The 61,797-nt window shown below is 47.7% G+C and overlaps 2 protein-coding genes across 7 annotated transcripts; one reads left to right on the top strand and one right to left on the bottom strand.

Moving 5' to 3' along the window:
* The first annotated feature begins 2,436 nt into the window (after positions 1-2,436).
* Positions 2,437-6,750, top strand: LOC115914245 (ectoderm-neural cortex protein 1-like). 4 transcript variants are annotated; one of them, XM_030966667.1, is made up of 3 exons: positions 2,437-2,491; positions 3,418-5,215; positions 6,236-6,750. In XM_030966667.1, exon 2 carries the CDS (start codon positions 3,433-3,435, stop codon positions 5,203-5,205), a length of 1,773 nt encoding a protein of 590 aa, XP_030822527.1. In that variant the 5' UTR covers positions 2,437-2,491; positions 3,418-3,432; the 3' UTR covers positions 5,206-5,215; positions 6,236-6,750. The 4 variants fall into 4 exon arrangements, with proteins under 4 accessions (XP_030822527.1, XP_030822528.1, XP_030822526.1 ...); XM_030966668.1 differs by having other exon boundaries at positions 2,455-2,491; positions 3,423-5,215; XM_030966666.1 differs by having other exon boundaries at positions 2,457-2,505.
* Positions 6,751-11,721: 4,971 nt separating this feature from the next.
* On the bottom strand, positions 11,722-60,473 carry ARHGEF18 (Rho/Rac guanine nucleotide exchange factor 18). Of its 3 annotated transcripts, XM_030966794.1 has the most exons (31): positions 60,398-60,473; positions 55,231-55,367; positions 54,433-54,932; positions 52,636-52,846; positions 51,874-51,988; positions 51,203-51,260; positions 50,958-51,002; positions 50,594-50,674; positions 50,127-50,232; positions 49,434-49,608; positions 36,809-36,876; positions 35,222-35,285; positions 32,205-32,349; positions 31,356-31,468; positions 31,056-31,196; positions 30,345-30,595; positions 29,507-29,632; positions 28,173-28,290; positions 27,104-27,352; positions 26,210-26,286; positions 24,327-24,505; positions 23,888-23,979; positions 23,395-23,583; positions 22,640-22,771; positions 21,543-21,658; positions 21,088-21,144; positions 20,542-20,589; positions 19,484-19,951; positions 18,510-18,834; positions 16,665-16,787; positions 11,722-16,572 (listed from the first exon to the last, which is right to left on the bottom strand). In XM_030966794.1, the coding sequence occupies exons 1-31, from the start codon at positions 60,471-60,473 to the stop codon at positions 16,412-16,414; spliced, it is 4,746 nt and encodes a 1,581-aa protein (XP_030822654.1). In that variant the 3' UTR covers positions 11,722-16,411. The 3 variants fall into 3 exon arrangements, with proteins under 3 accessions (XP_030822654.1, XP_030822655.1, XP_030822656.1); XM_030966795.1 differs by lacking the exons at positions 49,434-49,608; positions 50,127-50,232; positions 50,594-50,674; ... (5 more) ...; positions 55,231-55,367; positions 60,398-60,473 and adding an exon at positions 42,756-42,887; XM_030966796.1 differs by lacking the exons at positions 49,434-49,608; positions 50,127-50,232; positions 50,594-50,674; ... (5 more) ...; positions 55,231-55,367; positions 60,398-60,473 and adding an exon at positions 42,756-42,887 and having other exon boundaries at positions 35,222-35,282.
* Between the last annotated feature and the right edge of the window lie 1,324 nt (positions 60,474-61,797).

The raw sequence follows: 61,797 nt of genomic DNA, 5'->3' as shown, positions 1-61,797 counted from the left end.
GGAAGAAGTTCATTTCTCCTGATATTGGGGCAATAAATTCTCTTTCTCTGAAAGATTCAGGTGTCCTGTGGCTGCTATCTCACTGTGAGTCCTTTCTTTAAGTACCCTACATAGCACAGTTTCTATTTTAACATTTTGTTATGACCTAAAACTATATTTACCACACTACTTCAGAGAATTAATACAGCATCACTTTCTAACACCCCACAGATAATATTTGTTTGAATATTTGAGAAAAGCCTATCATAAAATACACGCATTTTTCACACTCCTGCTGCAGTAATTCCCAGCCCTGCCTCACTGCCATGGAAATGCATCCTTTGAAAAGAGTTCTGCTTACTCTGCATGTCCCTGGCCCCAGCACAGCACATGCTGCACTTCCAGGAGCTGTGGCCTTGCTGTGTGGGGCTGGTTTTGGCCTGGACACGGGGAGCTGTGTGCTGCCTGTGTTCAAAGAGCACAGGGAGCCCTGGATACCCTTTATCCTTTGCCCTTGGTGTTTATCTGGACCTTCACCCTGCAGTGTCCCTGAGGATGAGGCTGTGCTGGGGATTTGCTGCCAGGCTGGCAGGATTTGGTGCAGCTCGGGGTTTACCTGGAGTTTGTTTCTTCTTGTTTATTCTCTCCTTTTCTCAGTCCTGTGCCTGAACAGGGGGAGCACCCAAGGCCTCTGGCTGTTGCCTGGTCCTGTCACCCATTGTGGTGGTTCCTGCTGCAGTTCAGTGGTTTTTAATCATAAATCTGATTTCTTTGGTGTTTTTAACCCCATCGAATCATTCCTCCAGGACTCACTGGACTGCTCAGCACAGGACAATACTATTAAATATTCATCTACTATTAACACTAATGCTATACAGGACAATTGTAGCTCTGCCAACTTTTAAGAAAACAAGACAAGAAATCCTGCATAACCTCTGATGCCAAATTAATAAACATCTTAACCATGCATTAATTTTAATGTAGAGAAAGGAAACTGTAAACTGCTCTAAGTGCATTTGCTTCATCAGTTCCTCTACAAATGACCTTAATTTGCAGCTGGTAAAGCTGGAAAGTGCAGAGATAAATCAAAATTGAGCGATTCAGAATTTCTGGAATTTGTATTTTTTTCTTGAGGTGGTTTTGATCCCTGCTGACACACAGTGTTTAAACACCTGTGGTGGTTGCTGCTGCCTCTCCAGGGCAGCACTCACTCACTTTTAGCACAAGAACTTGTGCAGGCAGACCTGATCCTCCCAAAACCTGGTGATTTTCTTCTCTTTTCTGATGTGGCCTCTGAGACAGGGTGTCAGTTCCTTCCCTTGGCCAGGAAAGCAGCCAGCCCTGGGGTCAGTGGTGGTGAGGATAAGCCAGGCTCCACAGCTCTGAGGGTGCTCGGTGAAAAATGTGCGTTTTATGATTGGCTTTTCACAAATATTCAAATGAATATTATCTGTGTGGTGTTAGAAAGCGATGCTGTATTAATTCTCTGAAGTAGTGTGGTAAATGTAGTTTTAGGTTATAAAAAATGTTAAAATAGAAACGATGCTATGTAGGATACTTTTTTTAAAGAAAGGACTCGCACTGAGATAGCAGCCACAGGACACCTGAATCTTTCAGAGAAAGAGAATTTATTGCCCCATTATCAGGAGAAACGAACTTCTTCCCGCCCCGAAGGCGCTGTTGGGATTCAGAGGAAGAAGCTGATGATGACCAGACAGAATCCTGTGTTTGAATGGAATTTATGCATCATGTATGAGGTGTATGAACATGCAACAGGTTATTGTTTTTTAAAGGATTGATCCTTTGTTAACTGTGTCCTTTTTCGGGCTCGTGCTGCCCAGAAAAAGGTACCCGAACGTCCGTAACTCTTTGTCTCTATTGTGTCATATTGTCCTAATTCAAATTGTCCAAATTATTATTGCTCTAATTGCATCACTATTTTTATAACCATTTTATTACTATGAAACTTTTAAAATGTTAAAAACAACTGATTGGCGTTTTCCACATGCTCCATGCAGGAGAACATTTGCTGAGCAGGGCTGGCTGCTCCGGCCGCGAGCTGCCTTTGTCAGCAGCCGGGATCCAAAGGGCGCTGCCGGTCCCGGCGCGGCTGCCCCGTTTATGGCCCTTGATGGCGGGGTGGCTCCGTCCGCAAAGCCCGGGAGCATCAGAGCCGCCGGCCCGGCCCCTGTGCCGCGATGTCCGGGCCGTGCCGCGATGCTGGGGCCGGGGCATACCGGGGGACAGCGGGTGACACCGGGGGACACCGGCACACGTGGGGAGGGGACACGGCCACGCTGCCCGCGGGCAGGGCGAGGGTCAGCGCGCTGCGCATGCGGGCGGCTGGCCCCGCCTCCCATTCACAAAGGGAGCGTGCCGCGCGCTGCGGCCGCTGATTGGCTGCGGGGCGGGAGGGGGCGTGGCCGGAGCGGGGCGGCCACGCGGCGGCGGCGGAGGGGCGGCGGCAGAGCCGGAGCGGAGCGGGAGCGGGCGGGACCGGGCACGGAACCGGGTATGGGATACCGGGTACGGGATAGCAGGGACCGGGCACAGAACCGGGTATGGGATAGCGGGGATCGGGTACGGAACCGGGTATGGGATACCGGGTACGGGATAGCGGGGACCGGGCACAGAACCGGGTACGGGATAGCGGGGATCGGGTACGGAACCGGGTATGGGATACCGGGTACGGGATACCGGGTACCGGATAGCGGGGACTGAGCATAGAACCGGGTACGGGATAGCGGGGACCGGGTACGGAACCGGGTGCGGGATACCGGGGACTGGGTACGGAACGGGGTATGGGATAGCGGGGACCGGGCACAGAACCGGGTACGGGATAGCGGGGATCGGGTACGGAACCGGGTATGGGATACCCGGTACGGGATAGCGGGGACCGGGTACGGGATCGGGTACGGGATAGCGGGGACCGTGCAGAACCGGGTACGGCACGGGTATGGGACAGCGGGGACAGTACGGCATCGGGTTCGGGATAGCAGGGACCGTGCGGGACCGAGTACCGAACCGGGTGTGGGATAGGGGGGACTGTGCGGGACAACTGGACCAGGTGAGGAACCGCGGGGCCGGGTGCAGAATAACTGGGCCAGGTGCGGGACAGCGGAGCCGGGTGGGGACCCCCGAGCTGGGTGCGGGACCGCGGGGCGGGCTGGGCACGGGCATCACCGGGAGCGCACATCGCCCCCTCCCCGGTACTACGTGAGGCCCAGCGGAGTCGTGCGCTGCACGGGGGTTTGGTCCGGGAGCTCCCGGTGCCCCGTTTCCGTCGGTGCCCCGCGGCTGGCCGGTGCTCCCGGTGCCCCGTTTCGGGACAGCCCCACCGCGCTCCCGTTAGCGGCCGGTACCGCGCTCCTCCCGGCGGCCGCCGTGCCGGGCCCGGGCCCGCGCTGCCCGTGCTGACTCGCCGGTTTTGCCCCGCAGAGCAGCCTCAGCACGATGTCCGTCAGCAGCCACGAGAACCGGAAATCCCGCTCGAGCTCCAGCTCCATGAACATCCACCTCTTCCACAAACCGGGCCACGCCGACAGCCTCCTCACCCAGCTGAACCTGCTCCGCCAGCAGAACCTCTTCACCGACGTGGTGCTGCGGGCGGGGAACCAGAGCTTCCCGTGCCACCGAGCTGTCCTGGCCGCCTGCAGCCGCTACTTCAACGCCATGTTCAGCGGGGGCCTGAAGGAGAGCAGGGATGACGAGGTCAACTTCCACGACTCGCTGCACCCCGAGGTGCTGGAGCTGCTGCTGGACTACGCTTACTCAGCCCGGGTGCTGATCAATGAGGAGAACGCCGAGTCCCTGCTGGAGGCCGGGGACATGCTGCAGTTCCAGGATATCCGGGATGCTTCGGCCGACTTTCTGGAGAAGAATCTCTACCCTGGGAACTGCCTGAACATGCTGCTGCTGTCCGATGCCCACTGCTGCGAGCGGCTGCTGGAGCTGTCCTGGAGGATGGCCTTGGCCAACTTCACCTCGCTCTGCAAGACTGAGGATTTCCTCCGGCTGCCCAAAGACAAGCTGCTGGAGCTGGTGGAGAGCGAGGAGCTGGAGGTGGAGGATGAGACGCTGGTCTACGAAGCCGTTATCGGCTGGATCCGCTACGATTTGCCCCGACGCCACGAAGTTCTGCCCGAGCTGCTGCGCTCTGTCCGCCTGGCCCTGCTGCCCGAGTCCTACCTGAGGAAGCAGGTGGCCTGTGAGAAGCTGGTGACCAGCCACAAGCTGGGGGAGGAGATCCGGGTGGCCGATGCCGTGCGCTGCAAAATGAAGATCCTGCAGAACGACGGGCTGGTGACGGGGTGCTGCGCCCGGCCCCGCAAGGTCAGCCAGGCCCTGCTGCTGCTCGGGGGCCAGACCTTCATGTGTGACAAGATTTACATGCTGGACCATAAAAGCAGCGAGATCATCCCTCGTGCCGACATCCCCAGCCCCCGCAAGGAGTGCAGCGCCTGCGCCATCGGCTGCAAGGTTTACATCACCGGTGGCAAGGGCTCCGAGAACGGCGCTTCCAGGGATGTCTGGGTGTACGACACCCTCCACGACGAGTGGGCCAAAGCTGCTCCCATGCTGGTGGCGCGGTTTGGCCACGGTTCTGCCGAGCTGGACCACTGCCTCTACGTGGTGGGGGGACACACGGCCATGAGCGGGGCCTTCCCGGCCTCTCCCTCCGTGTCCCTCAAGCAGGTGGAGCACTACGACCCTCAGCTGGACAAGTGGTCGCTGGTGGCTCCTCTCCGGGAAGGCGTCAGCAACGCCGCCGTGGTGGGAGCCAAGATGAAGCTGTTTGTTTTCGGGGGCACCAGTGCCAACCAGAACAAGCTGCCCAAGGTGCAGTGCTTTGACCCCTGCCAGAACCGCTGGACGGTGCCCGCCAGCTGCCCCCAGCCCTGGCGCTACACGGCCGCCGCCGTGGTGGGCAGCCACGTCATCGTCATCGGCGGTGACACGGAGTTCTCCGCCAGCTCCGCTTACCGCTTCCACAGCGACACCTTCCAGTGGTCCAAGTTTGGGGATGTCACTGCCAAGTGCATCAGCTGCCGCGCTGTCACCTCGGGGAACAGGCTCTACGTGGTGGGCGGCTACTGCGGGGCTCAGCGCTGCAAAACCCTGGATTGCTACGACCCCTCGTCCGACACGTGGAGCAGCGTCACCACCGTGCCCTACTCGCTCATCCCCACCGCCTTCGTCAGCACCTGGAAGTACCTGTCAGCCTGAGACCTGGAAGGTAAATAGCTGTGGGTCAAGAGCTCCTCTGTATCAGGGTAAAATTTGAGGGGAAGGTGTATGTGGCTCTGGACTGGAGTTGTCCTAAAGAGCCTTGTGTGAGTATCAGTTCCTAAACTTCCAGCCTGCTAGTGTGGGATCTAAAAGCCCTGCAGGAGATGGTGGGATCTGAAAGCCCTGCAGGAGATGGTGGGATCTGAAAGCCCTGCAGGAGATGATGGGATCTGAAAGCCCTGCAGGAGATGGTGGGATCTGAAAGCCCTGCAGGAGAGAGAAGATCTCTCTAGGTGCTGAAACGCTGCAGGGAGAAGGATCAGTATAAATAACAAGACTCTTAACCTGGCATCTTGGCCCGTGCAAAGATTTTGGGGAATGCTGTGTGCAGGGATTGGGTGTCGTGCCTGGGTCAGGAGGCTGGAGGAGCTGATGTTTGTGCAGGCAGGCTGTCTGCAGGAGCTGGGACAGACCCCGTGGTGCCACTGGCTCCAGCTGCTGCTTTTAGCACAGCCTCCTCCTCCTGGTGCCACACTTAATCTGCCAGTGGCACCCAAATGTCTTGTGGGACGCCAGGGCTGTGAGCTGGTGCCAGAACAAGATTATAGCTGGGATTTAGTCCCAGAATGGTGGGTAATTGCATTTATAAGACAAGCCTTGTCTATGTATAAACACAGGGTTTCTCTGCTTCTAATTATTCCCTGGTGTCCCTTTCATGCCATTGCTTTTCTGCTACACAGAGATTGACTTTCAACATTTGCAACTGGAATTAAATCTTTCTAAAAGCTTTTGGCAGAAACTATGCCAGTGAATCACAGACCCTGCAGGGTTTTCCTTTTCTCCTTGCAGGAGTCGTACTGTCTAAATAACATTATTTACTGTAATAAAATACCCAGTGATACCTTTAGAAAATTCCTGGCTGTAGAGGGGAACCAGAAAGCATTGCTGGGATTTCTCTGGGGTTTGAGGCCTGAGGGGTTGGGGTTTGCTGTGCCCTGGTCTCACAATACTCTGCTCTGCACCACAGGCTTCTCACCTGATTTTGCCAAGTGCCTCCCTTGACTGAGGACCCAGATGGAACACACGGGCAGCAGGAGCACCTCCTCCCACCTGGCAGCTCTGTGAGCTGGGTGCCACCAGCACCAGCAGGGCTCAAGGCAACTCGGTTTTGGCTTTGAATTGCTTCTGCAAATCCATGTCAGGCCAGGGAGGGGACAGGCACGGAGGGACCTCCTTGGGCTGGCAGCTTGTGCTGTCCCTTGAGACAGCAAAAAGGTTTCCAAGTGTTCTCCTAACTTGTGTGATCTCAGAGCAGGAACCAGAGGGATTATTTTGGTTTCAGTGATACTAGAAAGGAGAAAGGACACTCCTGACCAGTGCAGGACTGCACTGCTGGGATTCACAGCACCCAAGCAGTAGCCTGGAATGTCAGAACATGTGACAGTACTTTGCCCAAGGGCTGGTTCTGCACATTTATTTCTTTTTTATACAGCAGTTTTGTGTGTTTATTACTCAGCCTGGAGCTGCTTCAATAAATCTGAATAAAATCCACCGTGTCCCTTGCCTGTTCTGTGTGCTTAAGGTGCAGGTTTTCCCAGCCCACACTTGAGACCATATTTAGTAGAACAGTGAGGAGCATTCCCTGCTGCAGTCCAAATGAGGGGCTCAGATCTTCCTGTGTCTTTGTAACTTGGGACTGAGGAAAGCTCAGATCTCACACTGCCTTCCAGCTTTGAAGGAGACACAAATCTCTTTAAAACTTCAAAGACTAAGGTATTCTCTGCCCTTTCCTGGTCACTGTGCACAGAGTGGGGTTTCCTCATTATCCAAAAGAATGGGAGAAGGTGCTGCCCCTTCTGTCCCAAAGGGCTGAGTGCTCCAGGCCCTGCTCCAGGTGAGGCAGTGCCTGGGAAAGAAAAGCTCTGTTAAGGGGAGGAGGTGAGACAGGAACCAGCATGGTCAGAGGAAACAGGCACCAAAGGTACAACTGTCTCACCACAGAAGCATGGTTTGGGTGTGATCCATTATTTCAGAATTAAATAAATCAATGTCACAACTCTTCCGAGCTGCTTGCACAGGCAAGAGCTGGCAGGATGGGAAGGAAGGGAGCTGCCCTGCTGCTGGGGGCTGAAGCAGATGCATCAGCTTCATTTCCACCCCCTTTTCTGATTCTTTTGCCATTTTCAGCCCCCAGGCTGGGCCTTTTTCATGCACCCTTGTTGTGCCTTCTCTCCATGGCTGGCTGAGCCCAACAGGAGCTTGTCAGGCTGCAGGGAGAGGAGCCCACAGGCAGCAGCAGCAGGGACACAGACTCATTTTGATGAGAAAAGCCTGTTTAGATCATGGAATCCAACCATCCAGCAGCTCCCAGCCTGGCTGTGCCTTGCAAGAGGGGAAAAGCACAGCACAGGTCTCTGCTGGGACCAGCAGCTGTCAGGAAGTGTCTCCAGCTCTGTTATCCAGCCAGGAGCTGCCTCACCTTTGTTACATCTCCAGCTACTCCTGAGGGCTGGACAGAGCCAGAAGAGTGGAGGTTTCATTCATGGCCGTTTCAGCAGCAGCTGTTTTGTTTTGTTGATGCTGCCAAGCAATAAACGCTGGCTGCCTGCCACATCCTCCTCCTGCTCGGGGATGGAGCAGCCTCCAGGAGCACAGATCTGTCTGCCTGGGCCTTACCTGAGCCAGGCTCGGGGGTTCTCAGCTGGGGGAGTGAGCCCCAGCTCTGCTGCTGCTGTTCTCGCCTTTCAATCCAGCCCCCTGTCAGGGAAAACCGGCGCTCCGAGCACACCTGGGCTGGGCAGCTCCAACAAAGCCAGCCCAGGCTGCTCTGCTTGGGTTCATCCTCCCTCACCTGGCAGAGAGCCCCGGCCTGTCCCTCCAGCTCCACCTCCTCCTGGCAGGAACCAGCTCCCAGCTCCAGGAGTACCCTGGGGAAAGCAGGGAGCTCCACTGGTGCGTGCCTGAGCTGTCCCAACAGACCTGTTCTCCCAGTTTGACATTTCCATGCTGGATCTGCTTCAGGGCCAGGGCCAGAAGGTTCAGGCCAGCTGAGCTGGAGGTGAATTTGGTTTAGAGGTGAATTCGGTTGCTGGGTAGAAATCCTCATGAATTAATAGAATTCATTTAGAATATCAGCATATCTCAAACCTAGACCTCTCCTAGCTCAGATCATAGCTCAGATGCCCCAACAAATAGAATTCCCACTAATAGAACTCCCCCACTAATAGAATTCATCCCCCATTAATAGAATTCATTTAGAATATCAGCATATCTCAAACCTAGACCTCTCCTAGCTCAGAGCATAGCTCAGGTCATAGCTCAGATCTCCCACTTTGTGTCTGCACCTCCAGCTGCTGGAGTTAGACCCCAGCCCAAAGTCACACCTGGAAGATGTGATGCCACATGGGCATCACAAGGCTCAAAGGCAAAACAATCCAAGTGGGACATCACTGTCCCATGGGATGTTCCTCTTCTCACACTTAGAAGCTTAGAAGCCACCATAGCCAGAGAAGGCTGGGAACAGACTGACCCACCTCCCTCCTGGCCACAAGACAGACAGGGTTGATTTTAAGGGAATTGCTGCTTGGGTTGGTAGGTGCCTCCTGCTTGAGCACCAAGACAGCATCGTGGCCTTTTTCCCTTCCAAGCACAGCAGTGGCTGAGAAATTCCCCTTCCTGGTTAAGATGGGATATGGATCATGGAAATGTTCTGCAGCACACCCATCTCACATCTAGCAAGGAACTGTTGCAATGATAATTCATGGCAGTCCAAGAAAAACAAAGTTTTAATTACACACAGTGTGGTTTTGTTCGTGATTTCTAATGTTCCAGAAGGGAAAAGGGACATTGCACACCTGAAATTCCCTGGCAGACCTGCATTCCATGTGTAGTCATCTGGGATGGCTTCAGGTCTAGCCAGACACTGCTCCACACAGAGAAATGACATCAGCTGCTGCTCTGACATGGGAGAGGCACATCCACACTGTGCTGTCAGCAAGGAGTTTTCATGGTACACAGGGAATCATGGAATGGTTTGGATTGGAAAGGACCTCAAAGCCCATCCAGTGCCACCCCTGCCATGGCAGGGACACCTTCCACTGTCCCAGGCTGCTCCAAGCCCTGTCCAGCCTGGCCTTGGGCACTGCCAGGGATCCAGGGGCAGCCCCAGCTGCTCTGGGCACCCTGTGCCAGGGCCTGCCCACCCTGCCAGGGAACAATTCCTGCCCAAGATCCCATCTAACCCTGCCCTTCTTCAGCTTAAAGCCATTCCCTGCTCCTGTCACTGCAGACCCTTGTGCAAAGTCAAGGAACCCCAGAACAAGGTGATGCTGCCCTGCCTGAGCCTCCAGTGCCTGTGACAGTCCCAGAGCTGGGGACCCTGTGACCCTGACCCCCAGCACTGCCAGCTCCAGGACGGTTTGGCTTTTATCCTCTGCCAGATCCCACGGGCACAGCAGCAGCAAACAATGCAGGACAGGCCCCACATCCCCCATCTGCGGAGCCTTGGGCTGGCCCCATCGCTGGGATGAGAAATGAAACCGGATTTGAGTCACAGAGCAAAGGGAAAGGCAGCAAGCAGCACATTCCCACTGCTGGAGCACCCCGTGGAGCCAACATCCTCTGTGCATGTTTGTCCTCGAGCATCTGGCTCCCAGATGAATCCCAGATGCACGTATGGGAACCATCAGCCTTGTCTCACCCACATGAAAGAGGGAGGTTTAGCATAAAGCTGGTCATTGCCAATGGCCTCGGCGTGATTCATGCACAGCAAGAATGTGGTTTGGGTTTCGGGTTAATTAGCTGCAGATTGGGGAGGGAGACAAGGCAGGGCGGAGCCGCGGGGATATCGGTGTGTGAGCAGCTCTGAAGGCACCGCCAGTGTGTCCTGAAGTCACACCCTGCCTGAAATCACACCCTCGTGTCTCACACAGGAGTGACAGCGTCACCAGTGCCACTGCAAGGTGTTTGCAATCCCCAAGGAATGTCTGCCCTGCTGTTGTGGCAAAAACTGAACACAGCAACACCTACACACCTTTGAACATGGATGGCTGCAGCAGCACCAAACTTCTAACGCATGCAAATTCTGCCCAGGATTTAAACTTGCCTCTGCTGAGCTCTGGGCTGCTGCAGCTGGGCAGTTCCCAGTGGGAATGTGTGCTGCAGGGATCCCTCCTGGCCATGTTAACCCTGGATCTCCCTGATCCAGGCTCCTCTTGCCTTCCTGGAAACAATTCCTACAAGTCTGACTGCACAAGAGCGCAGTACAGCTCGTCTTAGCTTCTCTCCTAGACTCTCCCTCCCTGCTGTCCCCCACAAAACCACTTTGATTCCACTTCTTGCTGCCAAAAAATATTTAGAAATGGACATGGAGTGGCTGGCCTTGCTGTGGTGACACAGACACGAGGTCTGCAGGCACAGAGGCAGTGAATGATCTCCAGCAGGCACTGTGGCTCACTCCCAGGAGCTCCACAGATGGAAGAAATATTTTCCTAAAAAGAGCACAAGCAAAAGCTTCTACACACACTCACTTTGAGACGTCATTCTCTCTCACATGACAGCCTGTTAGCTCCCATAAAGACCAAATCTTAAACACTGGTCTGTCTAGAAGTCTTTGATTATTTATGTATGTGGAAAAGTAGAAAAAAAATTGTTTTTCCAGTTAAGTTCCAGTTTGCGTCACAACCCAGATGTCACATGCACTTCAGAGGCTGACAAATGCTGGCTTGTTTTACTGACTGCTGCACACAAAGGCCCAGGGACCCCCAAAGCTGCTTTGATAAGCCCCAAAGGCAGTGACAGGCAGACCAAACCCCCTGGCTCAGGGCTTTTCTCAGCCCTGGCTGCAGCAGGATTCCAATGGCAAACCCCTCCCTCCTTGAGAGCACCAATCCGAGGCCCAGCTCTCCCACTGTCTCCCTGGTTTTACATCTCTCCTGCTCTCTAGAAACGATTGGAGGTTCCAGCTCTTGGATTTGCTTGCCAGCTGTGCCAGCAGTGGGGATTTCAGCAGGAAGCTGAGCCTGCTGCAGCGCTGGGAAGAGCAGCCCCAGGCAGAGGCTATGGGATGGTGCTGGCAGCAAGGGCTGCCAAACTGGCACGAGCACTAGGGAGAAAGTTTCTATTTTTGTTCTCCTTGTTCCAAGTGGGAACCGATACTGCCTGGGACAGAGCCAGGCATGTCTCAGGCTGGCACCATGCAAAGCACCTCCATGCTAATGTAAGCAACTTAACCAAGCTCTCTCTCTCTCACCAGCAGAGTTCAGATGTTTGGGAGCAGCTGATCTTTCCCTCAGGTGTTCACTTCACTGCCAAGGGCTGCAGCTATTTGTATTCTGCACTGAATACCTCCTGTGCTCTGTCCTCTCCTTTGGAAAATGTCACAGTTTTCTTCCTGTGGCACATTGTTTCTGTCCAAGGTAGAAAATGAGAAGCACGTGAGAAGTGGCAGCTGCTTTGATCTTAATTCAAATAGAAAACAATAATAAATAATTATATAGATATAAAGGCAGACAGTTTTTAAATGTTCTTTTTTTTTATTGCTAGAAGTTGGTTTCAGTCCTATTGCAGCTCTGAAATCCTTCAGTGGAGAAACATTGCAATCATTGTAAAAATCATCATTTGGTGTGCTAAGATCATGTTTACAATTAATCAAGAGTGCACAACTCAACAGAATATTAACATTTAACCATCAACTTTACAAATAAAATAAAGACTACAAAGATGTTGCTACTGCAGTATCAACAGTAAAGGAAATATTTACAATGTTTACACCCTAACGAAAAAACAAAACCAAACTCTTCCCCAACAAAATGGTCAATTTAACCATGGACCATGATTATTTATTAAATCTTTACAGTGCAAGGTGGGCCTAGAAACCAGACCTAAGACTAAAGAGTGTCAAGAGAGTTCACAGCTCTGAGTGAGATGCACGCAGTTATGCCAACAGGATCTACACCCATGAGAGATCTCCTTCCGGCTACAGACAGAAATGGAATTTGAAATCAACTTTTCTAAAGTGCTCCAATTTCTTTCAGTACAAAAATATAAAAAACTGATTTATAAACATGGCACAAATGTTATGAACCAGAGCTCACACATGCTGTTTGAAGATGATGGAGGATGATGAAGTCGCCAGTGGTTACGAAGATGTTGGGTCTGGTCTCGAAGAGAGAGCAGGGGAAAGGCTTTGCTTTGCCTACAGCACTTGTGTAACCTGGCATGCAGATCTGTTTCCTGGTAAATGTGAGAACTGCTGGGGAAGACAACAAAATCTCCAAACTCCCTTGCATGGGGGGCACAACACACAGGGACTCCACTGAGCAGCACCGGGGAGCCTCAGCTCCCATTCCGCAGAGTTAGAAGTAAAATGAAAGAAGTATTTTTAACCCTTTCCTAGTTTAAGTTTCGACTCTCATTGTAAATGCAAATGACAAACACCAAGCTCCATGTATGCAGAATCATCTGACCACTACTCAGAAAGACAAAGCTGCCTGCAAATTATTTAGAATGACTCCTAGCTGTGCGGGAAGGCGAGTACCTGGATGAGCAAGCGTCTCTAGGAACACCAATTCTTCTGCCTCACGCTGGGGGATGAGCAGCGATCTCAACTCGTGGGACATGCCACAGCTACAATCCACAGACAGCACAGTTAAAAACCAGGGAAGCATCCACAACACACACAGGGCAGCTGTGCTCAGCACTAGTGGCCATGGAGGCATCCTCAGCCCGGAGCACGGAACCTCCACGTTCCAGATGGGAAGAGGAAGAGGAAGCCTCCTTAACACCAGAGTTCAAATTGAAATCAGAACCATAGAAACAGCCTCTACATTGCAACATCACAATATTGAAGGACAAACATGCTGATAATTTTAAGGCTGGGACACCAAGCAAACAGGGCGGCAGTTCAAAGCTTGTGCTGGCATTTCCTCCACACCCCAGCTCAGAAAGAAGCCAAAAGGCACCTGGGAGGCACAGAATTTTGAACTGTCTAATCCTCAGAAATCATTTAAAAGGAAACTTTTAGCTGAAGTGATCTAAAAGCCCAATAGGAAGGATGTAACTCAGAATCTATAGCAGGTTACTGAGCCCAGGACACAGCAGTACTTTGCAAACTAATTCACCTAGAAGGGTTTTTTTTCCCTAGGAAGAAGATTTGAGTGAAGAGTCCAAAACCAGTTCACTCAACTGGAGTGATTTGTTAACAATTTCACAGATTCAGTTTTGCACAAGTGAAGAGACCCATGATTCATTTAAAGAAAGTCATATTCATTAAAAGAAAATAATTCACTTGCTTCCCTCAGCCTTCCATGGATCCCTGCCCACACTTTGGCAGCAGTGAGGTATCACAGCACCTGCTGATTCCAAAACCTTCTCCAGGCTGACCCAAGTGACAGAAGCCACCATCTCAGGGTGCAAACAGGTTTCACAAAGGAGCTGCAGCCAGACATGTGCACTGAGGACAGAGAATGACTTCTAAGGTAATTTCTCAGCTACAGATTCAAGTCCCATATTCCAAGGAGCTTTTGGAGTTTGAGCCAAAAGCCTGGCCTGTCACAGGCCTGGGTCCATTTGTTAACAGCCAAAACTTATTTCAAGCACTGCTGACAAGAAGTACTCAAAAAGTTAAAGATAAAACATTAAAATAAATAGGACCTCACTGCAGACTTTATTTTGCACATGTCACTGTTCTATATTCTAATTTGTTCATTGCACAGAAGAAGAAAGCAGCCAATGAGCTGCTCCAGTCCTTCCAACACTCCCTCCCATACTTTTGGACAGGCACAACATAAACCTAAATAAATGTTTCCAAAATTTGCTTCCAAGCACCCAAACTGACATCCCTTTTTGGCTGAGATGATTTACTCCACTGATGCAACTTAGCTTTGGGCTAAAACTCCTAAAAACCTGGTAATTTAAGGCAGTGGGGGCATTGAGTTTTCACTAGGAGTGGCCCAAACCACAGCATGAAGGAGAGAACATCCTGTGCATTCCTGCTGCTTCCCTGTGTGCTTCCAGGGGAAATTACAGGGGCCCAGAGTCTGCACATCACCCAGTGGAAAAATCAGTGCCAGTCCTACAGAGCTGCTGGATCCCACACTGCTGCGTGGATCAGGAGTTACATTGACTTTAAGAATTCCCCTCCATTCCAAACTAACATTTTAGAATGCAAAACCTGAATTATGGAGTGGAACTCTGTTCTAATCATCAAACAGATGGTATCCCAAAACCACCAAACCACCAGTGGAGCAGTCCCACTCTGTTTGCTGCTGACAATCACTCCAGCTTCTGCAATGCTGCTGATTCATCAAGCAGTCCTTTGGTATTAAAGCCAAGTGTGTCCAATCTCACTTGGGGGCTGGGGGAGTATCCCCAGTCCTGTAATGAGCCATTCAGTTTGGAGTTTCCTCTCACTGAACTCAGTGCCACTGCCTCAGGTTTGTACCAGCACCACTCAGCTAAGAAACAGACCCTTAAATCCAAGAACTGTTCCAGCAGGAGTGCTTGTCCCTAAGACCTATTCAGTATTTTGTAGCTTATCTTTCCCCTTTCTTCAATTTCTTGTCTAAGGCAATAACCCAAATTATCACCACTTGAAAATATAAACTTCTGCTGTTTTCTGCTGAAAAACGATGAAGTTTCTTGCACTGTAACTACTGAAATAATTTTAAAACTTTCAAGCAAAGAGAAGTTATGGCCTTGAAGATATCACTAACATCACACAGGGCCTAATCACAGGGACAGCTCAGAGAGACTGGCAAACACCACTGGATCCATTGCCATGAGACTGCATGGAGAACTGACCAGACCTTCCATCCACTGCTGCTAAAATCACTTTAAATCAGTTCAAGGTATAAAAAACAGCTATTATCAATCATGTCTTGAAAGGTATTAACCCAGGATTTTAAGCTTTGAGATCCTGATTCCTTTAATTCTGTAACAATACTCCTAAACAATCTCTCCTGTGCATCATTATCTGACCAGTCACACTCAACACACACCAGAACACACATCCTTGGGTGAGGGTGGGAAAAGAATCCGGGACACAGAGTGAAAAACACAACACAAAATGACTGTGCAAATTACTACAAAGGAAAATAATGCCTTTTTGAGCAGAACACTTAATGTCACCACCATTCCATGATCAAGAACTGACCCATTTCACAAGAGGTATCAAAGCTGGTTTAGCTGAAAGCAGCTAAACACAGGTTTAGCTGAGAGTATTTTTTTATTATAATTATTTTTAATTCTAAAACCAAACAGTTCTTATTCCCTTCATTCCTAACACGATGCTGCAGAGAAGTCTCTGCAGCAACAGCAGCTTTGATATCTTCTGGTACTGGGAATAAAGTCCCAACAAATTAACAGACAAACAAAGGATGCAGAAAACAGGATTAAACAAGACAATAAATTACTGCATTTGAACACTTCTTAGACATGTCTTCAGCAAAGAACAAAATCCAAGTCTCTAAGTTCATTCTGAACCAACTCAGGAGTTTGCCTGGGACCCTGTTCTGCTGTCCCCAACAGGGAGACAGATCCCAGTGATGCTGGTGGCCAATGAAATGTGCATTCAGTCCAACTCTTCATCATCACTGTGAATTCTCACACGTCCAACCCTTCTCCTCCACAAACAGGTGGAGCTCCTGCCCCTTGAAGATGCTGTCAGAAGCTCACCTTACCTTCTCTTCCATTGTACCTGGCCACAGGGCTTGTACCACTGGGTTCACAGTGCCTGGCACACCTGGCAGGGAGGGGACTGGCTTGCTGTCACCTGGTTACCAACACACAGCCCATTACTGACCTGGACCTGGGAAAACAGATTTAAAAATTTGCAGCCATTTTGGGGCCTACTACTAAAACTTTGTACATAAAAATCTGGGTGGTTCAACATCACCGATAACAATTTACAAGATGGTGCCCATGAACAGTTACATTCTCCAAAAAGAGCACATTACAATAAATGTCAGAATTTTAACATGCTCTGAATTGATATAGCCATGCCATGTGTCAACACACTGGAGAATTTAAAAGCAAATTGTTACTACTGTGCCCTCAAAGCAGGACAGTAATCCTGGTCTGGTCCTTGCTTGTAGTAACTGGGCAGGGATCAGAAGACATCCATGTGGGGTCTCCATCACCGTGCACACTGGGGCCTGAGTTCTTGAAACAGTGTGTCAGGTGATTCATCTTCAAATGCAAACAATTAGAAGAAAATGACATCTTCTTTGCTGGTATCATCTTGCACATTCAACAGACTAGGCTGAGAGGGCACCAGGGGCTGAACCTGAACGTTACTGGGCTTGAAGAGGGTCGCTGAGGCAGATGAAAGTGCTTCTGGCTGAGCATCTGTAGGGCCATACAGTTCTAGAGGGAAAAAAATGGAAGAAGACACATTCATGACACTGCAGAGAGAGCCTGAGGCACTTCCAGGCACAGGCAAGTTGGCCAAGGCATACCTGGCTGGAATGCAGAGGTCTGGCTGCTTGGGAGGGATGGACTCGCTGACCTCCTGCCTCTCAGGACAGCCTCCTCTCGTCCTGCAAGCCTGGGGGGAAGCAGCTGCTTCTGATCAACAGAGGCTGAAGAAAATATTTCATAAATTAGTATTAGAGACAAGCAGCACTTCACCAATGTCACTGCTTTATGCTGGGGTCTCTGTACTGGCACCTTTACACACCCAAGAAAGCTGCAAAACAACAAAGAGTTGGTCCTACTGAAATTTTCTCTTCAGCTATTTAAACTATGAATACTTTTCCTTGAGACCTCTAGTTCAGTTACTGGCAGACCCTTTAAATCTCAGATTTAAAACCCAGTATCACCAAGGACAGCAGAGAGAGAAAAAAATCCTTGTAGAATTCAAATAGCAAATGGCCATTTGTGCTACTTCTAACACGCAGAGCTGTGATGAACTTTTGTCTCTGCTCTCCATCTGCCTCACAGCTGCTCAGCAGCACAGCCCACTGATTCTGGTGTTACAGACTCCCAGTTTCTTAGTTTCAACAATGAAAGCAGTTCATGAAATAGCTATTCTGGATCTAAAGAACTTCTCTCTTTCAGTACACATTCCTTACATGTCACAAAACCCAAATTCAATACACAGCATTTTTGCCTCTGGTACAGAAAGTTTTGTTCCATTTTATTCTAAGATCAACACATGGGCATAACAAGCATGAAGCCCACTAATGCTCACAAGAGAATAGAGACCAATATATTAGTGGTTTATACCTTTCATATAAATTACAGAAAAACACCATTAAGCCCATTTCCACTGCAGAGACCATTATGTAAGAGCTATTAGAAATAAACTGGGGAGATGTGGCATTAGAACTTTATATTACCAGCATTTGGTATGCAGGGTAAGAGGATACAGGCTTCATTTATGTGCAAAACCATAAGCAACTTTGCAAAAGCACTAAACTTTATGCAAGACAGAGACAGATGTTTCTGCAATGTGCCAAAACCACTCTCCCTGATCTCTCTCTCTGTTTCAGGTTTGGCCACAAGTCCTCTGTGGCAGTGCAGAGTGATGGATAAGCTTGCCAAGTCTGAATCCAGCCCAATCCTAAAAAGATAATTTTGTAACTTAAAATTACAGGCCATTCCCCTAAGCTACTTTGGCAGTGGGGCTACTTTAAGTGGTAGAGATAAAAGGGTTTTTAGTGTGTCTGTCATTGGCAAAGATCACAACTCCAGTACCCAGCAGTTAGAAGCAAAAATCACACCAGGACAGGGTGACTGCATTTTTACTTGCTTCTATTTGTGACAAAATTAGCCCCTTTCAACTGTACAACACACACAGCATCTCAATTTTGGCCTGGAGATCTGTATTTAATGACTGACTGGTGCTAAGAAAAGCACTGCATTCAATGTCACTACAACTCTGGACAGACTGCAAGAAAAGGCTAAGCCAGCCTCAAAACATTTCACTCATGCACAACAGCTTCCTGTATTTTTTTGGGTTTTTTGGTTCTGCTCTTTTTCTTTAACACTACAGTTAGACAAGAAGATTTTGCATCCAGGTTTAGAACCTCTCACCACCATTCTGTTGTGTTGGAAGTTGGAATACACAGCTCTGTTTTCAGCATTATTCCTTTGGGTTATATTTCCAATTTAAATAGTATAGACATGGAACTCCTAACAGGATTTTAGGGGGTTAAGAGATTTTAACTGCAGCGAACACACTAATAATTTGTAGCATATTAATTTCTGGGTTTCAAACAGGGGTTTAACTGCAGGGTTCTGTCTCCCTGTGATCCTGGTGGAGAATGGAAACAATTAAATGGATTTAAAACCACACATACCCGAACTGTCTGTCCTATGAGATGCTTTGTTCTTGCCACCTTTCTCCTTGCTTCCTTTTGTGAATGTGGCCAGCTTGGTGGGGATCTGCTGCTGGACTGCAGCTGGTTTCTGGATCTGGTTGGTTGCACTCAGGAGATGGATTGGCACTTCGTTCTTCAGGGAGGGCCGGTTCTCCAGGGTGGTGCTGTCCCTGCGCGCCAGCTCCGGCCGCTCCAGGAACTCCAGCCCGGCCACAGAGCTCACTCTCACTGAGGATTTGGAGCCAGCTGCAGATGGTTCCACCCCTTCTCCATTGAAGCTGATGGAATGACTGATCATCTGGCTCTGCAAGAGGAAAAAAGGCATTCTGAGGCAAACGGGGATTTTCAGCCTCTCCAGCGAGAGACCATCCCCAGCCCCAAGGGCACAAAGCACTTCCTAGTGCAGAGCAGAACAGACAAAGCCTAAAGGTTCCTGGGGAACAGAAAGAAGAGCAAGGTGTAAGTCTTTGGACACTGAAAAGAACATCAGCAGCTCCAAACTGCTTAACAGTGCACCTAGGAAAGAGCAGACTGCACGGGGTGATGACAGAGCAGAGAGAAAGCAGGACTTTCAGAATGTTTCAATGAACCAATTTAATCAGACCTCCAAATTTCTAAGAAATATTTTTAGAAATCAACTCTACAAAATGCTGTTGATGCAGCACAGCTTCTGCAATCAGACAGTTCATGAATTTGAAAACTACTCAGTCAGCCACAATTGAAAATAATTTATTGTCCATTTCTATATTTTAAAAATATATTCTCATTGCCAGACATCTGGGAGGAGCTTCACAGACACTGGTCTCTCTGAGAGTAGCCATCACCAGCTACTTCAGATGATGGTTTGAGTAGCCCAGCAAAAGGCAAAAGCAGGCTGGTGCTGCAGCAAGTGCAACCTTCATCCAGAAACAAGCAGGTTAACAGGAACAAAACTGAGAAAACCAACCCCTCACCTGGCCCATTTCTGGGGAGAAGGTGCCTGACACCGTGTTCTGCTTCTTCAGTTTCTTTTGCTGATCCAGGCGCTCCCTCTCCTTCTCCACAGCTCTCTGGGCTTCCCTCAGCCTCTCCAGGTCGTGCTGGTAGGCCTCCCTCTGCCTCTCCAGCTCTTCCCTGTCCTGGCTCAGCCTCTCCCGCAGCTGCCGCATCTCCTCAGCGCGCTCCTGCAGCTGCGCTTCCTTGAGCTCAAATTCCCTCTGCTGCCGGCTCTTCTCCCGCTCCAGGCGCTGCTGCTCCAGCTTCAGCTGGCTCTGGAGCTTCTGGACGTTCATCAGTTCTTCCCTCTGCTTTTCAAAGTTCCTCTGCTTCTCCTGCTCCAGGAGCAGATTGCCCCGGGTGGACTGCAGCCGGTACTGCTTCTCCCTGTCTGCCATGGTGGCTCGCTGCACCTCGATGTAGCTGTCCTGCTGAGATATCACAGCCTGCAGGGGGTAAAAGTGCAGCTTCAGGTTCAAAAAACATGCACAGCTAAGTAGGAGACAACAGCATCTAGCATGTGAGGTTAGAGAGTCATTTTCTCCCAGAGCATATCTTAATTCCAGCTCATACAGCCCATGGTGATTGACACGATATTGAAGAAGGGCAAGCAAATAAATTATGCTTATGTGTGTCAAACTGGATATTTCTTGCATCTAGAATTGTTAATCTGAATCAAACCAGTCAAAATATTGCTGATTACAAGGCAATTGTAACATTAAGGCAACATACAAGGCAAGATAACTTTAAAACAACTAATTCATATACACTTGTATGAACAATGAGCACAGAGAGCAGACAAAGCTCAAAGCAGGAAAAGAATTAAGTGAGCAGGAAAAAGGAAGTAATTACTTAAGAAAACAGCTCCAACACTTCCTCCAAAATACCAGGTACAGTTTCCTTGAGTCTCAGGACTAAATTCTGCACTTCACTGCAGCTTTAGGGGATATTTTCAAGGTAGCTCCTTTCCACAACTGCATACATTTTATTACATTTAGTGCCTAACAAATCTCCTGGATAGTAAATAGTGGTTTACCTGAAGACTGAAGAGCAACTGCAACAGCATCTGTATCCTATGGACAAGCTGAAGAGGAGGAAAAAACATTAGGAACTTGAGCAGAACTCTGTTTTGAGGCTTTAAACTTTTTAAAAAACATTTTCACAGTGAAAATAATCCATGGTATCTATACAAAAAGACACACAATGGAAGCATGGCCACCAGAGTACTCTAGCACAGCAAAAGTCAATATGCAGGCACAAGGAATTTCAGTTTATTATCCTTGTGCAGATGTGAATTAGTGCCCACCAAATCTCCCTGAGATTCCACAGAGACATCTTCATCATCCTCTCTTCACCTGAACTCTTTAACCATCACTTCCCCCCGTGCCCCAGCACTGAATCACTGCACAGGTACAGACCTCACAGGGATTCAGAGGCAAGTTTGGCCAGTGAGCTGTTAACATGCTGGGTTCCACAGACATTACAAACACTGAGTTTTGGAGGTGGTTTGGTATGATTTTACATGCTATTATTAGACTATGGCTATTTGCCATTGGATTTCTTCACAGCAGGAATAACATACCTGAGACTCTACGGTGGGCTGAGCACCACTGCTGTCATCCAGCCTTGTTCCATCACTCTGTAAGGGAAACAAAACCAACATTTGTGCTAGGGACACTTGCTGGGCACTGGCAGTGCTGCCAGAAATGGCTGGGATTGCTCCCATCACTGAAGAACATACAGCAAAAATACTGAGGTCATGAGCCAAGCTGAAACAGCAGTGTGGTGATTAAAGCTGTGTTAATGGGACAGCATCAAACGAGCAAATGGAAAACTGAATTATGTTGCCTCTCAAATGCTGAGCTACCAAGTTGCCCACAAAACACCCTTATTAGAGTTGAGTAATTTTACAGACAAAGCTGTTCCAGTCCAGCCTTGCCAGCTATGGCAACTTTAACTTTGTGAGATTGTTCTGCACCATTATCATGATGGGAAGCACAAGGAAAAGCATTTAAATCCCTCATAAGCTCAACATACAGTTTGAGATCCTTCTTCTGCATCAGAAGAGGGGTCATGGAGTTGCACATCTGAACTCAGTGCAGGGCCTCTCCAGTCCCACTGCCTCTGGTCACCACCACTGCCCTTCCTGCCACCTGAAAGAGGAGAGGAGTATGAGGAGCTCACACCAGCACAAGGCCTGGGATAACTCAGTGAATGCCAGAACAAACAGAAAAACATGGTGACTTTAAACCAAAATGCAACTGCATGGCTTCTCCATGCTGATCCCAAGTGGAAGATCAGGCTACACTGACACACAGGGCTGCTCAAGAAAGTTTAAAAACTTGAGAAGAGCGGGTTAAGATAAATAGGGAGGGTAAGTTCAAATTACGTTATACTATTTTAAGTGAAGCAACCACAATGTCTGCATGAAAATAATCAGCTCCCAGAATTGCAAGTTCATGACATGGAATACTGGTCAGCAGGAATATTGCAGTCCCTGCAGCACCACTGTGAGTGTGGAAGGAGGTAAGGGGAGATGGACCCCCTCTTGTAAAAAGGACATGACAGCTGTATGGAGCCTTCCAGAGACATCAGAATGTGCTCTAGAGATGAATAACCAGTGAAATAAGAGCCATTCATTTTTTCAATTAATGCATGAAGCAAAAATGAAGATAAATAGTTTCTGGTCCTTCCTCTTAATTCATTAATTAACTGATAAATCATCTGTGTCAAAAGAACAATTTATATTATCTAAGGATTCAGCAAACCTCTAGTGACTGTGCAGATACAAAGTGGAAAAAAGTGTTAATGACATAATGAAAGCAGACAGCTGAATTCAAAATTTCTAGGTTTTCAGGCCAGGCTTATTTTTTTTAAACAAAATTAAAGTTCTGCATGGAATTGTGGTAATTATAAAGAATGGTTACAGTAGTGCCCTTAGTATAAGACTGAGAGCCCTACTCTGCTCTCTAGTGTTGGTATCAGGAGCAAAACATGCTGGAGATTTGCTCTGATCTTCCTTTTTAGAGCCTGGTGAAGCTTCCTTATATGAGAGCCTCAATTCCTTGTTCTTATTCTCTGTACAGTAATCATAGTAAAAAGATCAGAAAAAATCTGAGTGTTCCCTTTCTTACTTTTACTTGAAATTGAGGGACTACTGTCATATCCTCCAAAGGTCTCTGCTCTCCGGGGGAGTCCTGAGCCATCCTCAGGCTGACAGGATGCACTGCCAAAGTGAGTGAAGATAAACTCCTGGAGATTTTCAGCTGGGGAAGAGGAGAACATGTCATGTAAACAGCCATGTCTATGCAGCAACACAAGTTATCAGGCTAATGAGTCCACTGTAAGTTCAGGCAGTCTGAGATATCCTCCAGTACAGATGAATTTTCCTTTGTGAGTAGCTCTGCATGACAGGCTCTTCATATGAACATGAGCTCTTCCTTAATTGCAAGTTAAGATTATCAAGTTTTGAGTGTTTGTCTTTTCTTTCCTTTTTTAAAACAGAAACTATCTTTGGGCTTATTTTCTTTGTAAACACACTATCTTTAGACAGACTGTTTTTAATAGATAACCCTCCTATAATATTACATTTCAGGATTGTGTGTTATTAGAGCACTCTGTTACCCTTTCTGAACAGACTTGTCCTAAGATTCCACTGGTTGATCCTTAAAAAGAAAACAATCCAAGCTGTGCAGGTCTTCTACCTAAACCCACAAATGCACTTCACCTTTCCTGCAGGTTGGTTCTGAGAACAAGGAAATCTGAACCGTGTTACATAAAAGCATTATGTTATTACAGGATGATTTTCAGGGCCTGTACTTAGATCCTGGGTGCTTATCCCCACCCCAGCACCTGAGTGAATGCCCACACATTCCCACATTCCATTCACCTTCAGTCACTGCAGACTTCAGAATTGCCTCTCCTTGCAGATTCTCTGAGATATCCCCCCGAAGAAGCAGCCTGGCTCGGGATCCTTGGGAATGGTCTTCAAAGCCATTCACCTCAGACATTTCCAGATAAATCTGTTGTTTCTCAGTGAGACTTTGCAGAATCAGGTCATCTTTCATGTTCAAACGCTCTGAAGGAAGAAACAAATTCAGCCCTGCCTTTCTTGTCACTGTCACAGGACTGTGTTCAATTTGGGAGATTATCTTTGATTTTATGGCCAGAGCATCAAATGCAGAGATATAATTAACAGTTAAGGAGAAAACTTATGGAGCAGACAAAGCTTATTAGACTTCCTTAGCCACTATTTCTACAGAATCTTACACCACCTTGAAAGACATATGAAGGAGAAACTTGATCTTGATAAAGAATTAGACAGCCATAAATCACAAATAATGCTGAGAAGCAGCTTGTAGAATATGTAACTAAGTCATTACCTTGAAAATCTTTTAACTTTGCAGCTCTTGCTTCAGCCAGCCTCCTCTCTGTTTCAGGTTCATTAAATGTACCTCCTTCCTCATCAGGACAGCTGTCCAAAGGAAAAGACAGATTTATGTTTGATTTGCATGTGAGATAATTTAAAACCATCTCAGGATTCAACTTGAAGCTTTTGCCTCAGTTGTGGTTTATTCTGGTTGCCAATCTTCCTCCCTTTTCCAAAGCCCTGCTGCATTTGACATCAGTGAGTGTTAAAGTCTCTGACTAGTTTTTATTTCATCTTTATCAGTGGTTTCTTCCCAATGAACACAAACAGAATTGCACACTGAAGTTTGACAAAGAAAGTTTGTGGAGAGTCGAAAGGATTTTAAAGATAAATTTACACCTGTGAGTAGAAGACAAGCAAGAAATCAGGCTCCTGCTTTCCCCCTCCCTTACCTCTCCACAGCCCTGCGGATGTGTGCCATCCAGGAATTCCTCTCCTCTTTGGAGCTGGTGTGAATTTCATACATTTCTGGTCCTTTTAAGGAAGCACTAATTAAGAACATTGCCTTTTCCTCATTAGCTACCTCTCTCACAATCAATTTTTGCAATGAGATAACTGGTGGCTTAGAGTCCTGTAAAATAAAATACAGTATATTAGATGTGTTCTTTAGGAATTGTGTTTCCCCTTTCCTGTTTATCCAGAGCCACCAGGAGTTGTAACATCATGAAATAACTCTGACCTTTTCACATGACACTTCTGATGTTGTCATTTGATCAATGAAAACATGGAATGAAGAATATGCATGTCAGAAAAAAAGAGGTCTTGATACCTGATTGAACATCAGAGCCTGTGTCAATTTAAAGATTCCCACTGAGTCCCAGGAGTCAAGAACAGGCTCAAAAAATTTTGCTCAAAAGGAGGCAACCCAAAATATGAAAAAGAAAACAAAAAACTTTAATGACACATTGTGAATTGAAAGGAGAGAAGTGTTAGAGGTTTGAAAAGAAATAAAACAGAGGTGTTAGAGGGTGTCAGACCCTGATAAAAATGACACCAGGTAACAGGTAGTGTATTGTATAATGAGGATTAACTGGATTAGCTGTCAGCCTTTGCAGTGAAAACATATTTACAGGAGGGATATTAGTTACTAAAAACCTGTCTAGGCTTCCTACAGCAGAGCTCCAACATATGCAGCCTAGAAAGTTCCTTCCCAGGATAAAGCAGCTCTTTGTGACTGCTGAACCTCCACAGAATAATCTAGAGCCATGATAAGAGAACTGAAGTGTGAAGCAAACACCAGGAACAGCAGCTTCTGCCAGCTTCTCTGAGCAGCTGTACTGCAATTCCAGCCACAAACAGAGGTCACTGGAAAAACAGAATCACTGAGCAGATCCATTTGCTCCCTCACTTGATTTATTTATGGAGAACTGATATTAAATTTCAAATGAACTGTACATATACAAAAAATTGGTCAGACTCTAAGTGTAGAGCACGTTTCCAGAAGGAAAAAAAAAATCCACCACACAGCACCCTGTTCTGTGCATTAGGAGAAGGGTAATTGAAAAGCAGTTGTTTGTACAGCCCTGAGGTCACCAAAATAGCTTTTGTCATTAGAATTCAGCTCTAATGTTAATGTCTTGAAAAAAAATACATCCCAGAAAACAATTACATAAAAGAGTTTCTCTGTTACAGGTTCTACAACAGCCATCAGTGAACTAGATCAGGACAAAATGTACAAATTAACTTCTCTGAGGACACCTGTGGAAATGCCCTAGAAAAGTGAATTCACTGAATGTTCTGGAGCCTGCAGTAATAACATCTGCATTTAGTGCTTATTCCATGTATTTCAGGAAAGTTCTCTGGCCCTAGTAAATCTCAGGGCACTATGACCACAGTTACCATGTCCCTAACTGAGATTCTTTCCCTGCACACTGAACAGAAGCAGGATTTATCTGCAAGTTTTCCAAAGCACAGCTCTAGCATGTGCAATGTCCATGACATTGTGTACAAAATCTCAGCCTAACAAAGCTCAGTAAAAGGGAAAGTCACAGCACAAGAAGAGGAACAGTGAAAACCATGGGAGATGTGGCAGCTACAAGTGGCCAATGCAAGGAAATACTGGTTTGCACTGGGAGAGTGGGGAAAGGATTCAACAAGTACCAGAACTGCTTCAGAAAAAGTGATTCCATAATACTTGCCTGGTTTATTCACTTAATTTTCTTCCTGAATCTCCTATAACAAGTATCTAACATCCCTAATTGTGCTTCTTCTGTAGTTACTGTCACTTTCATAAATCCTCTAAGTGCATGTATTAAATAAAGAGAACAACACCTACCACAGATGCAAATGTGTATTTTTGGTCCTTTTCTTGTAAGAGCAACAGTACATCAGTGAGCAGGACTGCCAGAATATCTACAATAACAAAAGAGACCAAAAAAAAAAGGAAGGAAAGAAAGTCATATTTCAAAGCAGAAAGACCAGTCCAGACTCGAAAATCACTTATATTTCCTGCAGGCCAGGGAATAGCATGTCACCATTTGCAATTTTGGATCTGTTACTGCCTTACACTTGGGCTGGTCCCAGCCAGGCTGCACATGCAGCACCAGCTGATTTAAACAGAGCCCATTTAAAGCTTGAGAACACCCACACACACATCCTACACATGGACTCCAGCACTCCAGAGGGAACACATCTCTCTAAACAGCAGATTCTTCTAGAACTGCTGCCATTTAGGGTCCCACCTACTCCTGGCTGCACTTTCTGCGCCACTGAAGCTTCTCCTTGAACACTTGAGCAATGAAGCTGCTCAAATATTCCCTGATGGCCACTGCTTTGATTTTCTGGCAAATGCAGAACTAAGTGTCATGCAGCTGACATGACACAGGGTTTGCAAAGTGTGAAGCAGAGATAATGCCTTTCCACAGGAGACTAAGTCAGGATGACTCAAAGCTTTGTCATCCATCTGAAGACTTCCCTCTTGAATTGGGAAGCAGACCAGCCAGATAATAAGCAAGCAGCATAAGGAACTTATCATGCACCATTACAGAGATGCTTATTGGACAAGCCAAGAATAGAACAAGTGCTATTTCCTCCAATATCCTATTAAACAAGCAGGTTATTGTCATCTTATTTTATACCCAATCGATCAGTAATAAACAGTTTCTAAAAAAAACCACCCCAACATAAATCTTGTTTCCCAGTTGTGTTTGTGCCCTTGCTGGTGCTGTACCTTTGAGTCTCCCTGATGCAGCTTTCCAGTACAGCATCCCATCCAGGAGGAGCCGCCTCTGGCCCATGTCATCCTTCCTGAACAAAAGCCCATTCTTGCATTTCCCAGATGATTTCAGCTCCATTTTGTGCATGATCTCCTTGAGTCGCTGCCCCTTCTCACACTCATTTACCATGGCATCCACATGGCTGATGGTGTCTTTAATCAAACCAAGGGCCTGGGTCAGGTCTTCGTAATCTCTAGTTCCAGCTAAGGGAAAAGAGAAGCAATCAGCCACATTTTCAACTCTGGAATACAAGACATGAGCCATCCAAATGTATTTTAGCATAAGGGTTTCATACTGGACACCTAACAGTATTTACCAAGAAAACAAATTTATTATTTAATTTTATTTTGTTATAATATTTAATTTCATTTTATTAAAATTTTTATTTATTTAAAAATAAAATATAATAACCTAAAGCTCTGAAAAAGCTAATGAACCAACAGGTTTAACTACTATGGGTTTGTGGCTGCAGACTTTAAATACTTCTCCTCTGAGGAGAGGCTGGGAGAATTGGGATTGTTCAGCCTGGAGAAGAGAAATTTCAGAGTGATCTAAGTGTGGCCTGAAGGACAGGAAAGATGGAGACAGACTATTTAACAAGGGCCTGGAGTGACAGGACAAGGGGGATTGGCTTTAAGCTGACAAAGGGCAGGGTTTGATGGGATATTTGGAAGAAATTCCCCATTGTCAGAGTGGGCAGGCCCTGGCACAGGGTGCCCAGAGAAGCTGTGGCTGCCCCTGGATCCCTGAAGTGTCCAAGGCCAGGCTGGATGGGGTTTGGAGCAACCTGGGGTAGTGGCAGGTGTCCCTGCCCATGGCAGGGGATAGAATGAGATGAAAACTTCAAGGTCCAACCTAAACCATTCTATGACTCTCTTGACCCTCTGAGGTGAGACTGATCTGGCATCATCAGCCAACAGAGAAGTGAGCAAGCAGGTAACAGCCTGTCTGAGGTAAGAACATACAAAACATGGCAGAAAAAGGACCAAGAGACAACTGTGAGGCTCCCAGGAACCATCCCACCTTCTGTGTTCTGGATGATGCGCTCCAGCAGCACCGGGTACTTGGTGATGCGCTGGGTGACCAGGAGGATGCACTCCTGAACACCCAACCTCCTCACAATGGAACAGTTCCCAATTTTCTAGAAAACAAGAGAAACTCGTCACACCCACTGTGCATGGAGCTCTTCTAACTCCCTCTTCGTTCTCGTGCCTTCTGCCCCAAAACACTTCTGCACATTGGACACAGCACCATGAAATTAGCTGCACTCTTCTACTAATCCTGATAACATTCCAAAAATTGCCTTTATTACTGGAAAATATCTTAGGTACTGTTTTCAACTACTGTTAACTAAATGTGGAGTCAATTAGGGAAACTTCCAAATCTGAACTGTCTGCCTGCCTGTTGCTAACTGATCGCACTTTATAACAGCATCAGACCTTAAATACATAGAAAAGTTCAGTGGTTTTAAAATCAGACCCAACCACCTACCAGTCAAATTAGATCAATAATGAAGGAATTAAGTGTTTATTTTACCACTGTATGCTCCCCAATAGCCTGACCTACAGAAACACATTCCTGAATAGAAAGGGAGGACTGTAAAGCACCAGTTAATCTGACTGCAGGTACAGCACACACCTGGCAGCAGGAGAACACAGTACCAAGATCTTTCCCTACAAGGACTGAAGCTAAATGTTTTAAAACTCTGGTCACTTATTTAGCTCCTTGGAAGTGAAGGGCTCTCACTTTAAAGGCTAAGACGAGCTGTAAGTACAGAGCTAAGCTGGAAAGTTCACACAGTATCACTTACTGGTGACTGGAAAATGAGAATATTTAGGCCTCTGCAAAGCCACCTGAGATTCAGGTTACAGCTTCCACTTGGGCTGTGTCTCTTCAGCCCTTCCTATTAAGTGCACGTTAGAGTGTTCAGCAAACCACCCTGGAGCCAATCTTCTGCCTTTGGAAAGGTGATGGCGTGAGCAAAACCTGACTAGGAGTCCCTGCTTTTTCTACAGCAGCTCATTAACAGCATTTATCATTGATTTAATTTATTAACAAACCAATTTATCCTGATGGCCACACAGCAGGACAGAGCCCTGAACTGAACAAATACTCTATTCCCCAGTCCTGGGTGCTCTCAAGAGCCTGCCTCAAATGTAACACTTCCTAATTGTGGTTTTGTCTCCAAGTAGCTCAAAAGATCTAAAATACAAGAAGTTCACAACCCACCAAATAATGAGAATATGCCTCTAACCATGCTCATTCACATTTGAGGGATCTTCAAGTACAAAACAAAGCCCAAAGCAGTGAAGTATATTTTGCATAGTCAGAATAGGAGACTTCTGGTTACTGTTTACCTTTATTAAGTTTTGGAACTTCTTATTGCTTTGGAGCAGGTCTTTGTAATGGCTGACAGCTTCATTGTGTCCACAACAGAACACACCATATTTTTCTTTCATTCTCTCCCCATTTTCACCTGAAAACTAATTGGAAATAGAAGAATGAAAGACATTAATCATTCAGAGTAAACCTACCTCCACTATAAACTCAAGGTCTAACATGGTTTCTAAAACATTTCTCCTGTATTTCAATTGCTTCTGCACCAGAAATGAGACATTTATGCAGTGTGACATGTGAGAGCTTGGAATACCAAGAGCTAACCAAATATTAAGTGATGTTTGTAATTATGAGAATTTTAAAAAAGGATTTCTGGATCTCTGCACTTAAAAAGTCTGTGAACTGTAAAAGTTGAAGGGCAAAAAAAATGGTCATGATATATGACAGAAATTGTTGCACCCACTCCATGCCAGAATGGTGCTAAAGCTGCCATGAGTTCGAAGGATCCTGACTGTGTTTTTAAAAGATCAGAACAACGAAGTTTGGCTTTATCTGGGAGAGTCAAGTCTAGAATGGACACTAGGAATATGTCACCTTACTCTTGGAATAGATGAAAAATAGAACAAAACAAGTCACATATCCCACAGGGTATATATGTGCATGCCCAAAGAACATTTAATGACCATTTCATGTTACTGGTGACTAGAATTATTCCTGGGAGTCATGCTCCCACATTAACTGGGAAGAGAACCATAAACCCAGGATGAAATCAATCTTTGCATCACATAACTTTACCCTCACAGGTAGCTTTTAGGAAGCTTTATAGTGTCAAGATCATTGGTAGGATTTAATTCACACCTGTTTTACCAAGAGGTCCCCAATGTTCTGGATTATGTAATTTCGGTCACTGCCTTCTTCCAAGGATTCCTTCCGTCTCTCCTTCAGCTGGAGCAGGAATTGCCCGTGCATCTCCAGCAGCTCATCCACACAGGGAAAGAGCTTGTTGATGACTGCATGTGAGAACTGCAGCTCCTCTCTCATGGCTCTGGAGTACACCTTCAGCATTATTTTCAGTGTCCTAACGTGGTGCATTTCAGTCTGCATCAGTTCTGGGCAAGGTGAAATACAGAAATAAAATCAAAAGTCATTTATGTGCTGTGCAGTGAGCAGGGAGACAGAAGAGCAGGCTCTGAAAGTCACAATCATCTTCTTCACTGCAGTCTTTGCATCACTCATGTGAAGCTCTTAAATTTGCCTTGCTAATGTCCCATCCCAGCAGTGACTGACCCTACTTATTTAAGGACATCTCCCAGTGGCAGTTGTGCTGTTCCCTAATTGTACAGCTGGGCTTTGCTGCTTACAGAGCCCTGCTGAAACCCATGGGATGCTTAAAGGCATTCACACAAGGAATTACACACATTGATACAGGTAACAGACTCGAAAACCTTCACTCAGTTTTAGTTTTCAAGCACAAGTCAAAATGGGAACCAACAGAAATGATTTCTGCTTTGTATCACAACAGTGGCACTATGAAATAGAAAAAGTTTTAAGAATAACAAATACTCTTACCATAAATGACATCTTGCCTTTTTATAACGTCTTTCCTTTGCCTTTTGGCATAAGGCTGTTCCACTGCAACACTCCAAGACTCTGCCTCAAACTCATGAGCATCTGTTTCTATTTCACTCCGGAGGGACACAGAATATGCATCTAGACCAAAAGCACATTCAATTTCAATTATTGTTCAACTGTTTCTCACCATATCCCTGTTTACCATCAGTAACAACAAGGGGAAAAACACCTCAATGCTGCTTTCAAACCCATGGGAGAAGTTGCATAACAATCCTGAAAAGCACAGAAATTCCATACCTTCCAGAAAAATGGAGTCTGCTGTTGAAGGTGCAAGCGAGATAACGTCATCTGAAGTCTGCTTAAATTTTACAAAGCCTGAATCCCCTTCATCCATGTCTCCTGAAATTAGCCTAAATGGCCAAAGAAATTAGACCAGAACAATTAAAATAAAATAAAAAAAAATCCAACTTCTTCAACAAGCATCTTCCCTAAACTATAGTGCAATTATCTTACAATAAATAAATAAAAGCTATCACTGCACTCTTTAAACAGTTAAATTAATTTAGCAACTCCAACGCTGAAATACTGCAGTTTAATTAGAGCAGCATGAGCAAAGCTTGTAACTTCTGGTATGACAGTTTACAAGGACATCACCTGGTGACAAGCCACAGCCAGTTCAGAGTACAAAGGGCACTTTCACTGGGAAGGGAGTATAACTGGGGCACATCAAAAGTAAATAGCTACTTAAAACAGCAGATAGCCTTGAGTTTGCCTACTATTTTAATGAAGGTATTCAGCAATTTAAAACACTGCTGCCTCCTACACCAGCCAGCACCAGCCCAACCTAGAATAGCTGAACTCAGACAAGATCATTGAATTTCACAGCAGTTCTCAAAACAAATACGTCCAGGAGAAAAACACTCAAATACTGCACTATTTTACACAATATCTTTTGTGACACAGGACAGAGGGACTAAAGACAAAAAAAAAAAAAAGCATTGGTCAGGGAAAAAACTTTCAGAATTAAAAGCTCAATAAAACTCTTTGAGCTTGAAAACATGATGTGAATTCTGATTTTTCTTTTCACACTGGGGAGGTGGGGGACATCTGAAGCCAGTGGATTTAGAAGAGAAGCATTTTACTCACCCAAATTTATTAACAGCTCCAGCAGTGTTCAGTGAAGGCTGGGAATGTCCTCTTTGGGCGATAGTCATCCCGAGGTTCCGGGACAGTGCTGGGGTGCCATCCGCTCCCAGGAGGAGACTTCGGGGCTGCTCCTTCAGAGAAGTGGCTAAAGAGGCAAAAATGGAATTGGTGCTCAGAAAATGAGGCGTGCACTGCAGCTCGCCTGCTCTCAGCCCTCGCTCGGAATGCGGCCGGAGAACTGACAGGATCTTGGATGTCAGGAGCTCGTTGTCCAAAAAAACATTCTCATTCCATTTTCTTGAAAAGGAACCACAAAAAGACAGCTCGGGGTGAGCTGGAATCGCATTGCTTCTGCCGCTGCTTTTTGAATTTGTATTCCCCATGCTCACCACTGGCTGCCCTCAGACCTGGCACAGTAAAGTGGCCCCAGAGATGCTCTGTTTTTATACTACCTGTGATCCTTCTAGAAATGTAAAGCTGCCACTTAACTTACTGTATTGGCTAAATCAGCAGGTCTGAAGTGCAGGAAATTGGTCCCTACTGTGCCCATTTAGTGTGGAAATTGCAAAGTATCTTCTCCTTTAGTAAAACACCAGAACCTACACACAATTATTCACACCCCACCGTATAAGGGCACAGAACATTTCATGGCAAACAAGAAAAATCAGAGATCACAGAAAAAAACCCACAAGTTCTTTGCAATGCTTAATGCTCACAGCAATTTATATCTGCATGCACACACACTGCACATAATAGATACCTGAGCTAAATTTAATTTTAATACTGCAGCTTTTTAATGCTTTTTAAATCTAGACAGACTGTGAACTGGAAAGACATTTGAAACTTTAATCACTATTACACAATATGTGGGAGCCTGTAATAGACTTATAAAAAATGGATACAATTATTTAGTACTAATGTCTGTAATAAATGATAAGGAACAGGAGACAAAATACATCCTTTTAAAAAAGGAACTTCAGGGGAGTCAAAGATGAAGACTCAGCCAGACAATCTTTAGAATTGATCCCTGACAAGGTCTGTGGCTGCCCTTTTTCAGAGAGCTTTTAAGGATATGGGAGTGGGATCTCACAGATCTTGGGCTCCATCACTGCAGGGACAGAGCCAGCTCCTCTCCCAGTCCCAGGAGGCTGCTCCAGGACCAGGGGCTGCTGCTGTAGCAGTTCAAGGGGTCTCCAGTTCCCAGATAAGGATTATGTATCACTTTTCTAGCAAAAACATTCATGTACACAGCCCTAAAAGCTCCCCTTTTTCAGCCTGCCCTCCTTAGTGTACCTTCACTAAGAATTCTCTCTCTCACTTCTGCCTTCTCAGTGAAGCACAGATAAATCAAGGTATTTGTGGTTCTTGTCATGAAACAGGTTTTTCCACATTTTTTCATATCCCTGCTCTATACCTGCTTCTTTCTCATTTAATCTTCATTGACAGAGGAATTGTTTTGAGGCTGCAGGGGAGGTCTCATCAATGACATTTCATAGAAATTATATCACCACATCTTTTCCTGCTGGAAATACTTTTCCCAAAACCAGTTTGGGTTTGAAACCTCCTGGCTACACACACAGTATTTTGTCAGTCTACAACAAACTGGGTAAACTGAGTCCTTTCCACCCTCTCCAAGCCCCAAAAGGAGATTAATTAAATATCTGAAAGATTTGCCCAGTCAGAGTTCTTAAACAAAGGCTTAATAACCAATGTCCCTGTGTTTCCATTTGGGGAAGTATTGAAATTATTGGCCATCACGTTCTCTTTCTGTGCTCCTCAAGTCAGGAACATAAAGTTCTGTTACACAAGGATAGGCCAGCCCTAAAAATCTCCAGAGGCAAAACAAGGGGACGGGGATGGGAACACACAACACAGTTTATACCTCTCTAAAAATTAATTTTTCTTTTACATTGAGACAATATCTTTGGGGTTTTTTGCTGGGCACTGCAGTCTGCACGGTTATGCTGTGGCTAACAACAGACAATGCCCAGGCTATTAGCTGTTCCTTTAATTTCCAGCTCCTGCTTTTGTCTAAGGAAAATGAGTACTGGCTGCCTAGCAGAGCCTGCACGGCCCACAAGCCATTTTCTGAGTTCAATTAGCACTGTCTGCACACTGCTGTGCCCACATCGATCGCTGCTCCCCTCACACACACCAGCCCTACAGACAACTTCTCTCATTTTCATCAGCCCTTGCTGCTTATTTTAGTCTCTGCACTTTCTCCTAAATGCACAGACCCATTCTGGGTAATGCAAGCAGCCACTTATCTCCTTATAACAATTATCCCCTGTGCTGCCTCTTGGGAAGAGTCATTTAATGAAGAGGACACCTTGCAATGCAAATGGTACCTGAAAACACCCAGAGTGATGCTCAGACATCCAGGTCTGCTGTGTTTGACACTCACCTGCTCTGTTAATGCAGACCTTGTAACATCTTGTAAAATTAAAATGCCATTTAATACACCTGTGACTGGGATGGTCTTTTTCCAGGAGCAAAAAGATATTTCAAAGCCTATGCTGCACAGATGCTCTTTCTTCTTTTTTTTTTCCTCCCAGATCTTTTTTCCTCATTTTGTTTCAACAAAGATTTATGTTTAGACCATTAGTGCTAGCTTGTCTTAGAGATTTCTAGCAACCACTAGCTGCAGGCAAGTTTTAAATAGACAATTATGAAAATCTGATGTAAAACAAAGTTCACAGTTCTAGTCTTTTCAGAGGCCAGAGAATAGACAATCAATGAAAAACGAGCTTATTGATCCCTTTTCACCATGATATTTTGAGGTTACACAGCAAGAAGGTATAAAGAAAAATAAAAAGATAAAAAGATAAAAACACACAGGAGATTGCTAGGAGCCTCTAAGCCATTCCCAATAGAAAAAAAAATGAAACCATCTTATTAAAAGAGACCTTCTCTATACTTCAATAACACACCGTGTATAGCTTTTAAAACATATTAAAGAAAAAAAATGCAATTGAACAGATAAGCCTTGAGCACAGAAATCATTCTTTAGTACAAACCTGGGGAAATGCACTGGGGCGAACTTTGTGGAGATCCAGAAGGTCTGTGCTGCAAATCTTTCTGCTATAGGAAAAAATACAATATTCTTACACATCCAGACCAAACTTTCAGTCCAAAATGAATCAGATTTTACCCATCCCATAGCATTAACTGTAAGTGAAGATGTTCACTGAGAATATAAAAGAGTTAACAAAACAACAGCTTTGATTTTTTCATGTGTCAGACGAATGACATAGAGACATTACACTTTGTATTAAATTCCACAAAATATAAATCAGGATGAAATAGAACCAAAACTGAAACTACAGCTGAATTAAAGCTATGATAATTAATTTATGAGATGAAAGCAACCCCTTCATGCTGACAGCCTTCACTTTGCTGTAGTTTAGTTTCTAGCAATACTGACTAAACTAATCCAGCCACTTTTAACCAAAATCCAGACTGTCCATCTCAAATTGCATCTTTGGTAATCTTTGCTAAACTTTGTCCTTCTTGCAACACTAGGATATTAAAAACCATTGAGATACAAGTTATCAAAGATGCAAAGAAATTAAATACATAAATAATACGGGCTGTAACAAACGGCTTTTGGGGAGCTTCCCTTTGGGGTTCCCATTTCTGACTGAATTCTTCACCCCATTTTGTGCCACCACTCCCTCTCTGCTCTCTTCAGGAGTGGTTTGTCAGGGCTGATTCAAGCATGAAGTTTTGGGTGCTGGTGAAGAGTGGAAATGAAAGCATCAGAGCAAGTGAAGTTTTTAGTTTAAAAGGAAAATTCACAATGCCCTGAGATGCTTAAAATTGTATATCCAAACCCCCACAAGAACATTTCTGCCCTCAGAAGAGTTACATTCTATATCACCAATGGCTGAACACACTTCCTCTAACCTCTAATTGCTCAGGTCTGAGCTGCTCTGCTCTCTCTTTTCCCCCCTCACAGTACTCCCTAATCTGCTATCAGTCTCTGAAATCATCAGCACTTGCAGGTTAAAACAAACTAAAACTCCCTCAAGTATTATTAGTTATAAGGAGGAGGAAATTATTTTCAAAACCAATACCAGAACAAAAAATCCAACAGATAGACATCTATGTGAAACAACCTTGACCTTACATGCAATCACAGGCACCATGGTGACAGAGAGAAAAAATAAACAGCATAGCAAGACCAAGTTCAACACAGTTCCCAAATGAAATCACTTATTCTGCATTTTCCAGCTTAGAAATAAAATGCAACTGTTACAACCAAATTCCCCTCCACCCCTCATGCTCTTCCATCAGTTTTGAGATGGCACAACATTTAAAGGTACCATATAATTCAATTATATTCCCCAAAAAGTTTGAGCACTCTTACGGTTAGTCACAGTTCTGGGACACAGGCTAAGGAATTCATAGTATAGCAGTAAAATGTTTCACTTCAATTTCCCTCCACACACTATCATTAATGACTATAATAACAAGTTAATGACTACTCAATGCCTCAAAGATGTAGGGCAAGATCCTGTACTGATGGAAATTAAACCACTGACATAAATTAAACTTATCATGTCAAGCCTTGTTATTACAAAAGAACAAATGTTAAAGCCCACCTTGGGTCTGATGCTGCTGCATTCAGTCAGCAAACTCTTGCAGTTCTTGTGGACATTCACTGCACAATCTGCAATGCACACACACACACACAAAAAAAAGTCTTAATTATTCTTCTTTCCTGTCTAGGGAAAGGAATAATGGCACACAAAAGATCTTAATTTTGGAAGAGGTGCAGAGTAAGCTCAGGTGTTGTGGCAAGCATCCCTGCTGTGCATGTTCTGCTCTTGATTTTATACCAAACCCTCGAGTTTTTTCAGTAAGACTGCACCACTGAGTGCAAGTCACACGTACAAGAACCAAGAGCTACTCTGGAATGCAGGAGCAGTTTTCTGCCCCACCTCCACTCAGTGGAGCACAGCTCTCCTCATCTTTGCAAGCCCATTTCCATGTCTCTCCATCCAGAACTGATTCCAATCAAGGGGGCAGCAATTCTTTGGCTCCACAGGAATAGCTGCCCTTCTGCACAGACTGTTGCTGGGAGCTGCAGTAACTACAGTAAATTAAAGATCAAAACATCCTCCAGAATCATCAGAGCATTACCAGCACCACAGCACTATCACCCTTCCAGCTGCACAAAGGAATTGTTCCCAGATACAGGAACCAAAGCAGCCCTCTCACCCAAAAGCCATAAAACTATTACTAGTATAATAAAATCCAATCTCCTTTTTTTTTTCCTCCTGATAACTACTTATTGAGAAAACAGGAAGGGAAACTGATAGTGCCAAATATTTTCTGCAACGTTTCTGTCCATCTATAAAACAAGCCCTCATCAAAAGCAAAGCAGGACACCAACAACTCAATAAAGGACACCAGGATTTGCCTTTTCCAGATTTGCCTTTTCCAGACACATGGTGTTCTCTCTTTAAAAGAGAAATAGAACAAAACTGAAAAGATGAACACCATATCTGCTAGAGAAAAGCCAGTTTATGTTTAAAGCACAGAGGAAAAACAATTTAAGGTCCCTTCACAACCACCCCTGCCTGGCACCAGGACTGGGGATCTGCTTTAAGGCTCCCAGCTAACCTAGAGAGATGCTCACTTGTGCTTTCCATGATTTCAGCAAAAGCCAGAGAACAGGACCAAAATACCTACTTGGCTTTAAACACAAATAAATTAATAAAGATATAAACACAAGACTGAGTACACAGACCTGCAAGATGCTCACATGTTATACAACTTCCCCAAGTGTGGGAAATGAAGTGCAGAGTTCTGCTCCCAAGTGCCTGCCACACACACAAAAAAAAACCTCCACAAAAACTACCACCTCCCACAACTTCTCTTATTTGGGATATTCCTACTGCTACCACACCCCACGCCACAAACCAAAAGGCACCACATCTAGTTTCAAATGCAGGAGAAAAATGTATCAAAATTATCACTTATTAAAACTGTGTCGAGAATAACAAATATTTTCATTATTTCAGCAATGATAAGGCCTCCACCTACCACGAGGGAACGCAGAGCTTGTAAAAAGACATGCCTCAACAACAAACAAGTAGTTGACAATGGAAATCCCTTTTCTCCTGAGACAAAGAAACGAACTGTAGGACAAAAATCACCACACAAAAGGAAATAGAGAAAATTCTCCATGACGTCAGGCTGGGTTGGCTTCAAGTGCTGCTCACAGATGGGTTCCCTTCAGGGCAGAACAGGCAGCCCCATGGATGCCCCAGGTTCCTACAGCCACTGCCTTCCCACACAGTCCTGAAATCCACAAAACTCATCTAGAATTTGTAATATAATCATCTAGAAAAATCAAATTTCAACTAGACATTTATATTCCCTAACATTTACCCATTTTCAGTGATTACATTCAGTAATTCCTTTCCTATCAATGATTAGTAGGACCAATTCCACTCGAAAAGCTTGGGTTCCTTGTTAAGGTAACTGTAACAGGGATCTCACTTAAAAACATATTTCAATTTTAAAATCATGCCCTTGCTCTGGTAAAGATAACAGCTTGTGGCACTCTCAGTAGGCATTTTTCACTTAATCAGCTGACATATCTAATAGTGCTGTGTATGACTTCCCTCCACTGCTGAAAGGTTCTTTACACAACAGTGGAGAACATACTAGAAAACAGGAAAATGCTACAGAAAAGCTGCAGGAAACTGGAGCTGAATCCAAGGACCTGATTCTCCTTGAGACTATTTGAATTGCATTTATTTAATGATTTCAAAGTGGCATTATTTTTGCCCACATAAGAGAAATCTGAAACCTGCCAGAAGACTGTTTTATAAGCATACTTCATTTTCTAAAGCATGCTCCAGCTTCCTCTATTCAACATTTCTGCAGTGCTGAAGGGAGGCCACTCTAATTCAGGATGAGAAGGAGCTTCTGAATACCAGTGGCTGTGGTTTCCTTTTAATGCATGTAAGATTTCTGCATTTATTATTATTACTTTGCATTCATGATTGTTACTTTGCATTCTTATTAAGCCTCTCTGAAAATGGTATCAGAGAACTGCAGGGGTGAAAAAAACAGCAATGAGAAGAATGAGGGACATGAGGGACAGCAAAGAAGGGACAGGAACCTGCACACATGGAGGTAAGAGCAAAAATACACACGAAGGGTTGTTTACAGGTGTAGAGAAATAACAGATCTCTAACAGGTGTATAGAAATAGCAGATTTCTATCTTTTCCAGTCATCCAGAGTAGAGCAGCATCAGTAAACTCAAACTGACAAAAAAATTATTTTTGCATTTACCGTCAGTAGAATTTGGTCTTATTCAGATCAAGAATTTGGGAAGGTCCAAAAAAAAAAAAAGAAAAAGAAAAAGAACAAAGGACAGTTCTGTGAGCAAGCACTTCCCAAACTGCAGAGGCACAGCAGAAAATATTCCTGAGAATATCTTCTCAGGAATATCTTCTCTTTTCCTGAGAAAGGCAGAGATAAAAACTCAGAGGACTGCTGCCAGGCTCCTCCTTGCCTTCTCCTCCCTCCAATCACTCACAGAAAAGCAAGAAGATTAATTTGGCAAAGAAAAACAGCCCCTCCAAAGGATTTCATCTTGAGACAGACTGTGCAGAAGGGCTGCAGCTCTGGCCAGTGCTGCCAACACCAAAGTGCCAACACACTGAGAGGGCCCAAGGATTTGGGTCACCTTGACTGGATGGGGACAGGAGCACCACTGCTACAGCTGAGGGTACCAAAGCACCTGAAGCACACAGCAGGAAACTCAGCAAACCCACCAGGTTTGTTCCTGGGCTTTAATCAGCAGGTTTGGAATTGAGGCTGAGAATTTTGGGATTTCCACTATCCCAGATCTGCTTACTACACGACTGTCACTCGAAGCATTTTGCAGGGGCCTGTGCCAAAGATGACCTAATGAGTGACTAAAGCAAGGACCAACCAGAAAATAAATATTTAAGACCAAAAGGGTCATAAACATCAGAAAAGATCCTGTTCATGGCTGAGGGTAATGAATTTATAATCTGGTATAATAAAAAACATCTCCCTTATTAATGAGATGTTTTCTCAATGGCTCACAGAAAGTAATTTACAGCCTAGGAGCATTTTATTGGCCATTACAACACCCAAAAGCATCACCCTATTCACAGCAGGACAGGGTAACAAACCTGGCTGGAAAGGGGCAGGCAAAGACATTTTTTCCCCCAGCTGGAATACCTTCCAGGGGATCAGACACTGCCAATGTCCTATAAATGTCTTCCAGAATTGGATTCCAGGGCAAATCTATGAGTCACCAGACATTATGAGCACTATGACCCTGACCTTTGGTCTGGAACGGTACTGCCCAATAAAATAACTCTTAAAAGACCATTTGCAAACAACAACTCACAGACAAAAATGCTGTGATTAATCTAAAATTCATCTATTGACTTTCTTTATCTCAAAGATTTTTTTTTTTATTTTTTAAATGACAGATTAAAACCAAACCACTTTAAAGCAGCTAAGTTCAAACAGGGACAGACTTTAACAGTGCTTCTAATGATACAAGGAGTTCAAGGATATTCACCACTTATGGAATCCAATCAACTGAAAAGAGCCAAGGACAAAATAGCTTCCTTGTGAAATTAGCAATTTTAGTATTTTTTTCCTCTTTTTAACTGTCCAATACTTCAGGGATCAAAAAGAATCTCTTCCCTCCTTCCTCACCCTTACACCACACCGGGAACTCCTCCCTCTTGAACTGACAGAGGAAACAGCCCTGATATGAATGATTAACACTGAACATAATAAACTCTGCATTTATAAACAGAGATGCACAACATGACGGCCAAGAAACAACACAAACCACCACAGCATTCCAGAAAATGCAGAGTGACTGTGATAAAACTTCTCAGGAAAGAGGAGGAGTTTCAGTGGAACACGAGGAAGTTTCTGTGTTGGGTAAATCCAGGTCAGGTACCCTGAGGAACTCGGAGCAGATTTAACTTTGTCCTAGTGGCTCCAGTGGTCGGTGTTTACTTGTTTTCTCACTTGTCTAATTACGCAGAGGCAGAAACCAAAAACTGGAAGGGTACAGGGAGATGAGATACTTCACATTCTGAAACAGAGACAGTCCACACTAGAGAGCAACAGCACTAAATTATCAAGTTTCAGCCTCTCTGTTAGAGCATTCCTCTTTGTCTCCAAAACAACCTATAATTACTTGCTCACTGTATCTGGTTTTATTGTCAAAATATCAGTGGGATGAAGCAGAGAGAGGGGTTCTGTGATTCCCAACAGTGCAAATTCTGGTGGCCACAGGGTTTTCTTTAGGCACAGAAACACATAAACAACCAACACTTCTGGTTTTTAAACATTGCCAAGTAAAATGTGCATGTTATCCTAAAAGAAAGAGGAGTCTCAATTCAATCGTCTCACGCTAAACCCTTCCCCCAGTCTACTCTACAGAACTGAAGCAGCAACTATGACAATCATAAAAGGTATTTAAAATATTTCATAGGTAAACAGTAGGTGGAACTACAACACACAATGTCCGATGGCTCCTGTCTGAGAGCCATGTTTCACAGGTTTCTTTTATTTTACAGTGCCTAAGAGAAACGATTACCTTTATAAAATTAAACAAAAAGGGCTAAATAAGCCTGCCATAAAACTCTCTTAACAGAGGACTGAAAAGCAACTAAAAAGCAGCCCTTTTTTTCTCTTGGTAATACACCAAATCTTCAAATAATATTCAGAAATTATGCTTATTTATTAGAGCAGCAAAACCAAACAGAGCACCAGAAACATTCAGAAAGCTGTTTGATCGAATCACTGCCTGTTTCCCTGCTCCTCCTCCAAAATCCATCACCACTCCTGGCTCCTGCTGGCGTTTCCTTTCAGCACACAAAAGCTAAGCTGATACCATCTCCCGCTCCTCTCCCCAAGGAGCGAGATGCGGAATATTTAAAATGGGTCAGTCTTCGCAATTGTGGACAAACTGAAGTTTTCACCACTCTTCCTCTAACGCATTTAAGGTCTCTTCACGCAAATCCCAGACATTTCTCGCCGCTGCAGCACCAGTACACACAATGTGTATAATAACCGAGAGGACGAGGTGCGGGATATAACGATCACAAGGATGCTCAGACTCAAGCTGCGGCATAAAGAGAGCCTGAGTTTCACACAGGCTACAGCCGCTCGCCTCCCTACCGCACACAGCAACATTTTGCACTCCTTCCGTAGCCCTTGAAAGAGCTTTCTACTATAAACACTGCATCTTTCAAGCTGCGTTCTGTCCCGCAGCTGAAGCCTTGAGCTGCACAGGTCGGGACTGCTGTAAATCTGCGGGATTGGGGCAAAGCGAAGATCAAGCCGCTGCCCCGGCCAAACGCCGGGACCCCTTGGAGCCCTCTGAGCCCCCCTGCCCGCACAGGGACCGGGGCCGGGCGGTCCCCGCGCCGCGGCCCCGGAGAGGGGCTGCCGGTGCTCGGGGGCTCGCTAGGGCCGGGGGCGCGGAGCCAGGGGCCGGCGGGCGCGCTGACAGCCCGGTCTCTTACCGGACTCCCCGGGGAGCCGCCGGTTCCCTCTCGGTCCCGGGAGCCGCCGCCACAGCAACAGGAAACGCCCCCGTGTCCCGGAAGGAAAAATGGGAATGAAGGTGCGCCTGCGCGCCGCGGCACGGCCGGGCAGGGTCCCGGCCCCTCCGGGACGGCGCAGCGACAGCCTGGGACCGTGCCTTCCCCTCAGGGAGAGCACACGGACACTATTAGACTGCGCTGTCCCCTCAGGGAGAGCACCCGCAGCCCGCACGTTCCTCTCAGGGAGGGCACACAGACACCATTAGCCCGTGTTTTCCTCTCAGGGAGGGCACACAGACACCATTAGCCCGTGTTTTCCTCTCAGGGAGGGCACACGGACACCCTCAGTTCGTGTTTTCCTCTCAGGGTGGGCACACGGACACCCTCAATTCGTGTTTTCCTCTCAGGGAGGGCACACGGACACGCTTAACCCTGAACTTTCCCTCAAGGATGGCACTGGCCATCTATATCCCACTCTTACCCCTCAGGGAGGGCATGAGCATCCTTAGCCCACAAGGTCTCTCAAGGAGGGCACACAGACATCCGTGTTTTCCCCTCAGGGACACCGTGAGCACCCGCACCCCGTGCCTGCTCCCCAGGGAGAGCACACGGCCACCCTTAGCCTGCTCCTTCCCTCGGGGAGAGCAGAAACAGCCCTGACCCACACTTTCCCTCAGGGAGGGCACACGGCCACCCTCTGCCTGCTCCTTCCCTCATGAAGAGCACACACAGCCCTGACCCACGCTTTCCTTCAGGGAGGGCACATGGCCACCCTCTGCCTGCGTTTTCCTTTGAGAAGGGTACGACTACCCACAGCCTCTGCCTTCCATGAGGGAGGGCATTCCTCAGGGTGGAGTGGGGCCCTCCATGCCATCATTTGACCCCCTCGTTTCCCTCATGGAGGAGACAGCCATTCCAGCTGCTCCTGCCCCTCAGGGATGGCAGAGCCTCTCACAGCTCTTGCTTTCCCCTCAGGGAGGGCACATGTCTCCCTTGACCTGCCCTTTTCCCTCATGGAGGGCACGCAGTCCTTCCAGCCCCACGCTTTCCATCAGGGGAAGCAGAGCCACCCACAAGCCTCACTTTCCTTCAGGGAGGGCACATGGCCACCCATAGCCTGCTCCTTTCTCCTGCAGGGAGGGCACAGGACCCCCAACACACATCTCCCTCACAGAGAGCATGACCATCCTCAGCCTGTTCTTCATCCTCAGGGAGGGCACACAACCATCCATTGCCTGCTCCTTCCTCCTGCAGGGCATGGCCATCCATAGCCTGCACTTTCCCTCAGGAAGGGCACAGGGCCCCCAACCTGCATGTCCCACTCAGGGACACCATGAGCATCCTCAGCCTGCACTTTCCCCTCATGGCTGCCCAGAACGCATGACTTCTCTGAGGGAAGACACATGCCTCCCTCCAACCCACGTTTTCCCCTCAGGGAGGGCACATGGCCACCACCATTAGCCCACACTTTCCCCTCAGGGAGGGCACAGGGTTCCTCCCAGATTAAGGAGGCCCCTAATGGATGGGATGTGGCACCCCAGTGACACCATCAGCATGGCACTTCATATGTTTTTGCACATTGCCTGCAACTTGAAATACATAATTTGTTATTAAAAGCCCGGTGGGATTTGCCATCCCAACATGCTGGAGTGTTTATGAACACCCTGCCAAGGCAAGGCTGCAGTGCCCGGAGGGTTGGCAGGTGCTGGCTTCCCTATCTGCCTCTCAACAGCCAGTGCCTGCCCGGGCCTTTGTCAGTGACCCCTGCACAGACAAATGATGAGAGGAAAGGGGAATTATCTTCCCTAGCAGGAGATCCATGCACTGACTCATAGAACCAAACTGCTTGCTGGAAAAAACACCTTTTCCCTGACACCAATAAGGTTTGATGTACTAGCGTGGGGCTGCTGGAATACTCAGTGCAGGCAGGAAAACTGGGAAGAGCTCACCACCCAACCTCCCCTCCCAGTTTCACTCTGAGGATTTACAATACTGATCAAAAGTTTTAAATCACACATATCCTACTTGCCTGTTGAGCTTGAAAACACAATATACACGATTACAAAACAAACTTCCCTCCCAAAATCCACCCTGCAGCTTTCCCCATACTGCTTTGAAAGAACCTGCCACTTTTTGGGCTGGAGATGTGATGAAATCCTGCCATGGGGCCAATGTGATCTCTAGTTTCTCTGCCACCTGTTTAATCGATTTTATTTTTATCTTCATCTCATAGTTGCAAGCTTTTCCAAAATGTTCCCTTTTGTGCTGCTTCTCTACAGGACTGAGTACACTGCAGTCCCAGTTGTTTATTGGGGCCTGTCACCACTACAGAGAAATTATCATTACACAAAGCAGTTTGGGAGTAAACAGCTGGCTGTCACTTGGTGACTGATTAATCCTTGGGCACTTCAAACTTCGTGCTTTGCTGTAATATAAAAGTAAAGCATTGCAGATTGCCCAACTGCAGCTGTCATGGAGAGAACGTGCTGTGCTTGTGCAGCCTCAGGGCATCGCCACAAAATCAGTGCAAAATCTGGCACAGCAGCCAGCTCCAAGACTCTGTAGCTTAGAGCTAAGGTTTGGATTGCAAAGAGAAGGGTACCAGCTGTCTAATCCTGTGTAATTCTGTAAGAGCAAAAGATTTCTTGCTGAATGTGTCTCAGATTGATTACTGTCCTTATGCATTTGTCAGCCCGAGTGTACAAGATCTTGAGGTTTTATCAGGGAATGGAAGGAGCACCATTTGGAGAAGTTGCAGATCAAGATACTACTGCCCAGAAAGAAAAAGAAAGTGAAAAGCAGAGAAGGAGAAGCACTGAGAAGAGGATGTACTTTGGTTTCCCTTTCTAAGCCCTCTGGAGCTGGCTGAGCCAGCTCTGTGTCAGGACACTCAGCTCAGTCAGTGTTTCCTCTGCAACCAGCGCTGCAGCTGCTTTCACATTTGCTTCAGATCCTGCTCCATTGGCTCAGAACCACCTTAACCCACAGCCGCTCTGGTTTTGCCTCTGTTTATTTGGACTCCTGTCAGTAATAGTTTATTCCAAGTGGGACTCCCAGTCCATTTATCACTGTCATCATGTTACAGCAGCCAAACCTCCTTTTTCCCCCAAAACAGAAGATTTTTGGCAGCTGGGCCTCTCTACGGAAATGCAAAAAGTTCCAGGTTGTCTGCTGCTTTTCAGATTTCTCAAGACTCTGTGTGGGCTGTGAACAGAAATTTCAGGATAGGAAATCAAGTAATTCCTTCTTACCATAAGTCAAAACTATCCTTCACCTATTAGCTTATTGGTACTGCATTGGGAATCCAAAAGCAAAACTCTTCAGGCACAAGTGCTGAGTGAAAGGTGAATTTCACCCCAAATTTCAGGTCTAAACCAAAAGCTATTCTGGCCTCTCCTTGGCCATGGGTGGAGGATGTTTGCCTGACAAACTGCAGAAATCTGTGTCCTCTCCCTTTCTCGTTGTGAGAAAGGAAATGGTTTTCCAAACCTCTTTCACAATGCGTCTTAAATAAATCCTGGACACCAGTTGTTACAGCAACCAGTTAGAGATCAGCCAGTGCACTGAAGCAGCCAGCAAGGGTCAGCCTAGGACAGGTGGACAGTCTAGCACAGCCTGTATTGTTCAGGAAGATTCATTAAACTGAGCACCTTCTCTTAAAGAAGAGGAGTTTGTCTGAAGCCTGCCAGACTTTGGTCACAGCTATGTTTCCTTGGAAGAGGATGGTCAGTCTGTCATCCCTGTGGGGGCCTGGGCTCTGTCTTTCCCATAAGTAATAGAGATTGATTCTCAACTAGAGATGTAGAAGTCCCACCTCCACCCCAGTGCTCAAGCTCAAGGGAAGCAATCCTCCTTCCATCTGTATTCCACAGCATATCCCTGGCTCTCCTCCATGGCACAGCCTCCTTGGAGAGCTCTCCTCCTGTCAGGGCTTCCCTGGGACTCGTCTAACTCTTGTTGCATAAACTCTGGAAGTGTGTTTATAACAGAGGATTAATTTAGGCACAGAACCTTCTCCACCCATGATAGCAAAGGCTCAAGAGGAGCTTTCTCATTTCCAGGAGAACAATAAACCTCGGGACTCACCGCTCATAGTTTACGTAACAGCAGAATTTGGGTGGCCACTGTTGTTGAGATCCCTGTGACTGCAATCATTCCACTTTGTTTTTCATCCCTACCAGGCTCCTAACTGTACATCTTTGAGCTGCAGAGACTCTCCTGAATCTCAACACACAGCACAGCCTTCTTCTCCCCTGGGAGACCCAGTGAGAGACTCTCCTGAATCGCTATTCTCAACACACAGCACAGCCTTCTTCTCCCCTGGGAGACTCTGTGTACTTGGGGTGAGGAGAGATGGGAGGAATCAGTGGGAGAGAGAAATGAGTTACCATGTACCAGGCTATCCGAGCTGCCCACTTCCTTCACAGCTCACACACATGCTTCTAGCAGAACAATGGTTTTTTGTTCTGACTTAAATGCAGAATTCCTCCTACTGTTAGTATCTCTAATAGGAAGAGCTCTCACTCCTCCAGCTCATCACAGCCATGGAAGTCACCAGACCTTTTGTGTCTACTGGACAGTGAAAAGATCTCAGGCTTGCAATCATTCTCCCATCCTTCCTCCCCCTTCAGCTTATCCCTTGCTGTAAGCACCATCTTTTCCTGTGTTTTCCACGAGCCCGTTTTGCTTTGGACCACGTGGTGGTGCTGCAGTTAAAAATACCACGGAGACAACAACAGCAACAGCAGCACCTGACCAGCGATGGGCCGCGGGCTGGCCGGGGGCCAAGGCGCGGGGATGGTCAAATGTGAATCCACGAGGAGCAAACAAGAGGCGCTGCCAATGCCCTCACACCCTGGCAGCAGCCACTGCTCAGGCTGAGCCTGATGGAGCTGCTCACACTTCTGAAAAGTAGGCCTGCTGCTCTGGCTTCCTGGTGGCCACGGAGCTTGCTGTCCCAGAGCTCTGTCAGGGACTAGTCAGGAGCCCACACACTGCTCCGAGCTGCAGTAACGGGAGCTGCTGATATCAGCTACCAGCTCAGCAGCAGCTCGCAAAGGTTTCAGCTCAGCATCATCCAAATATAGGCACTCTCAGGCCATCAGCTGTCACACCACAAGTCCCAGCCCATCTCTCACCACAGACAGGCCATTAGTTTTAACAGACATCTCAGAACTTTGCCCGATTGTTCAGCCTGAGTTCAAGCCACTGCAAAGGGAACATTACAAAACAAGCTGTGCTGCTCTCCCGTTAGCCTGGGCAGCCAAGAGCCAAAGGAAATGTCACAGAGGCCCAAACACAAACCAGTGCTTCTGCCACCTCAGAGTTTTTCTCCTGAACATTCACAAGACAGAACACAGATTCTTTATGGAAGGGCTGGAGCACAAGGTGAAAGTTGCCATAACTCATGTACAGTCCCTGTGTATTTATGATGGACAAGCCATGCTGAGCCACACTCTCATTTCAACAGCTAGCTCCAACTCCAGGTCACAGATCTCCATAGGGTTGTCCAGAGGAGAATCACTCACACTAAATGCCCTCGGAGTTCCCAAGACCATACAGAGCATGGCTCCATGCTCATGGGTATCAAGGGCTGTCTGTATATTCCCAGGTGAAGGTATTTTTGTAAAGCAGCATGCAGGACTGCAAACAGAGCCTCTGGCTGGGAGGTTCCTCACACAGGAATGACAAGGCACAACTCTGCCTCCTCCCATTAAATTTATGTTCTCTCTAAATATCCACAAAATTCTTATTCAGCTCCCTGCTTCCTACTTTTTGCTGTGATGCCTGAAAAATATTCACTTATAGCCAGCTCTGTGCCCCTTTTCAGTTTCCCTCCAGCTGCTCTGAAGGGAAAATATATTTCTCACCACACGTCCGAGGGCATTCAGTCCCTTTATGCCCCAGAAAGGTTTTACTGACCTTAAGAGCCTCTGAGAGAGCAAGCATTGCTTGAGGGTACAGGGTGGAGAAAGAGAGCAATCCTTTCATTTCCAGAAAATTTTCTCTGCCCACAGACAATCCCTTGGGAATTAAAACATTCTTCAGTGCCCTGAGTACCTGCCCCAAAGAGGAAGGACAGGGTTTGTCAGCCAAAGCCATTGCCACAGTGGATGCAGTGGGAGCACAGAGGCCCATGCACACTGGCACTACTAAGGAGCAGTCTCACCCATGCATGTCCTGGAAGGCAACATTTGACTTTTTATTAGTTAATAAAACTTCGGATGCACTAGAAATCCCTGTGCCTATGCAAAGGGAAGATGCTGAGCTGAGATAGCACTGTGTCTGTAAAAAACAGCCTAAAAGATCCAGCAACACTCAGGCAGTTGGGATATTTGTTCAGGCAAAGCAGAACTTTGTGATAAAAAAAAATAGAAAAAGAAAAGTTGATCTAGAACCCTCCTTGGGGGAGAGGGGCAGGAAATGGTCAAGTGGCCAAAGAAAATGAGGAAAAAGTATTTCCAGGCAAGATTCAGAGATCATTTAGACTATTTGGAGAAACAACCAAGCCAGGCCAAGCAGAGTGGTGGGGTAGAGTGGAGGCAGGCAGAGAAGTGAAGCAATCCAGGGGTGGTTTAGGCAGGAGCACGGCCTGGGCTGGAGGGCAGGCAGGGAGTGCAGGCTGGGGCAGGGCCAGGCAGTGACAGCCATACTCACTCAGGCACTGCAGACCGCTTTTATTCCCAAGAGGTTTGGCACACAGTGAGCAGCTGGTGCAACTGGAGAAAACCCCTGGCACAAGCTGGTGCCCATTGATATCTTTACACCTCTCTTTTGTCTCCTTTGTCTCTTTCTCCTTCTCTCTCTCCTTGAGCTGCTCTTTGTTCTTACCCTGGAAGGAGAGAAGAACACAGCTCAGTCACAGGCCTTGCAGTGCCCACACATTCCTCTCCCCACTGTACAAACGAGCAGAGAGCTGGTGGGCAGCAGGTACAGTGGGATGGCAGTGCTTTTCCCAAATGCCTTCCCAAGGCTCGGGCCAGTCCCTCTAGTCTAAGTCCATTTGTGATGAAGGGCAGGGCACACTTGGCTGTCCCTCTGCAGGCTCCTCCTGCCACAAAGAGTGATCCAGGCAGTCACCCAGCCAAGGCACTCTTCTTGCTGTGCACAACAGTGCCAGGGCAGCATAAGAGCACCCAGAACATGCCCTGGAGCAAGGAGAGCTGGAATTCAGGGATCACTCAGTCCCATGCACTACTACTGCTTTAGGGGTCACAGTGCATCTGCTGACCAACACAGAGGCCTCAGCCATCCCAAAGCAATCCAGCTAACTGCTCCCTAGGGTCAGATCCCCTTTTCTACTTGAAGAATTTAACAATTCCTTCCACAAATTCAACATCTCTCTCTCACCTTATCCTTCTGCCAGGATCCAGTGACTCGGCTCCGCAGGGAACTCAGACGTCGCATCACCTTTGTGCCTTTCTCTGCTTTATCGCTCTTCCCACTGTCCTCATTTCTGAAAGGAGACCAAAATACCTTAAAAAAGGGGAAATTCACTGACCAAGCCTAGCTTAGGGAGATCACTGATGAAGTTCATTGAAGCATTACTTTAGGACCCCAAGTGTGAGCTTTCCATCTCCTGGAGGATCTGGTTTGGCATCAGCCATGTCACTTATTAATGAGACACTTGCAAATAAGGAACTGAACTTCCAAGCTATGTGTGCAGGTTTTGTTCAGTGCCACACTCCTGGCTGAACCCCTGCAGACACCAGTGTCCTGCACACAGGATTAGCAGGGCAGTCGAGCTTAGATGGACAGGACTCCAAATCAGTCTGTTCTCAGAACACAAAGTGTGTGTCACCCGCTGTCTCACTTACTCATTAGACAGGAACTCAAACCAAGTGAGGTTCTGCTGGGAAGAATCGCTGCCTTCTTGCACACAAGCTCTCTGCTTCGCCCTGGGCAGGGAAAAGGCATCAGATACAGCAAAGAACACTAGAGCAGAACTTCTGGGTCAGCTGAAATGCTTATTTTCTGGATGGGGCAGGAACATTTTTAGATTTACTGAGGAGGTACATAAAATGCCCCTTTTCCTTGCAATTCTACCCTGGTTTCACTGGAATAAATCAGTGATTCTGATATCCTGGGGATTTGCCCCTCAAGGGACCAAATGTCCTTTTTCAGGTGTGTCTTAGGCAGACCTGTGACCTCCCCCTACATCTTTGTCCCAAACACACTTACCCATGGTAATGTTTCAGCTCCTGAAGTACCTTCTGAACAATTAGCCTAAAAGAAAAGCAAGGGATTAGAAGATATCCTTGTACAGACATTCTGCACCCCACAAAGCCTCAGGTGCTGGTTTATGACCAACTGCTCAGCTGTGGCCCAGCACAGAGTGGGATCTCCTTTGCTGTTGCATCCCCAGTAGCTCAGATACGCTCAAAAATCTCCCTCATCTCAAACCAGCCAGGACTGACAATACCTACACGTGGTCTGGGGACACGTGGTCCTTCTCCAGCATCTCCAGAGCAGGAGGTTCAACACCTGGAACACAAAATGCTCTCAGCAGGGATCCTGGTTTGCCTTTGCAGAGCACCACCTTGCAATCTATGCAACTGGATCCTGTTAATTGTGCTGGGCTCCCACTCTGCCTTGATTGGTGAGGAGGAAATGCCTTGAGCAGTTAGGGAAGGAGATTCTGCTCTACATTTCTGTGAGGGAAGTGAAGGCCAGATCACTTTTCTGTGTTACTCCTCCCCTCCCAGTCTGTATATTTGCTGCTGAGGGTCCTGCTTGCAGTAGGGAAGGAGCTGGTACCACCCCAGAGCCCTTCCCCATGACAGCCAGCTTCCCCTCCACTTCCCAGGCTCTGAAATCACCACATTATTCTCTGGGGCAATCCTCACAGGTGGGACTTGAGTAGGGAGTGACCAATGCACTGGGCACAGGGAGGTTATGTGGCAATGTGTCACTGAGGATGGGCATGTCTGAGCTGAGACTGTGCTGCTGGTCAGGGCCAGACCCAGAACCAGCTTGGCTTTGTATTTCAGGAGCTCCTGGGACCATGTGGAAGGGAAAGCAGAGGCTGTCCACACTTCCAGAGGCTACAGCTTAATCACACCTTAGAGCCATTTAATGGCATAAAGTCTATACCAACCTTCCACAGCTGGAAGAGAAGTGTTGAAACTGTGAGGTATCTGGGGGGAGGCAATGGTCTCACAGGCTGATGGGACAGACTTGGACCTCAGTCTCTTCCCATTGCTGACACATTTCTGGAGAAGTAAAAAGTCACAGAAATCTTTTGTGCTTTCTGCACCAAGGAAGCCTCAATCACAGCTGACTCCTCAGCTTTTCCCTCTTGTTTTGTCAGAGTTATGATGCAGGGGACCATTAGGCCCAGCTGTTTGTTGGCTCCAAGAAAGCTGGAGCAAGTGACACTTGTGCCTGAAACCTTCTTAGGCACTTCTCACTTTTACTGGACATGCAGCACTGTAATGCAATTGTCCTTTTAATATTAATTGAATCTAAAGGTATTCCCCAGAGCAAAGCAGTGTGTAAGGGGTGTATGTGTGTGTGGGTGTGGTGCACTGCTGTCTTCAACTACCTAATTAGAGAAAAGATAGGGCCAGACTCTTCTTACAGCTGCAGTGACAGGACAAGAGGCAACAGGCACAAGGGAAGGGAAATTCCAGCTAAATATCTGGGAAAAGAGTGCTGTACTACAGGCAGCTCCCAGGGCCTTCATCCCACAAGATGGGGCAGTTTATATGAAAAAGCCCATCCCTGCTGAGATTCCTGCAGACCTCCTGGTTCCACGCTGGCATTGAAGGAGTCCAGCCTGCAGCTGACACCTGTGTTTGCTGCTTTTCTGCACCCTCAGCTTGCCCTGCTGCCCCCATGCCCAGCCCTCCACACTTACCACCTCCTGCAGGCTGGGGCTCGCCACGAGGTCTGGGCGCAGCGGCTCTATCTCCACTTTGATCACTGTGCCACCCCGGCTGCTGCTCCAGGCTCCCCGCTCCCCTTTGGGCAGCTGAAGGGGCACATGAGGCTGGAGGCAGGACTGGCTCCTCTTCTCCACATCATCCTGCTCTGGGTCACTGCCCAGCTCTGTGACATCCAGGCTGAACCTAATCAGGGGGCAGGAAGAAGCCTCAGAGCAGACCTGAGCAGACCTGGCACACTGTGCCCAGCATGGCACAGCCCCTGTGATGTCCTTGGCTGGGTGGTCCTAACAACTTCATGCAGCTGGGACAAGGAGGCTCCCCACAGCAGGCAAAGGGAAAGGAAATGACAGGAAGTGTCAGCCTGGACACCAAGTCCTGAGCCTGTTAAAAACAACTTCTCTGGCTGCCACCAGTGAGTCCCCAGCTCCCTGGTCACCCGGGATGTTTAGTGCTGGATGGCTCACACTGATCTCTTAGCAACCCCTGAGACTGTGCAGCCACCCTGGCAGCAGCCTGTCCTGCCTGCCCCAGAGCTGCTGCCCTGTCAGCTGCCACCCAGGAAAGTCCCTCTGGTCATTTAGAAGTGGCAGATGATGTTTATCGCATCACCACTGTGGCATCATGCCATAAATCCTGCTCCCACCAGGGCCCAGATTTGAGGAAGGAAAAAAGTTATTCTCTAGGAAATGAGGGTTGGGCCAGCTCCCCCAGTGCCTCACAGTGTCCTGCACACCAGGTGCTGTTGCAGTGACAACACAGAAGCAAAATGATGGATAAAGCTCAGTGGAAAATCTTAGTCTCTGCATGGGTTCTGTCTGCAGATCACTGTCACTTCATTCCTGCTGCCACAGGCAGGCTGCAGGAAGTGTTTGCTTAGGGAACAGTGGGGTGTATTCCCCTTCCCTGGCCTCCTGCTCACACGTGCTTCATCACCCAGCGAGGAGACAGAACGTGTCCCTGACACCGGCAGCCACTCCGTGCCACCGTTACTCATGTGCCTGTTACAGCATAAACTGTGAATGATCCATGGCACATGGCACAACAATGGGTCTGAGAACCAAAGTCTGAGCTTGATAAAGGACTGCCAAGATTTCAGGCTGAGATAATTTTAGGGTACCGTATAAGGAGGAGAGATAAAAATAGTCCTTGCTGGCTTGCACCTAAATCCCAGTCAGCTGGGAGATCAATACATTTGTCAGCAGGGAAAGCATTCCTGGAGGAACCTGGAGCTCAAGGCATTCATGTGGCAGGAGCAGAGGATGGCAGGAATGCCAGGCCTGCCTCTGTTCCCAGCCAGGACTCAGCACAACCTACAAACACAACCTCCTCTGCAGCCACGTAGAGGGCAGAGAGCTGGCAAAGGCCCCACCAAGCCAACTCACAGACAAGAAGAAAAAGGATTTGACAGAGCTCTCTTAATCCTTCTTTGATGGGAAAAATTCCCTTTGAGCCAGAGGATGGAGGTCATCAGGGCAACTGATGCTGTTTAAGATTCCCTCCAGACAGAAAAGAGAGGTTCTCTTCTCAACCCCAACACCAGGAAAAGAGGGTCTTCCTACTTCCAAGGAGACATTAAAGCCTCTTGCTGCCCTAGCCCTTCCTCTTCCACATCCCACCCAACATGAGCAGTGGGTGTCCAGCTGCTCTGGCAGATGCTGACAGGCGAGGGAGACCACCCAGCAGCATCTGGAGCTGTGAGCAGTGTGATGCTCAGCCTCCCACCTCCACTGCATTGTGTACATCAAATACCACTCACAGTCCCTCCGTACCTGCGCCTGCAGTCCACAGGTGACACAGGGCTCTCCCAGCTGTGCCTCCGGGAGGTGGACATCGATCTCACCAGCGTGGGGAAGGAATCCTGGGCCTCCTGCAGGTCCAGCTCGTTGTCTGCCTCTGCAGGATGCTCAGAAGTGCTGGTACCACCCTCTGGCATGGCTGCACAGGAGCACAGGTGGCCTTTGTTCAGAAAACGACAGTCGGCCTCGCCATAACGTACCGAGCAGGAAATGGGATTGGAAAAAGCAACATCCACAGACAGTTTGCTCACAGCCCTTGGTCTCTCTTCCAATGAGTGAAGGGCAGACACAGTCTGGGATCCTTGTTCTGGCTGTGCTGCTGTGTCTGGTGCTGTTTTGGCAGACGGCAGGCTTAGGAGTCCCAGATCTTTGTAATACTCTGTGCCGTGGAGAGCAGAGTCTGAGAGGAGATCCTCCGTGCTGCTGTGCAAGTCTGCTGCTGGCACATCCAGCTCTGTGGAAGACGAGTCCTCCTGCAAAAGCAGCACAAATCCTCTGAGAGCCTCACACCAACCCTGCAAAGGGGACACCTCCTGTGCAGAAATTGGGGTGCAGAGCAGAGCCAGACTTCCAAGTGACTTTCTAATAGTCTCCCTCCCCTGCTGTCCTCCACAGCAACATAACCTTGTATTCCTTGGCAATCTGGATCAGTGCCACTTTCCCCCATTCCTACTCCACCACAAACCCCTCTGGATGTGGCACTGACCACCCAGTTTGCTGCCCCTGGCCTCTGCCTTGCACGGTGGTAGCAGCAGGAAAGAGGACACTTGCCTTCTCTTCAGCCATACTAGTGCAGAAGGAATCATCCTCAGCGATCAGGGATGGGAGGAAGCTTTTGGGGGTGGGATACTCCAAGGCAGGGCTGTGGTGGTCAGTGAATTCCCGTAAGCACGGCTTGCAGTCAGATCCTGCAAGACAGAGAAGGTCTCAGCAGGTAACCAAACATCTGTTAGGGATGGAAAACCAGCTGCACACCCACAGGTGACATCAGGCAGCACTGAAATGCTCCACGTGCCCTCTGCTCCTTCCCAGACAGGCAATGCCAGGCAACAGCAGCCTTGATCTGGTAGGAACCTGGTGCAGGGATTTCCTGCCAGCAGAAACCTCATCCCTCTACAGAAACTTCATCCCTGCAGCATGTGGGACAGACCAGGCTTGCACTGTCCCAGCCAGACCCTCATAGGGCATCCTATGCTGCAGAGGCTTTTTCCACAGTGAAAGAATTGAGCACATTTTGATGTCTGTTATTGACATTATGGACCTTTGAATCAGAAATCTAGGAATAAAAATACTGGTGGTGGTTTTGTTTTCATCCATAAGGAATAAAGGACCCCTGGGTGGGTGGGTAATAAAGGATACTGGGAGGCAAATTGGTGGCTCCAGACAACCCTGAATATGCAGAGCAATACCAGAAGCACTTAATTATCCTGGTTCTGGATTTTCCCCAGGCAGGAGTGTGAACCTCAGTGTCCATATTCCATCTGATAACTCACTGAGAAACAAACCAAGGCCTGGGTGTGTTTGTGGTTCAGTAGATGGTCCAGCTGACTGAGGCACATTCCTGTGGAGCGAGGCACACTGTAAACCTTAGCCACAATCCCTGAACCATTGCATTACTCATGGAGGCTTTTTATCCCTTCGAGACACACACAGCTGAGGCAAAAGGCTGAGGCAAAGGGAAAAAAGCCAGGCTGCTGGCTCAAGCACTGTGGTGGATCTCTGAAGATGCAGAGAACAACAGCAAGAGACTGTAAGCAGCCCTATCTATCCAATGGGAAAAAACCAGCAGGAAACTGCTAGAAACCCATCACACTCCAGGAAAAGCAAGCATAAAAACATTAATATAAGGAAGACATTGTTAAAAAACGCACTCTTGGAAAACGTGCATCCTGCTGTGGATTATAAAGCTACGCAATTCAGCCAGGAATTGCATGGTGCCAACTAAAAAAAGGCAGTAAACGTGAGGGAGAGGTTGGAGGTTTGTTCCTTGGATCCCGCTGCACACTGCAGATGCCAGATTTTCTTTTTTAAGGAGCATTTGGTGTGTTCAAATGCGTGTGATGGTTTCAAGCGAAGGACTATAAATAATATAGAAAGAAAACACTTCTGAAGGCACTATTTTAATTAAAGGGTTTCTAGCTACAAGATCAGGGAAAATTTGAAACAGGCTTTCTAGCAAGGCTGTAAAACTTACTTCACATGACATTTTTAATGAATAGACCAATTCTTGCCCAGGATATCCCTGAGCTGCATCTGCAACTGGCAGAGATTTAGTGAGCTATTAAACATCACCTTTTGCTTTCTTCAGTGCACCTGGATTCAGCTTGCAATCTAAAATCAGTATTTTAAAGTGAATACACCCTTGAATCAGCACAGATTTTGGCATGAGCTTGTAGGAAACAGCAGCCAAAGCTCTCACCAGTGAAAGCTCAGGCAGTGCTCGGGCTCTGCCCAGGCACTGGAAACCGCTGGAGCCCCCAAACAGGCTGGGATGATGGCTAAGGTAGAATGAACCCATGGGGAGCAACCAGGAGGTGGGGAACATCCCAGGGAGGCCAGGACAGAGGGTGCTTCCCCTCTTACAAATCCAAGGAAGGAAGAAAAAGGAGATTCCCCACTCTCGCCATCCCTTCAGCAGTGAACTGCCCACAAGGAGAGCAGCAAAGCCCTGGGAGGCAGCAGGAGCTGACAAGGGCTGTGGCCTGACCGAGGCCAGAGCCCTGGACTGAAGGTTTAACTAAAACAAGGAGTTTTTCCCTCCCAAGCAGTGTCCAGCCATCCCGCCAAGGCTACTCTGGGCTTGCACCAAGCTCCATGCAGCCCTAAAGTGGATCCCTGGAACAGAGTCAGCTCCTCAGAGGCCTGGAAAACATTCCCTGAGCTCTGCCTGTGCCATGCAGGGCTCAGGATTTGGCCAAGGCATAGGCTGCAGTCAACAGACCCGGTCCAGACCCACCAAAGGACTTAAATCCTGCTCGGAGGCTTCAGACACTCGGTTCAACACGCGATAAATCAGAGGCGCCGCGAGCCCGGGGTCGGGGCCGCGGCGCTCGGGCGGGCGGGTGGCTGCCGTGGGGACACCATTTTAGGCAATGTGTGAGCACCAGGCACTGCTGGGCTCCCTCTTCAGAGCCTGGGCTGGCACTGTGCATGGGCAAGGGGGTGATGGAGGAGCTCATGGGGAAAAATGCCTCCAGGCGTGGGGTTGTGGGATGGTGGGTGAGGAAGTTTGAGGATGGAGCGCACACAGGAAGGAGGCAGGGCTGGGGGGCTGTGAACATCCCCATGTCAATGATCAAGGTGGTCACCAATGTCAGCAAGTGTGGCAAACTCTGGAGCACCTTGAGTCTCCTGTACTCTGCCCTCGAGCCTGTCTGGAAGGAGCCAGGCTCCGGCATGGTGGCAAGGGGACAGGGAATCTTGGCCCCCCAGGCTCTGGCAGACAGCAGCAGTCACCTTTCCTCAGCTGAAGCTGGAGATGGGATAACAAAATGACACTTTCAAGAACAAATGCTGTTTGCTTTAGGAGAACATTAAGCAGATTAGGTATTGCAGTTGCTTAATTCGTCTCTGGCTGGAAACCATAAAAGGTTATTGCTGCAGGGAGCAGCCTCCTCAGAGGAATTCCCAGGGCAGAGCTGGAGAGGAAGCATCGCTTGCTGGGCTGGGATGGTTCCTGCACTTTGCCAGAGCTTCCCACGGGTGAAATATGATGACTCTGGGCTGCTGTGTGGGGAGGAAGGAAGCAGTGACAGGCATCCACAGCATGTGACACTCTGGGATGGTCTCAGGGGGTTTGATGCTGTGGGGACAGCAGGATCAGCTGGCTGAGCTGCTCTGGCTCAAGGAAGAAGGCTTCATGCTGTCCTAACCGTGCCCAAGGCCACTGGGATCCCAACAGAGATTTTCATCATTCCAATTCAGACCTCTGGTCAAACCCTCCCTCCTGTAGGTGGCTGTGCTGATTTCCCTCAGACAGGCTGGTCACTGGAGCGGCACCCACAAGTGTCACAGCAGGTGACATCACCAGAGCAGCCAGCACTGGAACAAGCCCTGCCAGCAGCGTCCCGCCCTCACCTGCCTGTCCCTTGGCTTGGTGCAGGATGCTGCATGTCCCCGAGTGACCCTGGAGCCAGGCTGGTGCTGGGAGGGGACACGGTGGAGGAAAACATGGATGTGAGCTCTGGCCCCACCAGTCACATCCTCCAACATCAAACACGGTCTGCATTCCCACTGGGGAAAGGCCACAATAAATGCAGCAGGACAAAGGCACTGAGCAGTTCTGCTCCATGAAACAATCCCAGAAGGAAGGAAAGACGAGAATGTCTGGGCATTTCCCAGCAGTCAGAGACAGAGACTGTTGGGAAACCATGGAGAGCATCACAGACATGAAATAAAAATGATTCCATCTTCCCCTGACCCATCCCTGCCCTCCTGGCCCTGCACCAGCTGCCCTTCACATATCTTATTGCAGGGTGTGCAGAGCTATAGGGAAAAACCTCTGGAAAGCAAGTGCTGAACTCCCTGTGCCAAGATGGGCTGAAGTGCAGCCCCTTGCCTGGCTTGGGCCCCTCCTGGCCGGCCCTGGCAGCAGTGGGGATTGGCTCTGGACAGGAGCAGGGGGAGATAAGTTGTCCCACACTGTAACACACAGTGCAGAGTCACTGCCTTATCACCACACTGCTGGGCCAGGCTCTTGGGCACGGAGGGCAGAGGAGCAGGGGGCTGGGACAGTTCCCAGCTGTCTCTCAGCTGAAGGGTCTCAGCCGGGCTGAGGGGGTTTGCAGCCCCTCTGATTCCCTCCAGGTCACTGGGCAGGTTCTTGCAGCTGCTCCAGGGGGCACTGAGGGAAGGGCCCACATGGACCAGCAAGCGCCACACTACAGAATATCAGTGTGGGAGAGGGGCTGAGTGAGACCCGAGCATTTTGTGCCCAAGCACGAGCCCCAACAGGACAAACTGCTCTGCAAGCACCTGCTGAAGGGAGCTGGCTGTACCCAGGCTGTCTGCAAAGCAGTCAGTGTTTGGGAGCACGGTGAGGCTGATCCATTTGTTAGTGAAATCAGCTCACCTCAATGATCCCAGCCAGCCCACAACCCCCCCAGTAGGCATGGCTGGAGTTGGGTACCCAGCTGGGGCTTGGGGCTCACCGCACATCAGAGCCTGCAGGACCCTCTGCGTCCTGCTCTGAATTAACCTTCCCCCCAACTGTTCACTTTGGATCTTGGTCTCCTGCACATCCACACCAGAAGAGAACTGGGAATGGGAGGGGAATAATGAAGGAGAAAGAGGAGCAGGAGCTCTGATGCTGCAGGTAAAGGTACCCAAAAGCATCAGCCTGAAGGCAGTGTTTGCTCACAAGGACACAAGTGTCTGGCTCCTCCAGGACTGCAAATGCCCTGCTTCCTGGGGCTCTCACTTCCCTCTTTCCAAGTCACGGCACCACATGCAGAAATGAGGCCAGTTGACACCAGTTGCTGCCATTTCCCACCCCTGCTGCTGGACACAGTGAAGCCCAGCCAGGGCCACCCAAACCGCCAGGGCTCCGGACACCGGGGCTCACTGAAAGACTGCAGGAATCTTTTCCCCCACATCTGCTCAAACACCAAACTCTGGCCAGGCAGCACGCAGAGACAGCTGTCTGCAAGCACCGGGACATCCAGCTCACTGCCAGCCACGAAACAAACTTATTACAAAACCAAAAGGCTGATACTTAACCCATTACCCTGCTCCGGGAGGCAATTATGTGCCTTGAAAAGAAGATTAAATGCAAGAAAAAGTGTTAACCACCACTTAAGGCAGTGTCCCCTGCAGGGAGAAGCAGGGGGCACCTCCAAACAAGCTCTGCCCGGGCCCCCGGGGTTCTTTGGTACCTGCTGTCCCGGCCACAGCCCAGCTCCCTCCACACCCTCAGCCCCCTGTCCCCGCAGGCCATTACCTCTCTTAAAGGACCATCTCTTCTTCCAGCGCTTGGAAAACGATGGCCAGGAGTGGTTGAGCAGCGAGTCCGACATTTGGGAGCCCCGGGCAAGGTGCAGCCCCGAGCAGGAGACGCCGGCACGGAGCACGGCAGAGCTCAGCGCGCTCTAAGGCAGCGCTGCAGGCTGCAGCCCAGGGGCTGCCAAGGGGGGAGTGGAGAAGCCAAGTGTTTTGTCAGAAGTATCAGCTGATGGAAGCTGTAGCCAGAGAGACATTCCTGGTCCCTGGCATTCCCACCTGTGTGGCAGGTCAGTGGCTTCCTGCAGCTGGGCCCGGGGATTAGTGGCCTCGGAGCACACACAGCCCCCGAGTGCTGCTCGAGGCTTGCAGACAGAAACAGAAAACAAGCTGTTAACGCACCACAGCCCCTCTGCCAAAACCTCCCTGCTCCATTCACGGCTGTGAGCATGACAGACACTTTGTGAGCACTTTCAGGCACTTCTCACCTGGCTAAGAGTCACTTTCACCTTCAGTGATGGGTCAGAGTTGATACTGACAAGGCTTGGTGTCTTTACAAGACATTTATGAAGGCTCATTATGTACACTTTTTTCTCATTTTCAAGTGCTGTGGCAGAGCCTCTGCACGGGACTGCAAGCGACCCTGTCCATCTGCAACATCAGCATCATCCTGCAGCTCAGAGCAAGTCCCAGTCCCCTGGCAAGGACATTTCTCCAAGCCCTCTTCAGCTCTCCCCCACAGGGAGGAAGGTGGGACCAATCCCAACCTGCCCCAAGAGACCCAACTCCATACCCTCCAAGCCCAGTGCTCCCAGTTGGCACTAGTCCCACATCCCAGTCTCCAAACTTGCTCCCAACCCTTCAGTCAGGCTGAAGAAGCCAGGTTTTGCCCCAGTGGGCTCTGGTGCTGGGCCAAAACTCCTCCCTGCTGTTCAGGTGATGCCTGTGGCCTCACTGAGCAGAGCCCAGCCAGTTTGGGAATGACCACAGGTACCTCCACAGCTTGAAGCCCAGGTTGGGTTGGTGATGCCCAAAAGCAGGTGTCAAAAGCATTTTTCTTGCCTGGCCACAAACCCTAAAGTATTACCTGCCCAGTACAGCCCCATCTACATCGCCTCTGCTTCCATCTCCCTGATAACACTGGGGACCAGCGCATTCTGGACCTTCCAGTCCAGAGTGGAATTTGGGGGTCCTGGGCATGAACCCCTCTTGTGCACAGCCCAAACCCAGCTGTGGGCAGTGCCAGGCTGTCTTTGCAAACATTCAGCTGTGGCACAGCAGCAGCAGGAGCCAAGAGCAGCACCCAGAGGGTGCCCAACCAGCCCAGCACTGCCCCAGAGCCCACCATGATGGCACCTGGGGGTTAAATCCTGGCCTCATCTCCTCCTCTTCACTCACAGC

This window comes from Camarhynchus parvulus, chromosome 28 (genome assembly GCF_901933205.1).
Source record: "Camarhynchus parvulus chromosome 28, STF_HiC, whole genome shotgun sequence".
Classification (NCBI taxonomy): domain Eukaryota; kingdom Metazoa; phylum Chordata; class Aves; order Passeriformes; family Thraupidae; genus Camarhynchus; species Camarhynchus parvulus.
This window is presented reverse-complemented; position numbering and strand designations above follow the sequence as displayed.

What these genes read in the sequence shown, in the direction of transcription:
- LOC115914245 (XM_030966665.1), top strand. Translation starts at nt 2,494, where the DNA reads ATGGGATACCGGGTACGGGATAGCAGGGACCGGGCACAGAACCGG. An exon ending in GGGACCGGGCACAGAACCGG is followed by an intron (nt 2,539 to 3,417) that starts GTATGGGATAGC and finishes TTTGCCCCGCAG; the next exon opens with AGCAGCCTCAGCACGATGTC.
- ARHGEF18 (XM_030966794.1), bottom strand. Translation starts at nt 60,473, where the DNA reads ATGTCGGACTCGCTGCTCAACCACTCCTGGCCATCGTTTTCCAAGCGC. An exon ending in GAGATGGTCCTTTAAGAGAG is followed by an intron (nt 55,368 to 60,397) that starts GTAATGGCCTGC and finishes TCTGTCTTGCAG; the next exon opens with GATCTGACTGCAAGCCGTGC. An exon ending in CAGAAGAAGGATCTCAAACT is followed by an intron (nt 21,145 to 21,542) that starts GTATGTTGAGCT and finishes TTTCCCTTACAG; the next exon opens with AGTGATGGAACAAGGCTGGA.